Below are 60,159 nucleotides of genomic sequence, written 5' to 3' on the forward strand. Positions count from 1 at the left end.
GGGACTCGAACCTGCACTAATTGCAGGCAGCTGGTGTTACTTAAGGAGGCATCAGCCCACTGCTCCACCAAGGCTCATATAATAATAGTAATAATAAAAAGATTTCCTGAAGATGCAGAGAAATATTGTGTCGGCTGCTACCTTATGCTTGCTTGTGCTTGGCTACAGTATGGTGACAGACTGCCAGGAACTGTGTGGAGGGAGGAGGGAGGAAAGCCAGGGGGGGAAACGAAAGTTAGTTCTGCAATATTGGAAGAAGGAAGAACTGCCGACTATAGAAGAATGGACTTTAAAAGTTTCCAACCTGGCGGAAATGGCAAAGATATCAGCGTATTTGAAAGACCATTCGCAACAGAGATATATTGTGGAGTGGAAAAAATGGATTGATTACATCCAGAATAAATAGGGGACTAAAAAGTTTCACTTAGCATTTGAATAAGTATGGATGTGATATTTATATTGCTTGTAGTCATTTTATAAGAGTTAAAGCGCGATAGATTTAATAGTTTGTTGTTGTTTGCATATGGTAGATTATGATTGTTTTTACTTTTATACCTTGTATTTAGCTCTGGGAAGTGGGGGAGGGGGGAAGGGGAGGGAGGGAGGTGTTGGGGTGGGTTGGGAAGAGGGGAGGGGGTTGGGAGGTTTTTTTTGTTTTGTTAAAGATAAAATGTACTGAAAAACTTTTTAATAATAAAAAAAGAAAGTTAGTTCTGCAGGAGGGAGAGAAGCAAGGGGTGAAACGAAAGTTAGTTCTGCAGGAGGGAGAGAAGCAAGGGGTGAAACGAAAGTTAGTTCTGCAGGAGGGAGAGAAGCAAGGGGTGAAACGAAAGTTAGTTCTGCAGGAGGGAGAGAAGCAAGGGAGAGAACGAAGTAAAAGTTAGGACGGAGGAAAGCCAAGCTGGGAAAGGAAGTAAGTTCCGCATCTCTTCAAGCGGCTGTTTCAAGGTTATGGGGCGTAGCAGCTGCATCTCTTCCTGTACATGGGCTGGCTGTTACCAAAACATCCTGCCTGAACTTAACTGTTCACAGGGGGTGGGTGATGGGAGATAGGTAAGGAAGGGGAAAGTTAAACCCGGGGCTTTGGGCATGCGATTCTGAGTTCTGGCTATACACTACTGCAGGACGCTTGACTTCTGATAAAGCCATAGCTTTTTCAACAGATGGAGCCAAGGATATTTTTTATTTAGAGGTTTAATTGCCAGCAGGTCTGACGCATCGAGCGGTTTCCCCACCCTGCCAACGGGCTGTGAGAATCACTTCTGAGGCAGAGGAGGAAGGGACGCGGCCAAGGCGACGGTGAGGTAAGAAATTTCTGTGCATTTAATTCACACCAACATGGATGAAGATCAGGAACAGATTTTATTTATCTTGAAAGCAGTTCATGAAACTGTTCTTAAAGCCACTGATGAAATAAGAGGCTACAGAAAAGAACAAGATGTCAGCCTAGATGTTGTTGGTGTTGTTGTTGTTAGCTGCGAAGTCGTGTCTGACCCATTGCGACCCTATGGACAACGTTCCTCCAGGCCTTCCTGCCCTCTACCATTTTCTGGAGTCCATTTAGGCTCACGCCCACTGCTTCAGTGACTCCATCCAGCCACCTCATTCTCTGTCGTCCCCTTCTTCTCTTGCCCTCCACCTTTCCCAGCATTGGGCTCTTCTCCGGTCAGTCCTTCCTTCTCATTAGGTGACCAAAGTATTTGAGTTTCAGCTTCAGGATCTGGCCTTCTAAAGAGCAGTCAGGGTTGATCTCCTCTAGGACTGACTGGTTTGATCGCCTTGCAGTCCAAGGAACTCGCAGGAGTCTTCTCCAGCACCAGAGTTCAAAGGCTTCAATTCTTTGGCGCTCAGCCTTTCAGTCCAGCTTTCACTGCCATACATTGCAACTGGGAAGACCATAGCCTTGACTATACACACTTTTGTTGACAGGGTGATGTCTCTGCTTTTTAGTGTGCTGTCTAGATTTGCCATGGCTTTCCTCCCCAGGAGCAAGCGTCTTTTAATTTCTTGGTCAGTCTAGATATAAGAACGCAAGCCTTGATCACAACCAAAGAATTAACTACACAGAATGTAATAGAAGAAGTAGAGCAATTAAATACTATGATAGAAGATTCAACTGATCCACAAACACAGTTTGTGGAAAACCCAGAAAAGGGATTGACAACTTTGAAAATGGAAAAGACTTTCTATATAAACCAGAAGAAACTTGAGGATCAAGAAGAAGAACAGATCAAAGGGAAGATAAACATTTCAGGACAACTACTTGATAGGATTTGTTTGCCCCTTCAAAAAAAGGGCGACTGAAAAATATATTGATAAATGCAATAAACATGTTTTTACTTAGCTGATATAATAAAAACTACTAGCTTAATTATGTGATAATAGACATTAAGAGGAAAAGAGAGGAAGTGTTTGATGTTGAAACGAGAAAATTTGGTTACTAAATTTAAGACTTTTGGAAATTAATAGGGAATAAGAATGTTATACTATATTATCAGTTGATGTAAGATAGTGAGAAATATTAGTGAGAAATAGAATATATCTAAATAGATAAGATATGTATTCTGAATATTAGACTTTGTGATGAATTGTGAAAATGGGAACTTTGGTTCCTCAAAACTTGGAAATTATAAAGTTAAATATTAACAGGAAATTAAAAATCAGGGAAAACTAATTAGGACATTGACTGTCTATAAAGGCTGAATGTTAAAATAATAAGGATATGTATAAGCCAAAAATTATGGATAAATATAAGAGTGTCACTTTTATTTAATTGATTTAATAAGAATTGTATTAGTTTAAAGAGGAGACAGTAAGTGCTAAGGGGAAAAGAGAGGAAAAATTTAATGTGGTAGCTTGAGACTTGTACTAAGGATACTAGTATATTATTGTATTATCGATTAACCCAGCCATCACATGCTTTTTAAATACTGAAATGTAAAACTAGGAAATCAATAAAACTTAAAAAAAAACATTTCTGTGTCCAAGATAGGAATGCAGTTTGAGAAAATGCCTCAGGGTTTTATCCTTCTTGGTTCACTTTAGGATAAAGGCAGGGAACAGGGAGGCCCATTCAAACTCAGTTTCTGTAACCCTGTAAGAAAAGTAGTTTTGGTATTCATGACTTTGGTGTCCAGCTCTGATCTATCCGGGACGGCAGATGTTTGGTTCTGATAGACGAGGACTCAGAGTGGTTTAACAATGAACGAGTTTATTGAATACACAAAGTCAACTGTCAACTGTCAAATGTTGCAACCTTATATAGGGGTAGTGTTTGAAGTGTAGCCAATCGATGGAGCTTATTTTCCCGCTCCTAGGTTATTGCAACCAATGATTGCACCAGGATTTCCCGCTCAAACCCTGCTATTCTGCAATCAGCTAATTCCCTTATTAATAACTATTTACATACACAACACCCCTTACCCCCCAGTTGTTGTTAACTCTTTACAAAGTCCCTTAAATATTTTGGTGGCCTATGTATTCTAGTAGGGTATCTATTACTCTGGCTGCTGGGGACCCCTTTTCCTGATTGACCGCTTGGCTGTTCGTCTGTGTTGGACCTAGGTTCTGGGTTGCTCGACTCTGATGTTTCCCTGTTGCTGCTTTGTGCATTGGTTTGTGTTTGATACTCAGTAGTCACTGGCCTACCTCGCAGGGGTACCGCCCAATCTATTTGACTAGATTGTTGTTGTTGTGGGGATGCAGGGGAAGAGATGTTTTGCCATTCCTCTACCACGCTCTCTGGCATGTTGTTATTAATGAATCTGAATGTACTTCCTTCCCCAATTGTGCTTTGGCCCCCCTCTGCTGGCAAGCACCCCCTGGATCTCTTCCTCAGCTGATCTGTGTGTCTTTTACAGATCCTATTCCCTTCCCCCTCAATAGTGTACGACAGAGGTCCTAAAATTTCAGTCACCACCCCTGGCATCCATTTGTCCCCTTGGGCGTAGTTCCTGGCCCAGATCAAGTCCCCCACTTTAAATGTTCTGTTAGGAATGTCCAATTCAGCGCTTGGAAGAAGTCTGTCAGGGTGTAATCTGTCCAATTTGGTGGTTAGTCTCCGTCCCCACCTCATTTCAGCAGGACTTTTCCCTGTAGCAGAACATGGGGTCGTATGTTGGGCCAACAAAAACTCGGCCAGTCTCTGATGCCAGTCACCTCGAATGATTCTTTTTAAGGCGTCCTTGGTGGTCCTCACATTTCGTTCAGCCAAGCCGTTGGTGGATGGGTGGAAGGGTGCTGATGTCCTGTGCTTAATCGAGTTGGCCTTGAGGAAATCCTGAAATTCAATAGATGTGAATTGTGGCCCATTATCAGACACGATTAAATCCGGCAACCCATGAGTGGCAAAGAGGCCCCTTAATGCCTGTATGGTTCTACCTGAGGTTGCTGAACTGACTGGTACTACCTCAAGCCATCTAGAGAAGCTGTCAACCACTACCAGAAATGTTAACCCTTGGAAAGGCCCAGCAAAGTCAATATGAATCCTGGACCAAGGATTTCTAGCTAACTCCCACTTATGCGTACGGATGTGTTGTTGTTCAGGCCTAGAGCGTTGGCACAGATGGCAATTGGCAACACATTCCTCAATGTCCTTGTCCAGTCCTGGCCACCACAAGTGACTCCTAGCCAACGCTTTCATCCGTACTATTCCAGGATGTCCTTCATGTAATTCTAGTAAAATGGCTGCTTTGTGGATTCCTGGAATAACCACACGATTTCCCCAGAGTAAACATCCCAGATGAACTGACAGTTCATCTTTCCTTCTAAAATAGGGAATGTATTTTTCATCCGGATTGGCATTTGGCCACCCGCTCAGGACCCAGGCCATTACTCTCTGTAAAGTGTGGTCCTTATTTGTTGCCTCAGCTATGTCTTTAGCAGTTAGGGGCCAATCAGGAATATCCTGTAGGGACATTATTTGTCCCGCAGGTGCAGGGTCTTCCTCTGTTATGTTCAGGGGCAATCTGCTAAGGGCGTCCGCATGTCCCATGTCCTTGCCCGGTCTGTATTGGAGGGAGAATGAGTATGCTGAGAGGAAAATGGACCACCTCAGCATTCTAGGTGACATTATTTGGGGAGTCTGTTTATCTGTGGTAAACAGTCCCAACAGGGGCTTGTGGTCTGTCAGTATAGTAAAGTTCCTACCATAAAGGTAGTCGTGGAACTTTTTTACTCCTGCCACTATTGCTAATGCCTCCCTGTCTATCTGAGCGTAATTCCGCTCTGCTTTGGTTAGTGTGCGTGAATAGTATGCAATTGGTCTTTGTATTCCTTGTTTGTCTAAGTGGCTGATTACAGCCCCTACACCATAAGGCGAAGCATCGCACGCCAGGTAAATAGGTTTATTTTCTATGAAGTGGGTTACAGTTGATTTACTGGACAAAATGTCCTTTAAAGTTTGGAAACTTACTCTGTGTTTGTCTAGCCATTGCCAAGGAGTCTTCTTATCTAAGAGTCTGTGGAGGGGTTCTGCAATGGCAGCCTTGTGGGGCACAAACGTGTGGTAAAAGTTTACCAGTCCGAGGAAGGCCTGTAGTTCCGCCTTATTCTTTGGTTCTGGGGCCCATTTAATTGCTTTAATTTTGTCAGGGGTAGGGTGGATTCCATTTTTGTCAATTCTAAACCCCAAAAAATCAGTGGATTTAACCCCTATGCTACATTTTTCCCTTTTTAGTTTCAATCCAGCCCTCCTAAATCTACCCAGTACCTGTTCCAGCCGCTCTACTAAAATTTCCTCATCTTTTCCAGCAATCAGGACATCATCAAAGTAAGGGCATACTCCAGGTATGCCCTTTAAGGTCCTCTCCATCACTTCTTGGAAGATGCCTGGAGCTGCTGCAATACCAAATTGCAGTCTATGGACTCGGAACGCCCCCTTGTGGGTAACTATTGTCTGTGCCTCTGCAGCCTCTTTAGAAACAGTCAACTGTAAGTACGCATGCGCCAAGTCTAGCTTGGCAAACATGGCGCCGTCCTGGATCGTGGCGAGGACCTGCTTCACCGTCGGGACCGGGTAAGCATGCTTTTTCATTCCCATGTTCAGGGTGGCCTTATAGTCAGCGCAGATTCTCACATCCCCATTGGGTTTGAGGGGTGTGACAATCGGCGTTTCCCACAAGCCACCCTCAACAGGTTCTAATACCCCTTGGCCTACAAGCCTGTCGAGCTCGGCCTCGATTTTTTCCTTTAGGGCGAAAGGTACCCTTCGGGCCTTAAGCCTGATCGGTTTTACAGAGGGGTCTAGGTTAAATTTAATTGGGGGCCCTTTGTACCTACCCCAAAGACCCATCGAATACGTCTGCAAATTCATTGCAGACTGATTCGAGGGTCTTATTTTTAATTACTGAATTTATCCCCCCGATCCAAATGCCCAGGGCAGGGAACCAATTAACCCCTATTAAGCTAGTCCTATGTCCCTCCGTGACTATTAATTCTAAGACCCCCTTAAATCCCTTAAATTTAACGCTAAGGCTGACCTTCCCTTTTATTTTTATGGGGCTTTTTTGGAAATCGGTTAATTGAATATTTGTTGAATTAAGTGGAATTTTCCTTCCACTTATTTGTTCTATCCTCTCAAGGGTTTCAGTGGAAATTATTGACACTGAAGCCCCTGAGTCTATTTCCATTCTGCAAGGGACCCCTTGCAGGTGGACTGTGATTTTTGATTTTCCTCCAGGAAAATTGTACCCTTTTTCCTGTCTCCTCCGGCTGACACGCGCCACCTCCCCTAGATTTGGAATTTTAACCCAGGGTTTAGGGGTCTCCTTGCCACTTAAACTAGGGGTTACCTTACCCTCGGCCCACACATCGACTTCGTGGAGGCGGTTGTCACGAACACGGCTCCTACAGATGGCCTGGATGTGGCCGGTCTTGCCGCATGCCCTGCACTTTGCGGTACGGAATCGGCAAGAGGCGCGGGGATGGTTGCCTCCGCAGCTGCCACACCGGTTCTGGTTGTCCATGTCGCGCGGTCTGGTTGTGGTGTCCCGCCAGGGTCGTTGTGTCGCCGTCGCTTGTCTTTGCGGAGTTGCGGGTTGTTGACGACGGGCAGGTTCAGGCCCTTCATTTCTGGGTTGTCTTGGCGCCAATTTTCCGAACCGCCTGGAGACTTCAGCGATATCCTCTTCCCACTGCTGGTCCGCCTCCCCGCAGTCCACATAGCCCTCTTGGTTGATCTCGGACGATGCTGCCATGCTACTGCGGGGGGGTGTCGCGATACCCGGTTGATTCGTACGTTAAAAGTTCGTCGATCACCTCCTGCAGATCGCCAGTGGGTTTGGATATAATTCTGTTTTGTAGCTGCTCGTCCCGCAAGCCCAGTACTACACGGTCACGTATTCTTATTTCAAGATTATCGTATTTACATCGTACTGCGGCTTCCCTGACGGCAGCGACAAATTTTTGTATGGATTCTCCCGGCCTCTGGTTTCTTTTCTCGAAGATGCGCCGCCAGAATAGTTCGGATCTCCTAGGTGTAAAGTGGACCTTTAGTTTGGCTAGGAGATCGGCATACGGCACGCTTGAGACCGGTTGCGGTTGACACAGTCCGACAGCGACTCGATAGACCGGTGTGCCGCAAATCGTCAGTAATGCTGCCGCTTTTTTCCGGTCGTCTGTGATTCCGTTCACTAGCAGGAACCCTTCGACTTGTCCGACGTATTCTTCCCAATCTTCGGGGAAGTTTGGGTCGAATTCCTTCAATGACCCTATCTGCGCCATTCGGAGAATTTTTCTTATTCTGCCGCGGCCACTCGGTTGACTTTGACACGTTTCCGAATTTGCCGCCTTTGTGCGACAATTCTGCCGATGCTCTGGTCTTCTGTCTATCCCACCTTCGTCGCCAATTGTTTGGTTCTGATAGACGAGGACTCAGAGTGGTTTAACAATGAACGAGTTTATTGAATACACAAAGTCAACTGTCAACTGTCAAATGTTGCAACCTTATATAGGGGTAGTGTTTGAAGTGTAGCCAATCGATGGAGCTTATTTTCCCGCTCCTAGGTTATTGCAACCAATGATTGCACCAGGATTTCCCGCTCAAACCCTGCTATTCTGCAATCAGCTAATTCCCTTATTAATAACTATTTACATACACAACAGCAGACACCCCTTTGCCTCAGGCTGCCACAGAGGAGAAAGATTCAACCTATTCTCCACAGCACCTGAAGGCAGGACAAGAAGCTTGTTAAAGAGAGAAACAACCTAGAACTAAGGATAAATTTCCTGTCAATGAGAACAATTAAGCAGTGGAACCACCCACCTACAGAAGTTGTGAATGCTCCCAACACTGGAGGTTTTTAAGAAGAGACCAGCCAGTCCTTTGTTTGAAGTAGTATAGGGTCTCCTGAGCAGGGGGTTGGACTAGAAGACCTCCTCCAAGTTCTCTTCCAACCCTATTATTCTATGTTATATGTTCACTCAACAGGCCGAAATAGAGGCAGGGAAACCTGTTCAGGCTGTCTTTGAATTGACCAACATGGCTTCGGTACGAGAAGTATCCAGTTTCACTGAAGACTTGCTGTGCCCCATTTGCCTCTCCCTCTTTCGGGACCCCCGCATGCTGAAGTGCGGCCACAGCTTCTGCGCTCCCTGCCTAGAGCCCTGCATCCCCAAGGGGCAAAGACGCGGGCTGTGCCCTCAGTGCCGGCGCCCCTTCGCTTTGCGTTGCATAACCATCAACCGAGCCCTCTGCAGCTTGGTCGAGAAGGCCCGGCTCCTGAAGCTGGATGAAGGGGCTCAGCTGAGCGGCACAGGCAGCTGGTACTTCTGTGAGGAACACGAGGAGCCCCTCAAGCTCTTCTGCAGCCAAGATGAGAAGCCCGTCTGCGTCATCTGCCGGGACTTGCCTCAGCACCGGGGACACGACTTCCTGCCCATCAAAAACGCGGTTCAGACCTATCAGGTGAGAGCTGATCCTGGGAAGAGAAAGAAGGAGGCCTTTGGTCGAACAAGACACTAATCTCTCTCTCTCTCTCTCTCTCTCTCTCTCTCTCTCTCTCTCTCTCTCTCTCTCTCTCTCTCTCTCTCTCTGTATCCCTCCCTCCCTCCTTCCCTTCCCCCCCTCTCTCTCATATTTCATCTCATTCTCTATCTCTCCACTCGAGATTGTTTATTTTGCAAGCCAAGATAAAATACAAGTAAAGTTCATATTATATATGAATCATAATAATAAACAGGGACACTGAAATGGAGCTTATGAAGCCTCCAAAATATTTACCAGTAAATATAGATTTCCACTCTGAAATGCATGAAGCAACACTAATACCGTACTGAATCTGTAACTCGCATACGGGTATATGCAATTCATCTCCCACTTCCTGAAGATTTGATCTATTAACCACTAGGTGGCTGCAAAGGGTAAGAGATGATTGCTATTGGAGGGAAGAATTTAGTTCTGGGAATTAGTTTGGGAGTGACAAACTAGCTTAAGGACATTATATGAAGAGCAGCATCATTGGGAAAGGAATTTCCCTCCAGGCAAGTTACAGGCTTACAAGAGAAAATACCTTTCAATTACACTTCCAGTTGCATTAGCTAAGCCATTATGGACTGGTCAGGTTCAAGGCACTGTAGGTCAGTGTTTCTCAATCTTAGTAAGTAAGATGTGCGGACTTCAACTCCAGAATTTCCCAGTCAGCAAGATTAAAATGGCTAAAGTTGAGAAACACTGGATTGATTATGCGCCATCAAGTTGTTTTCAGCTCCTGCTGACCACACAGAGAATGAATGCAGGAATATAAACCGTCTTCAGGGAAAATCTTTTAAGGAATGTATGGCATTATTGCTATCCAGTCTTTGAAAAGATGTTCAATCAATCAAATCTTTATTGCAGTCATGCACCAGCACAAGGATAATGGGATATAAACAATCATTTTTTTTAAAAAGCTAAAAAATATAAAAAGAAAACCTGTACAAAAAACCACATATTAAAAAAAGCTGAAAGATACCCAGAAAAAGCAAAAGTCTAAAAAAGTTATCTCAGCAAAAAGAAATACATTTAATAAATGCAGGGGAACATCAAAAATTAATATATTGGTAACTAAATCTATCACAGTAAGAAACACTCTTAACTAACAAATTAAATGCTCATTCAGGCTGGTTGGGGAACAGATTTTAAGGGCTGTTGAGCAGAACCTGGCAACAGAAATGTTAACAGCAGGATTAGCGTCTGCAGGCAGCAGGGAGGAATAAAATTGCCCTGGGATCAATCAAATGATGGTGTTCATATTAAGTCAGACCTGAATTTTCTCTTCCTTTCAGGACCAGCTGAAAGCATCTCTGGAGCCTCTTGAGGAAGATCTCAGGCGGTTGAAAAGGAGCCAGTGTCACCAGCAGGAGAACATTGTCGAATTAAAGGTGCAGCTGGAGAAGTGGTGACGATTGGACTTTCTGTTTAACCTTAAACTGAGTGTATCTTCTCTCTCTTGATCCCAGCAACCATTGCTGTCAACGCTACCGTTTGTAGCTCAGTGGCTTAATATTAGGTGTTTGAGGGTCAGCGTTTAATCCAGGCTCCTGCAATTTAGTCTAAAGAAAAGAAAAGCTACCTGCTTGCTTGCTTGCTTGACATTGAGAGCAACCAAAAATAAATACCAATGTTGTAGTGTGGCATTCAAGTGGCCAAAGTTGTCAGCCATGCATTTTCCAGGATATTCCATTCTGTTCCCTTTTCCCCTGGGATTCTCAATTTAGTTTTCAACACTTTGAAGCATTGTGGTGCTCTAGTCTAAGCTGCCACAAAAGACACTCTTATAATTAGAATTTTGTGTACCTATATAAGGGAATATTTGTAGCTCAGGGCTGACATGAGGGCCCCTTGGTGCTTTCTGAGCTTGGTTGTTTTCTTGCAGATGTTTCCCTACTCAACTAGGTAACATCATCAGTGCGAGCAGGGAGTAAGCTTTGCACTCCATTGTAGCACTGATGATATTACCTAGTTTGGTATTAAAACGTCTGCAAGAAAAACAGTCAAGCTCAGAGAGCACCAAGGACCCAACATAACTTTCTTTGTGTGTGTATGTAAATAAATGGAACTTTATGTGTATGTATGTACATCTGTATGTATATGTGTGTCGTCACTATAATAAAAAGGGCAAAAGATTTAAATTGGTGGTGTTGCTTAGGTAATCATCTTGGTGGCATTGATTGATTGATTATGAATTACCTGACAGTGAAATGGGTAGCAGAAAAATTTAATAAAGAAAATAAATTATACGCTATCAAGTAGTTTTCAACTCCTAGCAAAGCAGAGTTTCTCCGTGACAATTTATCCCTAACCTGGTTTTTCAGATCTTCTAGTGGTGCCCCTATTGCCACTGTAACTATGTCCACCATCTTGGCTTTTGTTCTTCCTCATCTTCTCTTGCTTTCCATCTTTCCTAGTATTAGAGCCTCCTTCACATGCCTGAAGAAGGATGTTTGAGTCGTTAGGGCTTCAAATAACGGCTGAAATGAGTTGATTTGTTTAATGGTCTATTGGATTTTTTTTTCACGGCTACCCAAGTTATTCTCAGGAGTCTTCTCCAAAACCAACATCACTGTGACAGGTGATCATTTCTGTTTGTCCAAACCACAATCTTTTGCTGTGCCCCATTTATGTTTTTCCAGACCTGCTCCAAATCCTTGGCTGATCATGTCTCTGGAGAGTTTGTGAAGATGCACCAGCTGCTGAACGACAGAGAGCTGGGTATAAAACAGGCCTTAGAAAACCAGCGAGAAAAGAACTTGGCTCAGATGGAAACCAAGTTAAAGGAACTGGACCGGAAGATGGCCACGTGTTCAGAAATTCTCTGTCGCGTACAGGCCGGCCTTGAATGCAAAGATCACATAAGCTTCCTTAAGGTAAGGAGGACTGTGGGATGTGGGGTTTTCTTGGGAAGGAAAAAAAAACTTGCTGGGTGCATAGATTTGTACCAAACAATTGTCAGAAGAATAATTTGGGGGTCCAACTCGAGCTGGGTTTGCAATGTAAATTATTGTAAGTAAAAATGAGTTCCAGACAACTATGAGGAAAGAAGAAATACTTATTCTTAAAAGCAAAAGAAGGGGCAGGTTGCAAAGAAATGGGGTACAGTGGCAAAGTTTTATAGGGGGAGCTTGTCCGGGATGTGGAAGTGTCTACATGCTAAAGTGCGTGTGTGTGCTTGTGCTTGTGAACATACAGTTCTGCGGGGAGACTTAATTTAATTAACACTATTTCTGTTTGCAGACCTTTTCTTCCGTGGATTAGGCCTAGGTAACTTCTTTGGGGATTTGAGGAAGTTTGCTAATTTGATTAACTGGAGACACTGATTCTTAGACCGTTGTGGATTCTGTTAATATTTTAAGGGAAGATGAAAATAGTATAAAGAATAAAATATATTTGTCTGAAATGGAATGGGGTTTCCTGCCTGAGCAGGGGTTGGACTAGAAGATCTCCAAAGTCCCATCCAACATTATTGTTATTGTTATTACATTTGAATATAAAACTTCTCACACCATGATTTGTTCAATTAGTGTTTGTCACGACTGATAAAATCTCTGTGGTTTTTTTTTTATCTTTGTAAGCCACCCGTAATCACTTGAGAGTGAGTTGGAGTGGCTAAATAGATTTTCTTAAACATAAAATAAGTAAGACCGACTTTCTATAACAATTGCTAGATTCCATACTGTTTCTTCATGTAAAAGTGAGATCGATTAGTATATGCGCCTTCATCACCTCAGATTGTCCATGGCATATCAAGGACTGTGACTTTACAGTCCTCAATTTTTGTTTCTTCTTTCAATGTTGTGATAGTATTTCACTGGGATTATTTTTTTCTGATAATAAACCAGGGCAGGATCTACTGAGAGCAGAATCTGTTGTGCACCATTAAAATGCAGGATGCGTTGACAGGAAAGTGGTTGATAACCCACTGACAGAATTATTTTGACAGTTCTCTCACTTTTCTTTCTTTCCTTCCTTCCCTCACTCCCTCCTTCCCTCCCACAGGAGGCAAAAGAGTTGCTAGAGAGGTAAGTGGTGTTTCTCTTTTCTTAGACAGGTAGTTGCCGAATTATTATTATTATTTTTTTAAATTCCATTTATATCCCGCCCTTCTCCGAAGACTCAGGGCGGCTTACAAGCTTAGCAGTAGCCTTCATTCTATGTATATGCCTGCTTATTAGGGCTTTCACACACACACCCCAAGCGGCATTATTACAAAGTCAGCTTAATTGCCCCCAAGAATCTGGGTCCTCATTTTACCTACCTCGGAAGGATGGAAGGCTGAGTCAACCTTGAGCCTGGTGGGACTCGAACCTGCACTAATTGCAGGCAGCTGGTGTTACTTAAGGAGGCATTAGCCCACTGCTCCACAGTTAGGACCAAAATTTCCACTGATAAGCAAAGTGGTTGTTAAAATGTCACCTCTGATTTTACGATTTTTTTTGCCATGGTTGTTAAGTGAACCACTGCAGTTGTTAAGCGAATCCAGCCTCTCCCATTGAATTTTCTTGCTCCAAGGTCGCAAATGGCAGTCATGTGACCCCCAAACACGGCAACTGTTGTAAATGCATGCTGGTTTGCCAAGCACCTGTACCTTGGTCACGACCATGTGGATGCTACAAGGGCTGTAAATGTGAGGACCGGTTGTAAATCCCTCTTTTCAAGGGTCTCTCAATGAATAGCTGTTAAGTCGAAGATTACCTACATAGTAAATATATGAAAGGAAGAAAAGAGTGAAGCAGCAGGGAGGGCTGACTCTGCAGTGTACATCAGTTTGCCTGCGAACACAAATAGCCATGGGGAAGACTTGCCAGTTGAGTAGAAAAAGGGCAGCTGGACTTCCATCTTTCAGAAGCTGCTGGATTTGCCAAAATGAGTAGGTGAAGCTCCTCCACGAATGGAAGTGAAGATGGTTACTTGTTTGCTTCCACTGAAAAATCTCTGCTACAATTCTTGGGAGCTGAGGGAAAACAAGGTTGATTTGAGTTCATTGTTCTTCTGGCCTTTGGCTCCGACAGTACCAAAATCACGGTTAAAATCTCTGTAAAACTAGTAAAACACCATAACTTTTGATGATGAACTGGTCATTTTCTTGGCAACAGTCTGGCCATCACTTTCTCCTGGTTTTTGCAGCTTCCCTGGGAAATATTAATAGGATCTGAACCTAATTAACTTTTTTGGAAATAATCCTGTGCTGGCTTTGTGCTGTTCTCTGCTGTGATTATAAGAAAAAATGCTTGGATGCTTCTAATAAAACCTAATTTATGGAGCAGAAGACAGACCCAGGTGTAATTGCCTTCCAGTTCTAATCTTCCCATTTTCGGCCAATATTTTTCATGCTATTTTTCCTTATTGCATAAACTCCACTAAAGAGGTGAAAGAAAAAAAATGATTGCATTTTTTTTGACAGTAGTACTCAGATATCTCTCTGTAGAAGAACCCAGGTGTGATTCCTCTAGGTTTGATAGAATTGGGACAGCTTATTCTAAAATGGTTGACCCTTTTGGGATGCTCTTTTTTCTACAGGGTCCGTAAGGAACAAGGAGCTCCAGATGAACCTGAACTAGATGCCGAACTCGTAGGAGAAGATGGGCTGTGGGCCAGCAGTGAAGATACAGATGAGTGTGAGAATGAGATTGATGAAGGGTTGATGAGAGAGGATGAAGACGATGATGAGGAAGAAGAGGAGGAAGAAGAAGAGGAGGAAGAGGAGGAGGAGGAAAAAGAGGAGGAGGAGGAAGAGGAGGAAGAGGAGGAAGAAGAGGATGAACAAGAGGAAGAACAAGAGACTGCAGCAGGAGAAGAGGAGAAGGAAGAGGATGAAGATGAAGTGGTGGCTGTAGACTTGAACCTGGGCGAGTTTAAAGGACCTCTGCAATTCTACGCCTGGAAGCACCTCCTGGGTGTGGTACATCCAGGTGAGATGAGGTTTTTAGAGCAAATGAATTGGTATTTTACTTTTACACCTACCTTAAGGGGTCTTTGATGCTCTCTCTGCTTGCTTGTTTTCTTGCAGATATTTCATTATCCAAACTAGGTAACATCATCAGCGCTAGTTTTGGTTTTTATTTATTTATTTATTTGTTTGTTTTATATACCGCCCTTCTCCCAGAGGACTCAGGGCGGTGTACAGAGCAATAAAGTAAGAATGCAATAAAGTGAGAAAATTTTAAAACCCAAATCCATCAGGCCAGGCCGGCTTGTTCGAATAGATAAGTTTTTAGATCACGCCGGAAGGAGCGAAGGTCGGGGGCCATCCGGATTTCGGCTGGTAAGCGGTTCCAGAGGATTGGCGCACCCACCGAGAATGTTCTCCCCCTGGGGGCCACCAGCCGGCATTCTCTGACCGGTGGCACCCTGAGGAGGCCCTCTCTGTGGGAGCGCACAGGACGGAGGGATGTTGACGCTGGCAGTAGGTGTTCCCGTAGGTAATCCGGACCCACGCCATGTAGGGCTTTGTATGTCATCACCAGCACCTTGAATTTCACCCGGAAGGCAACTGGAAGCCAGTGCAGCTCACGGAGCAGAGGTGTAATATGGGAGTATCAGGAGACCCCCAAAAGCACTCGTGCAGCTGCACTCTGTACCAGTTGAAGCTTCCGAGTGGTTCTCAAGGGCAGCCCCATGTAAAGAGCGTTGCAGTAGTCAAGATGAGAGGTCACAAGTGCATGGGTGACTGTACGCAAGGCATCCAGGTCCAGATAGGGTCGCAGCTGGCGCACCAGACGAACCTGGGCGAAGGCCCCTCTAGTCACAGCTCCTATATGATCTTCTAAGGAGAGCTGTGAATCTAAGAGGACACCCAGATTGCGAGCCTTATCTGCGGAGGGTAATAACTCGCCCCCGATATTAAGAGATGGAATAATCTGAATATCCTGACATGCCGGTATGTACAGCCATTCAGTCTTGTCCGGGTTGAGTTGAAGCCTGTTCCTCCCCATCCATTCCCGGACCACTTCCAGGCAACGGGACATCACGTCGAGGGCATCACTAGGGTGGTTTGGGGTCGAGATGAAAAGCTGGGTGTCATCAGCATACTGATGATAACCCACTCCAAAACCACGGATGATCTCACCTAGCGGCTTCATATAGATGTTAAACAGGAGAGGTGAGAGGACCGACCCCTGAGGAACTCCATAAATGAGAGGCCTCAGGGTCGATCTCTGGCCACCCGCCAACACCCACTGTGAACGTTCCAGAAGGTAGGAGGAGAACCACTGAAGAACAGTGCCTCCCACTCCCAATCTCCTGAGACGCCGCAGTAAGATACCATGGTCGATGGTATCAAAAGCCGCAGAGAGGTCTAATAGGACCAGGACAGAGGAATGACCCCTGTCCCGAGCCCGCCAGAGATCATTCATCAGAGCGACCAATGCCATCTCCGTGCTGTGTCCGGGCCTGAAACCCGATTGGTACGGGTCTAGATAATCAGTATCTTCAAGGAACAGAGGAAGCTGATGCGCCACTACGCTCTCAACAACCTTCGCAAGAAAGTGAAGGTTGGAGACCGGGCGAAAGTTGTTTAAAACAGCTGGGTCCAGGGAAGGCTTTTTGAGGAGGGGTCTCACCACCGCTTCTTTCAAGGCTGCGGGGAAACTGCCCTCTTTCAATGAAGCAGTTACCACTGCATGGATCCAGCCTCGTGTCTGCAAGAAAACAAGCAAGCTCAGAGAGCACCAAGGACCCCCCATTTCAACCCTGAGCTACTGTCAGGACCCACCCCAATCCATGTCTTAGGAAGACAAAAACTCTTGGAGTCAGTTCTAGTCCAAAAAGAATCTTTACTAGGACATGCTTGGTTGTGGGAATACAAGACAGGACTTAGTATTGTTTTAAAAATTGAGATTTTATAAAGGGTACCCGGTTCAACCCCCCCTTCCCTCAACCCCATTTGGTCAGCCCCCATCCTTCTACTTCGTGTCATCCCTTTCATGGGGGGGAAAAAAGGAACTTCGAATCTTTATGGTTATTGCCTTCTTCCTCTCCAGAATTAAAAGAAGACACAAGTCAGATGCCTTCTTCTCTAACCCTCCCTTTTGTTCCCCCCAGTTCAAAAGGTTCCCTTGGTATTTGAAATAACCTAAAGCAGGTTGAATCCACATATGCTCCTCCTTCCTCGGGAGATGGCAGAATCCATATGGGGGGGATAATGTTTTAAACATACATTTATGAATGTGATATAAATGGATTCTGACAGCTACAAATATTCTCCTTTATTGACCCCTTGCCTTTTATCTGGAAGTTCAAGGCTATGTACCTCCACAGCGATAACCCTGTAATGTGATGATGTTGATGAAGATACCCACTCAGTCATATCTGACTCTTGGCGATTCTATGGGCCAGATCTCTCCACAACTTCCAATGTTGCAGTGATTCTTTGGGTTTTTCTGTACTCTGGCTGGTCTCAGCTTTGATGGTGTCCACCCATCGTGTTCTTTGGCTTTGGCTTTTCATTTTACCACTAACTCTTCCAAACATAATTGCTTAATTGCTGTAATCACCCCATAACATATAACTACCCTGTAATGTAATTTGGGCTAAAACAGAGAAAGGAAGCTTCAGAAATAATGAGGGTGGCAGAAGCGTTATTAAAAGATTGCTAACATATACACTCATTTGTATCTAATTTTTTTCCTGGACCACTTTATACTCCTGCAATAGCTGGCATTCTTCTTTCTTAATTCTTTCCATCTTCCCTCTCCAGTCCCTGCAAGCATCACTTTGGACTGCAACTCAGCTCATCCCAGCTTGGTCCTTCTGGAAGAAGACACCGAGGTCAAGCTCGGTCCCTACACACTAAAGCAACGAAAGCCAGAGCGCTTCACCTCGAGCCTGTGTGTGGTGGGACGGAAAGGCATAACCACTGGGCGCTTCTACTGGGAGATCCGAGTTGGGGACAGCAGCGGTTGGGTGGTGGGGGCGGCCAAAAAGTCTGTGGAGCGCAAGAAGCAGCTGAACTTTCTACCCAAGGAAGGCGTGTGGGCGATTGAGCTGAAGGCTGGAGAGTACCAGGCTCTGAGTGAACCCCGTACGCCCCTCTCGGTCTGCGGGAGGATGGAAAAAGTTGGGGTCTACCTGGACTTTGAAGGGGGGCAGCTCTCTTTTTACAACAGCAGCAGCATGACCCACCTTTACACCTTCCAAGAGTGTTTCCATGAAGAGCTGCTCCCCTTTCTCAGCACCCAAAGCAGCTACCCTCTCTCGGTGTGGGATCTGGAGCTTTGAGATCTTAGCTCAGAGTGCCCCATTGCAATGAACAGCCTGGTGAAAATTGAAACCATTCAGATGTGCTAGAATGCAACAGTAGCAATAGCATGTAGACTTATACAGTATACCATGCCATAATGCTTTATACACTACTCTCTGGGCGGTTTACAATATCAGCATATTACCCCCAACAATCTGGCTCCTCATTTTATGGACCTGGAAGGATGGAAGACCGAGTCAACCTTGAGTCACATCAGGATTGAACTCCGCGCTGTGGGCAGAGTTTGCCTGCAATACTGCATTCTAACCACTGCGCCACCAGGGCTCCTTCAAGAGACAGTCCAATCTGTTCAGGCTTTGCAAACAGTTGCTGAAAGATTTGAAACTGGCCTGACCTGACTATTGTGGTCCATGATGATTGCTCTCGGCGCAGAGAGTAGTGAGGAAAGAGGTTGCCTCTGTTCACCTGTAGTGCAAGATTTTACCTGCTTTCAATGCATTCCACTGCAGGCAGAAACAATGAGAGCAAGCCGTACTTCCTGTCCTTGGTTGGGAAGGCCTCAGTAGGGATATTCCAATATTCAAATACTAGGTTGTATTAATAGCTCAGCAAGGTTTGATTTACCTTGTCACCCATTAATGCTGTAGGGCATTGCATGCCAAAACAACTAGGCACAAGGACTGTTGTTTCTTCCATGCCATCACTCTGCTAAAAAACTAATTCTCACAACATTGTCTTATGTCCCTGGGATGTCACACCACCTGGTAGGGCTGTATTACTATTATCCTTCTCAACTTTCCTATTATCTATTCCTTTATCATATGATTTATGCTGATTGCTTTTATGTAGTATCCTATTATGATTTATGTTGATTGCTTGTTTAGTATCTTATGACAATCACTGAGTGTTGTATATTATGATTTATAATGATTGCATTTTATGATTATGATCATGTTTTATCACTTGTTGCTTTAATGTATGCTGAAAGCTTATGCACCAGACACAATTCTTTACGTGTCCAATCACACTTGACCAATAAAGAATTCTATTCTATTCTGTTCCATTCTATTCTATTCTATTCTATTCTATTCTATTCTATTCTATTCTATTCTATTCTATTCTATTCTATTCTATTCTATTCTATTCTATTCTATTCTATTCTATTCTATTCCATTCCATTCCATTCCATTCCATTCCATTCCATTCCATTCCATTCCATTCCATTCCATTCCATTCCATTCCATTCTATTCTATTCTATTCTATTCTATTCTATTATTTTCTAAGTGAAGAATTCTTAATAAAGAATTCTATTAAGGAAGCAAAAGTTGGACTTTAAGGAACCAGGATAGAAAGCTTATCAACTCTTTTGAACTTTGGGTTCCTCTATTTTTTCCTATCGGCCATCATATTTAGAATATTGCTTTCACTGGGCAAGTCACTGTCTTCCTTACCTGCAATGCTCAATGTTCAAATGACACCTTTCAGTACCTATAAACAATAGCTGCACAGGAACGGAGAATTGATTAGGCTCCTAAATCTGGAAGAACCGTGGTGGCTCAGTGGTTAGAATGCAGTATTGCAGGCTAATTCTGACTGCCAGCCAGCCAGCCAGCCAGCTGCCTGCAGTTCGATTCTGACCAGCTCAAGGTTGACTCAATCTTCCATCCTTTGGAGGTTGGTAAAAATTGTTGGGGTCAATATGCTGACTCTAAACCACTTAGAAAGGGCTGTAAAGCGCTATGAAGCGGTATATAAGCCTACGTTCTATTGCTATTGCTATCTCTATTTGATGTTGGACATGTGCTGGATCAATTGGCACTCAACTTTCAATGATTGCAGTTATTCCCAATCTCTACTTGAAATTAAATTGTTTATTTCTTGGTGTAAACTATCAGGCAAATCTCACTCCCACCTGGCACTTCTTTTCAGAGTGGATCTATAGCAGGGGTGTCAAACTGCCAGGCCGTGGGCTGGATGCATCACCGCGCCCACCCCATTGCCGGCAATGGAGGAAAAGCTCCAATACGTCACGCGACGTCACGAGTTTGACATCTCTGATCTATAGGAAGAGGATCAAGATAGTATTATTAGTGAAGTGTTTCTCAACCTTAGTTGCTCTAAGAGTGTGGACTTCAACTCCCAGACTTCCTCAGTCAGCATGTTTAATCTCAAGAGTTGTCAAGATCAAGAAATGCTGATTTACACCTGTCATTTTCCTCCTGGTGCCCTCCTTTTGAGGTTGTTGGTTGGCTGATTCTTCTTTTTTTTTTAACATTTGTAAGTCACCCAATTCCCAGCATCTATAGACTACTCGTAAGTAAAAACAAGGAAAATGAATGCAATAACTGACAGATACAAAGAAAGAAGATGGCAAGAATAAAAAAAACCAGCCCTGAAGAGGAATGAAATAGAAATGAAGCCACATAATCCAAAGGGGCATAATTCTTCCTTGCCAAAACCTGGGTCAAGGGCCAGGTCTTCATGGCCCTCCTAAACCACAGCAGAGTGGAGGTGTCAGAACGCATATTACTAAAGGGGTTCTTTCTAATTCTATTCCTTCTCTTATTCTGGGATCTGTCATACACCTGGAAGGGAGGGGGGAAAGATGCTGTGGGTTGTCTCTTTGTTTCTGACTATTGCTCCAATGTAATCCTTTTGCTGTTCTCAGTACTTGCTCTTTGAACTGTCTCTCCCTTGATGTCAGCTTTGGGGGGTGGGAAAGGAATGTACCTCTGGCCATCTGGCTAATCTCCTGTTTTGGAAGGGAAGGTGCGAAGACCCAACAAACATCATTGAAGACCCAACAAACATCGCTACAAGCCTGAGACAGACTGGTGTTATCAGCTCTTTCCCACAACGGACTTAACACCTGGGGATTGGCCCATTTGAGCTGACCGGATGAACTATTGAGGAGGGCTTTGCATGGGGCTCCTTTAACCTATTGATCTGTCTGGGAAATCCTCAGATCCTGCCTATTACGCCTGCTATCAGCTTCTCCTAATAAAAGTTCCTTTTGGAAGAGACTGTTTTCATGAGTTCTGCTTTCTTAGGATGAGGTATTGAAGCGGGCCCTGACACTGATTAATAACTCATCGGTCAAGGATATTTTAATCTGGATTCCTACCTGACCAAAAGGTCCTGGCTAACTCCTCATGGATTCTAAGGTGGTTTGGCCCTCAGTTACCATGAAATCAATCGGGATTGACACTGATAGCCCTGCATCAAATTTGTTGTCTGAGCAACAAGCATCAAACAAGCATTCACTGTCCAGTCTTGAAATCAGTTTGGTTTAGAACTCTTTATTTATTACAACCTCGGAAACAAATGAACCAAAAACCAGAATTTGAGCAGGTCAACAGTCAAGTGATATTTACAAGCCCCAGATTCAGAGCAAATCCACCCCAGGTCACATTGGTGTCACCTCTTTAGGGAATGGGGAAGAAAGGCAGAGTTTCAGTCACAGACGGGCACCGGTGTCCAAGGGAGGGATGACATGCTGGATCAGTTGGTTAGCAGTCTGCTCTTCTTCAGAGGCCCCCATGCTACTGCGGGCTTTGATCAGCCAGTCCCACAGCATTCCCAGTCCCACCAGGAACATGATGCCAGGGATCAGTAAGAAGATCCGATAGAGAAATAAAGGCCCTAGTATTGGGGGAGAAAAAGCATCAGGAGAAGGAGATATCTTCTCAGCCATAATTTGTGGCAATTCAGATTTCTGAGTACACAGCAAGATTCAAAATTATTCTATAAAGTTGAATTATCTTTTTCCCCCTCCAGAATAATCTGAGTGGGAGTTAAATGTGCTTTACTGGGCATGTTTGAGGACAAAGATGCTTAGGATCATGCTGAGGATACCAAATCTCCCTGCACACCGGATGTATTGTTTATGTGTTCCCAGAAAAGGAATCCTGCAGATCAGGAAGCAAAGGGATCTAAGTCTTAAGGACGTACAATATTGCAGGCCCAACTGGCAAAAGAAAGCTCAGGACCACATTAGTTGGAAACATCCCAAAGAGGCCTTCATCCTACAGTGGATAGACAATGGCTAAAATGATGGTGATGATGATGACAGAATAACAGAGTAGGAAGGGACCTTAGAGGTGTTCTAGTCTAACCCCCTGCCAAGCAGGAGTCCCTATACCGTTCTCGGCTGCTTGCAGTGTCCCATGGTCAGGTGACCATCTTTTATTATGTTTTTGCTGCTTTCCAACACAAAATGCTCTATGGTGAACAATGGGTTTACTTAATGACTGCCACAACGAAGGGTGTAAAATTGGGACTGGTCATGGAATGATCTGCTGTATGACCATCGTGACTTATGGCTGTGATTACTGGGCTCAATTACAGTAGTAATTCAGAGAGTACCCGTATTGCTGAAAAATGATAAGAAGTGGTCAGAATAACAGAGTTTCCTGTGATGGTCCTCACAACAAGCTACCTGGCACGGTGGTGGACAGAGGAAGAGTGAAATTGTAATAAGAGATGATGTATGTAGTTTATGGGTTGACATCTGGTGTGGTTTGAGATGGATGTTGGGGTTGCTAACATGCCACTGCCTCCGTTGGCAACCTCAAGAGTACAGGAGATGAGGAAATGAGATTGGTTGGACTGCAAGGCGTTCAAACCGGTCAGTCCTAGAGGAGATCAACCCTGACTGCTCTTTAGAAGGCCAGATCCTGAAGTTGAAACTCAAATACTTGCAAGGGCTGAGACTGGGAGACTGAAAGTAGGGTTCCTAGGCTGGAAATAAACCTTATGAAAATATCTCCCAGCTGCCTCCCAAGGCCATCAAGAGACTGGCCAAGTATCCATTGTCTTTGGGGGGGGAAAAACAGAACAAAAAGAAGACTTTGAATTCTTTGCAGTGCTGTGGGCAGCCATTTCTTGTATCTCAGACGTCATTCCTAACTAAACTAGCTTAGGTGGCATCTTGCAGCAAATCCACACACCCTCCTTGTCCCAGCAGGAGGACAAGCTACCTATTATTTCCCAAGGATATAGTATGTATGCATGTCCCTACCTTTGAACTATGCTGCTGGAGAAGACTCCGGCGAGTCCCTTGGACTGCAAGGCGATCAAATCGGTCCGTCCTAGAGGAGATCAACCCTGACTGCTCTTTAAAAGGTCAGATCCTGAAGCTGAAACTCAAATACTTTGGCCACCTAATGAGAAGGAAGGACTCACTGGAGAAGAGCCTCATGCTGGGAAAGATCGAGGGCAATAGAAGAAGGGGACGACAGAGAATGAGGTGGCTGGATGGAGTCACTGAAGCAGTAGGCGTGAGCTTAAATGGACTCCAGAAGATGGTAGAGGACAGGAAGACCTGAAGGAACGTTGTCCATGGGGTTGCGATGGGTCGGACACGACTTTGCAACTAACAACAACAATGATGTTGTCTGTCTTTCTTCTACACCATATGTGGTCGGGGGATTGTTTTGTAGCAGTTACTTTACATGTGAAGGAAGTCTTTGGTAAATGTCTGTGGAGATTCTCAGCCATCCAGGTCATGATTGTCCCAAAGGTGCTTTTTCAAAAGGCTACTGGACTTTGTTTTTTCCTTGAAGACTAATGAGCCTTCAAGAGTCAGAACTGAAGAAGCTTCTTGGATGAGAAGCAAGATATCTTCAAGGAAAAACAAAGTCCAGATACGTTTTGGTCTTTTGGTGCATTCCTGGATAGGTTTAAATCTAGATGGGTTCTTTTTTTAATTGTGGTTTGGTTAGAGTCCCAGGTTTCCAAGCATTCTCTTGCATTTTTCAACCTGGCTAAACCTAGATCTAAAATGTTACTTAAATTTATATCTAAAATGTTGATGGTTTCCTAACCCTGTTGAAATATGCTCTGCCCCAAGATTGTGGGTGGGAAATAAAATTAGTGATGCTGGCACTGGGTCTTTTGACTATTCGTTGGGGCTACTGGATCCTCAGAGGTGTCCTATGTAGTGGTGTCCACAGTCTTTGTACTGTGGTTTTGTATAGAACGTCAGTGTTGTGTTCTTTAGGTACTGCTGTGGGTTTGAACAAAACGTCTTGTGTGGAATAACCTGTTATTGGACTCTGACCTGTTTTTGATGTAAAGGAGGGTATACTTTTGGGAAATTGTTGTGTCATATTCAGTTGGATGGACTTTTCCTTGAAGTTGTGTGGGTATTTGTCTTGCAAGAAGTTTCTGTTTTTCAAAGCGTGCTGCAGTGTGTTGTGGCTTGACTGATTGGAGTCTTTATGCAACTTTGCGTCCTATCGCTGCTGAGGAATTAGTTTGCAAGAGCTTCTCTTTTATACTTGTATTAGTAATAAACTATGGTTATCTCCGCTGATAGAGATATGGGCTAGATTTGGACTAGATGACCTCCAAGGTCCCTTCCAACTCTCTTATTCTATTTCTATTCCAGATAGCTTGCTTTTTTTCCCTTTTGTGAATTTGATTCCATGAAATGTATGGTCGATTAGATAATGCACAATTTCTACTGTAACTGTTCTTTTCTCTTAGGTAAGGGTCATCTATATATATTATTCATATTTAAGATTGTATTAACAGAAGAACTATACTTTCTGTTATTAAATCACTGCTTCTGAGCCATGAGATGGAGGATCCCATTGGAGTCCCTTTCTTAATTTTCTTTTTTTTTCCAGATTTGGCTATGAAATTGAAAGTATGTGGGGAGGTAGATGTCAACGGGTTCCACAAGTCCGAGCATTTTAATTTTAGTGTACTCAGGTTGAGTGAGCTGTAAAGTAGTGTTGTATTTTTTTAGCTTCATTCACACAACATGAGTAACCTGGTTGTTGAATCAACCCATTTGGAGGTTCCAAACAATACATGGAACCACAAATCCATCAAAGGGCTCAGTTGGCATAATAGGCTAAGTTACAACACCTCACCGTCCGAAATCAGCATTAACCATGCCTAGCACTTGGATAAATGTGGCCATGTTGATGGATACAATCGACAATCACTGGTCTGAGGTCACTGAGAGAATTTCATAGCTTATCACTTCTCAGTCCTAACTAAAGCAACAGATATAAAGCATTCCACAAGCACTAAACTGTCTCTATAAAGGTAAAGAAAGGTTCCCCCACAGATGTGTGGTAGTCGTTTCCAACTCTAGGGGCCGGTGCTCATCTCCGTTTCAAAGCTGAAGAGCCAGCGCTTGTCCGAGGACATCTCCGTGGTCATGTGGCCAGCATGACTAGACGCCAAAGGCGCACGGAACGCTGTTCCCTACCCACCATAGTGGTCCCTATTTTTCTACTTGCATTTTTACGTGCTTTCGAGCTGCTAGGTTGGCAGAAGCTGGGACGAGTAACAGGCGCTCACTCTGTTACGCGGCACTCAGGATTCGACCCGCCAAACTGCCGACCTTTTGATCGACAACCTCAGCGTCCTAACCCACTGAACCACCGCGTCCCTCATAAACTGTATCTATACAGCACCCTAATTTAAAAATAAAAAAAAAATCACTCATCGCTTTTTCTAACAACTGCCATCTTCCTTCCCCCAGAGATTCTTACCCACGTACGTCACCAAGACCCTTCCCTGGCAGGTCCGGTTTACCCCAGAGAGGACCTGATACTCTCCTTCCAGCTCCTTCTTCATATGCGTGACGATAAGGCCCATCTGATGGAGGACGAGATGTTCCTTCAGGCTCAAGTTGAAGTAGTAACAGCGCCCTCTGTTGGCAATCAAGACCCACTCACATTGGGATGAGGTGAGGTTCACTCGGCACAGGACAACGTAACTGCTAGAGCGGGGAATGGGGATGAAGGCTTTGGAGTCACGAGGAATGTACTGGCGGATGACGGGGCACATGCTTGATGCTGGTGAGAAGAAATGAGACGGGCATTGTAGTTATGGATTGATACATACTGTATGCTACCTTTCATCCTAAACGGTTTAGACGGGTAAACTAGAGACTACTCTCATTGTCATGGCATTTAAGTGGGTGAAATGGCGCATGCAATAATTTTTGAACCAAGGTACCTCAAATGGGCTAACTTATAGAACGTGCCTCAACATCTGGGACCCATGACTCCTGAGTTGTGGTTGCTTCAGTGTGACTGGCTGCTGCTGTGTTGCTATTACAGTCACATGATATTTCACTTTCACTGTTTGGAGACACTTTCCCATCTAGTTTTGCAGTCCCTCCCTCCCTCCCCCGCCTAGCAATGGACACTTATCTGCCTGCCTCCATGTACTCGTCCCAATCTGTCCCATTCCTCACACATCTTCCCTGACTAAATGGCACCTCTCACACAAACCCTTCCCACTTGGTGCTCCTCCTGCACGTGACACTCTTTGGCATACCCTAGCCATCTCACACAGCACCTCTCACCCCCTCAGCACACTTCCTGACCTACGTTGTCCACTCATGTGCCCTCCCTGCCCTGCGCAACATCTCTGGAGCAGAGCCACATGCCCTTCCCAACTCTAACTGCACCCGTGTGCATGAGCACTCCCTTGTTCTCTGCCCACATAGCAGCAGTCATTTACCTGCCTTGGACTTGCAACTTCCTGCTGTCTTCCCCACTGACTTTCTCCCTTCAAGCTTCCCACAAGCAATGTAAATGGTGAATATAGCAGGAATTCGAGGGAGGGAGGGAGGGAGGGAGGAAGGGAGGGAGGGAGGGAGGAAGGAAGGAAGGAAGGAAGGAAGGAAGGAAGGAAGGAAGGAAGGAAGGAAGGAAGGAAGGAAATTTTCTGATCCTCTCTGCCAGTTTCCCACAAGGAAATCTATTGGGAAAGCTGGCAGGAAGATGGAAGTCAGAATTCGTTCCTACTTCCACTACTTTTTTGACCACTCGTGGTCATTCTTTTTCTCAGTTGAGGCAAGAAAATCTCTGAAGCCATGGGGCTGCCTAGTAGAAAGTATAAACTACCAGTGAAGGATCCCAGTAATTTTCTCTGTAGGTCCAGCGTGGCTCAGCTCTAGCAACCCAACCCCAATGGTGAACAGAAGTTGCAGAGCATTTGGAATGGCCTCTCTCAGGAGTATTCAGACATCATTGTATCAGGTGCCTTTCCATTTTGGTTTCATTTGCACACTCTATGCCTTGCAAGGGATTTGGGGATGTACTTTCACTCCAACGGATCACATTCCTACCCCAGCCTCTCCAATTGCTGGATACATTCTTCAAGAAAATTTGCTTCCCAAGGAGGAGTATTGCTTGGTTTTAGTTTTAGACCATGTCCTATAGATGACATAGCAATAGCTCAATCTGACGTATAGAAAAATTGAGGAGAGAACACTTAATCACTTTTGATATCTTCCCATAAGAAGTGATGATGATGATGTCACCATTTTATTGGTCCAGGCAAGAATCAACTTCATTTGGAAATAATCAGCTCTAACTGGAGATTTCTAGGTTGAAATTGAGGGAACATATCCATCTTATAACAGCTATCCTCAACTGTGGGAATGGCCAGAATTTGGTCTCCCAAGAATTTGGCTTTTGACCTTTCAGCCTTTCCGTGCCTTCCTAGTTGGGCCTCTCGGCAGCTTCAGTGCAGAGAACACTCTCCTGGCTGGGAGGGGGGCCTGGCATGTGGGAGGTTTGGGAAACGCTATGATAAAGACTTCACATACATCTTATGCTATCTTGTTTTTGTGTGATCTCATAAGCACCTGAGTATCCAATTATTTCTGTGTATCCTGGTTGTGAGAGACTGATGTAATCTTTGTAATATTGGAGGTGAAAAAAAGTTCAGCGGGCAGTGTACTCTCCAGAGAATTCTTTTGGAGACGAGGCTGCCCTGCTGGTTCAGGACAACTCTATCGACCCGGGTCTGAATTCCTTTCCCTTTGTCTTAATTCTTTTCCCTTCACTCAACATATCTCTGTACTATTATATTCGTGTGAAAATACAGCTGCCAGTTCTTTAGCTGGTGTTGGCCTTGATTCCCATTGAGTTTCCCCCCAGAAATGTGATGTGCCAAGCAATCTTTTTGCACAATATGACTAGCATCTACAAAAAGTTATGTTCCAAAAGAAGCGCTACTGTGAAGCAAAGCATTTAGCTCCAAGCTATTCTGCCATGAGGAGAGAAAAGAATTGGATTCTCATTCAGCTAATTTATTTTTATTGATTAATTTGCTGGATTTCTATGGTCACTGATCTCCTGTGATGATTCTAGGCAGCTCATCACAATCCATAAAACCCTCAACTCTGCAAAGAACCCGGCTTAAGCCATCCTGTTCGTTTCTGGTTGACACAAGATTGGGAGGAGGTTTTATGCTAGCCTAAACAAATTCTCTGTCAAGGTCACTTCTATTCCCTCAGCTGGGGGGTTGAAGCTAATGTTAGAAAGCCTGCCAAACTATTTTATTAGAGAACAGAGTTGATTGCATAGGCTAATGGGTGGGAAGATAAACTTTGTAATACTGTTACTTTTTGGAGGGAACTTTAATCTTGGTTTCACTTTCGACCCTGCTGATACTTTCTAACCAATTAACATGTTCTTAGAGATAAACTCAAGCCTGGGAGTTCTGTTTCCGTTGGTCTCATCTATTGGAACCATGACAAAAACATTGTTAAGTACAAAAAAATCCCTTTTACCCTGAGGGCCAGATCAATCATCCTTGCAGCTGAATCCCCATCCTTGCTCAAGGCTTGGAGGAAGACCCAGGTCTTTCTCGGTTGGTGAACCAGAGGAAAGGGAGGGGGAAGCAATTTACACGCACGCACATGCGTGCGTGTACAGGGTGCAGGTGCATGTGACACAAAGGGGGTGGGGTTAGTGTTTGGGTGATACTAGCTAGCCGTGCCCTGTTCTTGCATTGCCCAGTGCCCCATTTCTGTGCCCTGCAGCATGGCAGCACCCATTTTTGTGGCCTGCAGCACAGCGGAGACCTGCTTTTGCTCCACGTGGTGCAGCAGCAACCCATTTCTGTGGCCTGCATTGCGGTGGTGTCCCATTTTTGCGTGGTGTGTCATTGTCCCATTTTTGCACCCCAAGGTGCAGGGGTGTCTCATTTTTGCACCCCGTGGCACGGCATCCTGTTTTTGTGCCCCACAGCCACGGTGCTAGCATGAGTGGGTGTGTGTGCGCAAACACATACATGCACTGGCCATCCTGTCCCACGGCCCGGTGGCCAGCAGGACATGGCTCACTACCGGGCTGTGGCAAAAAGTTGGGGACCCCTGATGTAGGGCTTTAAAGGTGATAACCAGCACTTTGAACGGCACCTGGAAAGCAATAAGGAGTCAGTGCAGCTAGCACAGCAGGAATGTTACTCGGGTGAACTGCGAGCACCTAAAGCTGCTCATGCAATGCACAAGCAATGCACCGGCAGTTCACCAAGTTGAAGGAAAGATGCACCAAATTGGCATAACTGCAGTTGGAACTTGCAGCTGCCCTGCTTTGCATATAAACTACTTGATGGCTTCTTAAAACACTTCCTGCATTTTCTACTTCCTATTTTTGCAAACACTCATTTATACATTGGGACATCACTGTAGAACAGGGGTCTCCAAAGTGGGTATCTTTAAGACTTGTGGACTTCAATTCTGGGAGGTGAAGTCCACAGATCTTAAAGTTGCCAAATTTGGAGACCCCTGCTGTAGAACAGAAACTGGCTGAGCCAGAGAGAGGCACCAGATGGGGACTTAGGCTAGAATCCCTACATGGGCACAAGAGGCCAAAGTCTGATTCTCGGTTGAATGCCTTTGAACCTTATCTAGTCTCACCCAGCTGCAAACTGTTCATTTGAGAAGATTCCTCTGTACAGCCTTGACCAGTAAAGCAGCTAATTGAACTTTTCAATTGTAGGTCTGGTTGTTTACCCATGACAATTACTTGTGAAAACACTTCCTGTTTTCTACTTTCTAATTTTTTCAAATGCTTGTCAATACATTGGGGCCTGTGACATGCAAATCATTTTGACTCCTGAATATTCTTGTCACAGCCCCTTTTAGAGTGTTTTTTTTAATCAACTTTTCAGGCTAACCCACAATGCTGGGATTGTTTGGGGGTAGGAGTGGGATGTCTCCAGTGGTGGGATTCAGCCAGTTCGCACCACTTCAGCAGAACCAGTAGCTAATTTTTTGTTGCCCAGGCCCAGAATGGACTTCCGGAAGCGGCATCCGCACAGAGAACTGGTTGTTCACATATTTGAATCCCACCACTGGATGTCTCCCATTTAAATACTAATCAACTCCAGTCTCGTTACTTAGTTAGTTAGATGCTGCCATCTAGCTGGGAGAGTATGCCATGTATTTGCTTATAAACTCAGCATAAAAATATGCTGTCTGTAACAGATCTGCTAAGAAGTAAATACAGATATAAAAGATCTACTGAACTGGGGCTCTTCAAACTTGGCCCTTTTATGACTTGTGGACTTCAACTCCCAGAATTCTTCAGCCAGGCACACTGGCTGAGGAATTCTGGGAGTTGCAGTCCACAAGTCATAAAAGGGCCAAGTTTGAAGAGCCCTGTACTAAACAGATAATATACACATTTATACTTGTCATATATCTAAAGCAGTGTTTCAACTAGTAGGGCGAATTTTGAGAGTTGAGGTCCAAATATTTTAAAGTTACTAAGATTGAGAAACACTGATCTAAAATGTTGCCAATAGTAGGTCTACTTTACTTTACTTTACTTTACTTTTATTCAATTTGTATACCGCCCTTCTCCCGAAGGACTCAGGGCAGTTAACAGGGCATATATAAATAACAATACAACTGACATTAAATATGAAGTCTATCCAAATTTGATATTGTTAAGTTCCTGCCACTGGTGGTCCATTATTTTTAACTTTTCTATCTTTTAAAATCTTTTTTAAAAAATCTTTTCTAATGTGGCAATTGAAGAGGTCTTGTTAATGCACATCTCAATTTTTAAGTTACCTAAATGTTTCCAATATTGGATCATTACTATTTTAGCTGCTAAATTGAAGTAGATAATACATTCCTTATTTAAGCTTGAGATTTAATCCCATAAATAGGAGAACAATAGTAAGATTGTGTTCATTCCTTTGTTTAGAAATAATGTTCATCCCCCATGGAATTTCATAGGTAGCATTTGACTTATAAACTTAATGGAGTTGGCCCCTTATGGTCATAAGTCATGTGAGTTGTAAAACAGATCCCCATGTGATCCACCTGTTCGATCATAAAGCATCCACGGCAGTCATTAAGGAAACCAATTGTCCGTTATGGACTGGTGTTGTCAAAACCAGAAGTAGATGCAAAAACGTCATAAAATGTGGTCACGTCACTGTGGCACACTGCAACTGGCTGTAAATATGGGGTCAGTTGCCAAGTGTCCGAAATGTAGTCAAATCACTCTGGGGAGCTTGGAACTTCAGAACCAGGTCGTTATCACCCTGGGAGGTCCATCCTAACTCCCAACAGTCCTAAGTGATTGGTCGTAAATTAAGGAGTAACTGTATATCACAAAGTATAACTTTATCACCTGACCATCACAAATGAAAGAAAGAGCCATTTTTGGATGACCTCTCCAACATTTCGAAGAATAATTACGATGTATGCATATGTATGTATATGTATATGAATATTTAGAATAAATATGTATTTAAGGTGTGTGCATATAGACACACACGTACACAATGTATATACAGGGCTTTTTTTCCATATATATATGAAGAAGGAAGCTGAAGCCACCAGCCTGAGGATGACGGATGGGATTCTCCAGCGTAGAATTGAAGGTGTAGGAGCAACGTTTTGACGGAATCCCATCCGTCATCCTCAGGCTGGTGGCTTCAGCTTCCTTCTGGGAGAAGCATGTGGTAGTGGCTGTTTGTTCCTCTTTTTTAAACTGCCAGAGGGGGTGTGTTCTGTGGGTGGAGGTGTGCTCTGATTGGGTGTGGCATTAGGTGTGTTCTGATTGGGTGGGAGTGTGTTTTGAATGGTGGGTGTGTTCTGATTGGGTGGGGGTGTGTTTTGAGTGGGTGGGCTGGTCTCAGTTGCCAGCCTTAAACCTGAGCTGGTGAGTTGTGCTGCTTTTGTTCGGCTTCGTGTTTGTGGTGGTGCCATGTTTTTATAGTGGGTGTCAGTTTGCTTATTGTGTGGTTTGGAGGGGTTTAAAGTGGCTGATGTTGCAGCTGTAGTTAGGTTTCTGTTTTGTGGTTGTGCGTCATTATCATTGTGGGTTCGGATTTGCTTTTTGAATGGTTGTGTGGTGGTGATGTCATGTGATGTTATCATGAGTTTGGGTCTGGTATCATTCTTGGTGGTTGGGACTCGTCTGTCAATCATATATATCTACGAAAACAAATATATATATATATATATATATATATATATATATATATATATATATATATATATATACACATGTGTATATATATACACAGATGCACACACATATATACACACACACATACATGTCAATGCATGTGCTTCTTCTTTTATCCCATGTTACAGAAAACACATTCAGATCTACAACATTTCTATTACTACCAGGGCTTAAAAACAGACTAGATCACTAAAGGGTGTAGATCAATCAAAGACCTGTTAGTAAAAGCTAACTGGATTTCCTTGTTTTGAGGCAACATATCTTAGAAAACCAGTTGTGAAGAGTCAAGCAATGATGGCAAGGAGTTATATTTAGTTGCCAGTTGTGAGAAGGAAGATGTTGCAGGCAGGACATGAACCCCACCCGTATCTCTCTTTGGGTTTGAGACTCTTATTTGTTCCTGCAGTAAAGAAATTGCATATTTAAAGGTCAAGGGGATCATCCATGATTTGGAATCTCTGTGTTAAAAAACAACAATTATATGGGACCATAGAAGTGAAAGTGCAATGTCGCGTGGAAAGTCTCCCCTATTTTATGTGTATTGAACACATATCAAAGTAGAGAAGACTTTGATCATGCAGTTGTAGCCTTCACCTTGATTTCATCTCCCTATTCCTGGGTATTCCTGGGGCAGGTCACAACTTTTGGGAAGCTCTCTAAGGGCCTACAGCTCAATCCTCAGGTTTCTTCACCTATCTTACCTGATGAGCAGGGTAGAAATGGGAAGGATGGATAAATAAATAAATAAAGTAATAAATACCAGGTAGTTTTTCACTCATTGGCCCAGCTCCAACCTCTGTGATCCATCTCCCCCAAAGGCCCCCCAGGATGAGGATCAAGGCAGAGGTGCCCAGCAGTCTCTTCCCTTCCTGGGGTGGGCTGCTGAAGGCCCACATCCCAACCGCCATCTTGGCAGTTCCTTGGGTTTTGAAAAGGTTCCACCTTGATGTCATAGTGGAACCCAGGAAGAGCCGGTGGCTGGGGGCGGGGAATTCAGGCCATTCCCACAGCTCTGCGCACCTCCCACCTCAGCTACGAAATAATATAGATCAGCTTTGCCAGCCCCAATCTGGTTCCAAGGATAAATTAAGGTATCAGGATGGAAGGAAAGGGATGGTTATCCTCAAGCTCAGAAATAGGGGTTCAGGTGATGGCAATGGGAATTAAAATGTTGAATTCAACCCATAAAAGTGTGTTTTCCAATGAGGAACAGTTAACCTCTACAACTCATATAACAAGACAGAACACCAAGGCAGTTGTCTGAGAGATATTAGGGAACAGGGCTACTAGATTGAGGTACAGGTTTAAAAAATAATAATTGCTTTTTAAAAAATAAGCAGTTATTGCTCCAGGGAGCTATAACTTCTTAGAACCCTCTTAAGGACTTTTTGCATGAAGCAGAAAAAAAAAGCAGAAAGCATTTTTGCTTTCGATGTTTAGACAGAAAAGAAGGGTAAATTGGATTTATAGCTGCTGAAAAGAAGATCAAAAACCACTTTTTCGTAATTTTTCCATTTTTTCTTTTATGGTACCATTATTTTTTTTTCTTGGGTTTTTTAGCTCTTACTTGGATATCTCTCTCTTTCTTTCTTTTTCTTACTTAATCTCTATTAGTTCGTATTAGCATTTAACCTTTGTTTTTAACACTTTTAGTAAAATTATAGGTAATAAATAAATAAAACCACTGCCCTGAGCTATTCTTTTTCTACTTCTAGCCTCTTCCGTTGGGTTACAGAGTGGTAAATTTGTGCTTCAACTATAGTCACTGTTTAAGCAGCAAAAGCTGAGTAATCAAAAAGTTTGTAAAGTACATAAGCTAAAAAAACAAGTTTGTTAATTTTTTTCTGATAAGAAACTGCCTGGAGAAACCCAAGGAAGACAAACACAATTGCTGGTCTGTACCGTTTCTCAAAGGAATCGCCTCATAGAGAGAAAACTTTCAATCAAGCTGCATCATATTTTGTAATTAAATTCATGTTTCACTCCTCTTCTTGATGGATGCAAAAGGAGGCCAGTGTCCTCTGTTTATAAAAATCAAGATAAAAGAAGGAACTTTCTTTCTTGCATTTTGCAACATTTTGAACTCCCAGAATTCCTGAGTCAGCTATGCTATGCTAACTCAGGAATTCTGGGAGTTGAAGTCCACGAGTCATAAAAGAGCCGAGGTTGCCTACCACTGATTGCTAGACTTTTGTTAGCTCCTTGCTAACTAATCAGACCATCATTTGCTCTCAATTCTTTCTTGCCAGAGTTGGGGGTCCCGTCATGGATTTATGAGCTTTATGAGCTCTCCTCACCCATGGGTTCTTGTCTAAAAGGAAGAGTACATTGAATAACAGAATTGGAAGAGACTTTGGAGGTCCAATCTCTTCCTCAAAACCTCCAGTGTTGGAAGGAGAATCATTGTTTTTAAATGAATCTCTGCCGTTTTTAAGTGAAGCTGGCTTTCTCCATTGACTTTGCTTATCAAAAGCTGGCTGAGAAGCTCACAGTAACAATTACATGACCCTGGGATGCGGTAACTATTGTGAATATATGCTGATTGTCAAGTGCCCAAGTTTCAATCACATGCCTGTGGAGATTCTGCCATGGTTGTAAGTGCGAGCACCAGTTATAAGAGCCTTGGTGGAGCAGTGGACTAATGAGTCCCTAAGTAACACCAGCTGCCTGCAATTAGTGCAGGTTCGAGTCCCACCAGGCTCAAGGTTGACTCAGCCTTCCATCCTTCCCAGGTAGGTAAAATGAGGACCCAGATTGTTGGGGGCAATAAGCTGACTTTGTAATAATGCTGCTTGGGGGGGAAAGCCCTAATAAGCAGGCATATACATAGAATGAAGGCTATTGCTAAGCACATTGATTTGTGCTTCTTAGATTGTAAGCCGCCCTGAGTCTTCGGAGAAGGGCGGGATATAAATGGGATTTTTAAAAAAAGTCCCTTTTCCCGGTGCAGTTGTAACGTCAGTCACTAAACGAATGGTTGTAAGTTGAGGACTACCTATATGTTAAGCCACAAAAGTGGTTCGATTAAAAGAACCATCTTGCTTTCCTGGAGATTATTCCATGGCTGGATTTCTCATCCAACATCATGGACTTAGAATCACGAAGACTTGTTAACCTCAGCGTAAGAAAGGAAAACTAGAGGCAATTCTTAAAAACATGGTTCCTGGGAAGATCTTTCACTTTGTGCTCCATCCAAAATCCAAAGGACAATGGGGACCACCTTGCTGAAGAAGGGGACCTGCTTTGAAAAGCCTTTTGCCCTCATATTCCAGAACGCAGGTAGTGGGGTGTAAATGTGGGGGTCCCAGGAAGAGATCCCGCAGGACGGTGGGAGTGTTGGTGACGAATAGCCCCTCTCCTTCCTCCCCTGGCTACAGCACATTGTGCAAAGGTCTTTAACCATTGTTACCTTTGAGCTGAGCTAGCAAAATTTGGCTGGAGCCAGGAAGAAGCCTTGGCCCCATCACACTTGCTCAAAATGGAACCGAAAGCGAAATGAACTGACACATGGAAAGTGATGGGCAGGGCAGAAAGTGCCCGAAAGGCAGAGGAGAAGAGAGTCTTGGCCGCGATGTCAAGTTTGTGGCTGGTCCTGGTGCTGGTGGGTGAGTAAGGGGGCTGCTTTGCTAAGGAGAAAAAAATCTTTTCCTGGGATGGGAGCTTCAGGCTGGCCATGTTCTACAGAGTCCAGCGTGACAGCAATGGTGATGGTGGAATACTTTGGCAGCATGCACAGAAAAGGCTGGTGTGGAGGGGGTTGGTTTAATTTCAAAATGAAGCTTCCCCCCTCCCCTTGCACCAGCCCACCTGAAAAATACAGGGCACTCAAAGGACACCCTTGGCTTGATTTAGGCTGCAGTCAGGACTTAACAGGGACGCGGTGGCTCAGTGGGTTAGGACACTGAGCTTGTCGATCAGAAGGTTGGCAGTTTGGCGGGTCGAATCCCAAGTGCTGTGTAACAGAGTGAGCGCCTGTTACTCGTCCCAGCTTCTGCCAACCTAGCAGTTCGAAAGCACGTAAAAATGCAAGTAGAAAAATAGGGACCACGATGGTGTGAAGGTAACAGCGTTCCGTGCGCCTTTGGCGTCTAGTCATGCCGGCCACATGACCACGGAGATGTCCTCAGACAAGTGCTGGCTCTTTGGCTTTGAAATGGAGATGAGCACCGGCCCCTAGAGTCGGAAACGACTAACATGCATGGGAATCTTTACCTTTACAGGACTTAATATAGCATCCACTGACACCAGTGGAGTCTGTTTTCTGGCCTTGTGCTAGGCTCAGTAAGGAAACGCTTTTACAGCAATAAGAAAAGGGAGACTACGTCTTAATCATAATAGTAAAGTTGGAAGGGACCTTGGAGGTCATCTAGTCCAACCCCCTGCTTAGGCAGGAAACCCTATACCATTTCAGACAAATGGCTGTCCAGTCTCTTCTTAAAAACTTCCAGTGTTGGAGCATTCACAGCTTCTGGAGGCAGATTGTTCCACTGGTTAATTGTTCTAAGTTAAGTTAATTGTCAGGAAGTTTCTCCTTAGTTCTAAGTTGCTTCTCTCCTTGATTAGTTTCCATCCATTGCTTCTTGTCCTGTCTTCGGGCGCTTTGGAGAATAGCTTGACTCCCTCTTCTTTGTGGCAGCCCCTGAGATATTTTGGCTGTCAGGTTTCCTTTTTACCAGTGAGAGCCTAGGCCATGGGTAGGCAACCTCGGCTCTTTTATGACTCATGGTCTTCAACTCCCAGAATTCCTGAATCAGCATAGCTGACTCAGGAATTCTGGGAGTTGAAGTCCATGAGTCATAAAAGAGCCGAGGTTGCCTACCCCTGGCCTAGGAAAAGCAAGGAGATGATGGAGCTCAGCCGAGGACTTAGTACAGATCTAGTTCTTCTCCTTGCAGGAGCTGGAGGTGAGTCACGCCCGGGCTTACAACCTTTTTGCCATGGTTGCTAAGTGAATCACAGTGGTTGTTAAGTGAATCACAGCGGTTGTTAAGTGAATCTGGCTTCCCCCATTGACTTTGCTTGTTGGAAGCTGGTTGGGGAGATCACACTGACAGTCACATGAACTTAGGATGCTAGTAGGATTGTATCAGATGATGATTATAATTATTAGAGGTGACATAATAACACTGTCCCAAAATCTAAAGGACTGTCACAGAGAAGAGGGGATCAGCCTATTCTCCAAATCACCTGAGGGCAGGACAAGAGTTAATGGGTGGAAGCTTATGAGGAGAGATCCAATCTAGAGCTGAGGAGAAATTTCCTGACAGTTAGAACAATTAATCAGTGGAATGGCTTCCCTCCAGAAGTTGTGGGTGTTTTATCACTGGAGGTTTTTAAGAGACCTGGACGGTCTTTTGTTATAGGGTTATTGGGTCTCTTGCCTGATTAGAAGACCTCCAACGTCCCTTTCAACGGTGTTATTTCGTATTTTGTAGGCCTCACTGCTAATCCCTTCTCCTCCCTTCTTCTCTCCCCAGGCCCTGCTGCAGGCCTTGTGTTGTCTACACTCTCCTTCCCAGTTTCCGTCTCCCAGGGAAAGACGGCCTTGCTCCCAGTCTCGTTGAATTTCTCTTCTTCTGTGCCCACCTATTTCCAGATCCGATGGCGTTTCATCACCGGCCCACGGCTGGTGTTGATTGTGAAAGCTGATAACTGCAAGAGAGAGAATGGTACCCATCGGTGGTGGGAGACCTGTGAGATCATAGTTGAGAAAATGGAGAGATACAGGCACCGAGCAGAGTGGTCTTCTGAAGATGCTTCGCTGATATTACGGGATGTCCGAGTTGAAGATTCGGGGGTTTATGACATCAAAGTGCTGGCTTTGGGTGTCAGAGTGTCAGCCAACATCAACCTGACTGTGATCAATGGTAAGAGAATGGAGGTAGATGTCACACCTGCCCCAACTTGGGCTCCTAGGAAAGACGGACCCTCGATTCCATTTGTGAGAAGTATTCTTTTCCTAAAAGCCAAGGGGTTACAGCACAGCAAGGCCAGAACTAGAAGTTTGCATGCAAAGGTTTCCCAGTTAACTTTCCCTTTTCTGTTCCTACTCCTACCCCCACCCCACCCCCTGGTTATCTCCCTATTGTCCAGTTACATTTGAAGGAATTGTTCTGGTAAACATAGTTTATGACAGGCTGGCAGCTAGCAAAGAAAGCTGAAGTGCAGGATGGCAGTGTCATAGTTCCTATCGACAGAAAAAAAATAAAGCAGAACTCTGAGGCTTGCAAATTCCTCAAAGAACATGTCGATTGATACAGAGCATCGCTACTTCAAAAGTGAAACCAAGTCTGAAGAGACACATAACAATTCCCCAGTACAAGGTTAAGAAATCCCATCCCCAAAGCTATGCAAGCAACTATGTATTCTCACTCAGCTTGTTGGCGGGCTTTTCATGAAACACCCAGTCTGCAGTCTCAGGGGCAGCCGGAGACCTTGGTTCCCATGAATGAAAGTCTGAGAGAGAAAGTCTGTTTTGTCTAGCACAGGGGTAAGCAACCTTGGCTCTTTTATGACTCGTGGACTTCAACTCCCAGAATTCCTGAGTCAGCCATGCTGGCTTAGGCATTCTGGGAGTTGAAGTCCACGAGTCACGAAAGAGCCAAGGTTGCCTACCCCTGGCTCTAGCGCAACACCCCCTCCCTCCGTGCTATGTGGCAACTAGGAATGAGAAGGAATAAGATGGCTGCAGCCAGGCTCATTCTAAAGTTGACAGGCAGTTCTGTCATGGTTCCGATGAATGAGACAATTCAAAAAAATTGCAGGCATATTATTTATCTAAAAAATCTTAGTAATGAAACGAAACATCGGCACTCATGGAGGGATGCCAGAATCTGAAATCTCCTCCCCCCCAAACCCATCATAACACACACAAATCCCCTCCCTTATCTACACGTCATAAATCACATTATCCAATTAGTTTTACATATGAGGTCTCACCTCCCATTCTGTATGCAGGCTTTTCTAATCTTCTCAAAATAGTCGTTAGAAAATTCCCTCCCTTCAAGATTCAAAGCGAAGAAGTTTAAACAAAAGGCAGTCTCTTATATTGTCAGTGCAAAAACATGTCAATGTTTGCAGCATTGACACTTGTGCCTTGGTAAAGTCTGGGGCTTTGTGCAGTTGTCTTTTTTGGAAATTAAAAGTAAAGAAGAGGAAAAGTGCTTTCAAAGTTCTGTTATTGTAATCTTGCAATAAAAGTAGTTGTCATGGTTCCGATTAATGAGACAGATCAAAGAACATTCAGGCATTGTTTTTCTAAAAAGTCTGTAATAATGAGAATGAAGCATCGGCACTCATGGATGGATACCAGAATCTGAATTCTCCTCCCCTCCACACATCGTATCATACACAATTCCCTCCCTTAATTACACATCAGAAATCACATTCTCCTATTAGTTTAATATGCAAAGTTTCACTTCCTTTCTACACCGCCCATTCCTTATCTTATTAAGAGAACTGGGTTAGCAGTCTCCTCCCCCACCCCAGCTTCACTGATTCAAAGGAAAACAGTTTAAAGAAAAAGGCTGCCTCTTATATTGTCAGAGTAAAAACATCCAATGTTTGCCACGTTGACAGTAGTGATATTATCCATGGTTTTGGCTGGATTTCCTCAAAAGGTTGACACATGTGCTTAACAGTCTGCATTAAAAAAAGTAATGTCTTTTTTTAAAAAAAAATCTTAACAGAAACCAGCAATGCCCACTTGAATGCTGCTGCCTTTGACGGAGAGAGAAGAGGGACCACTGCCAGCAGAAGCACAAATGTAACAGGTTTGTATGAGAGATGGAAATAATTAGTAAAGAAAACCTGGAAGTAAACGGAATATGGAAGGGGAAAATGACACCAAATACTGGAAAATGAAAACCAGGTTTTTAGACATTATCTCCATCCATCAAAGAGCCTTGGTGGAGCAGTGGGCTAATGCCTCCTTAAGGAACACCAGCTGCCTGCAATTAGTGCAGGTTCGCATCCCACCAGGCTCAAGGTTGACTCAGCCTTCCATCCTTCCCAGGTAGGTAAAATGAGGACCCAGATTGTTGGGGGCAATTAAGCTGACTTTGTAATAATGCCGCTTGGGGGGGGGGCACGAAAGCCCTAATAAGCAGGCATATACATAGAATGAAGGCTACTGCTAAGCACATTTGATTTGTGCTTAGATTGTAAGCCGCCCTGAGTCTTCGGAGAAGGGCGGGATATAAATGGGATTAAACTAAAAAAATAAAAAAAAATAAAAAAAATGGTTTCTTGCATTGTGTCACAGAAACATCACCCGGTGTCTTACTTTCCAAAGTCTGTACTGCTGCTGCTAGGTAATATAAATTGGCTAAAGCTGGAATAAGCAAAGGCTCCTCCCTCTTAGATCGTCCATACTAATTATCCCCATATTGCTTCCAGAGGCTCTGAACTGTTCAAGACCGGGGGTAGGCAACCTCGGCTCTTTTATGACTCATGGACTTCAACTCCCAGAATTCCTGAGCCAGCTCTGCCTACCCCTGCCTTAGAAAGTTAGTAGCATTGCTTTATAAACTTTGTTGGCCAATGAAAATCAGACAGCAGAGTTATTACCATATAAGGAAGACATCAATCATTCCCAGTGGCGTAGCGTGGGTTGTCAGCACCCGGGGCAAGGAAAGTAATTTGCGCCCCCTAACCGGTGGATTTTAGCTCTCTCTCTCTCCGCACCGCACCGCACGCCTGGCACCCCCCCCCTCCACAGTGGGCGGCGACCCGGCGGCTCGGATCGGATTCGCAGGAGCCAGGCAGGGGCAGAGAGCTGCGAGTGCAAGCGCGCCCCCCCAGATGTTGCGCCCAGTGCGGCCGGCCCCCCCTGCACCCCCCACGCTACGCCACTGATCATTCCCGTAAACTCTGCTACCCCCCTCCCCCATCAGTACATCACATCCATGTACATGTTTCCCACGCTTGCATGAAATTTCTCCCTGACACAAATGCTGATTATAGAAGCAAGATAACAATAGTTAGGCAAGGCTACACAATTTGTTTCTTTTCTAGTTCCAGTTACAGAACTCTACACCACTTAATTTTTTTAAAATCCCATTTATATCCCGCCCTTCTCCGAAGACTCAGGGCGGCTTACAATCTAAGGCACAAATCAATGTGCTTAGCAATAGCCTTCATTCTATGTATATGCCTGCTTATTAGGGCTTTCGCCCCCCCCCCAAGCGGCATTATTACAAAGTCAGCTTAATTGCCCCCAACAATCTGGGTCCTCATTTTACCTACCTGGGAAGGATGGAAGGCTGAGTCAACCTTGAGCCTGGTGGGATGCGAACCTGCACTAATTGCAGGCAGCTGGTGTTACTTAAGGAGGCATTAGCCCACTGCTCCACCAAGGTTTGCTGGGTATGTTGGCTTGCTCTGATCTGGATATGGAGATTGGAAGTATGTAAGATGCAAACTGAACTGGCAATTATGAACATTAATAATTTTCCCACAGTTCTGTGTTGAAAGCTGTGACATTTTACTTATTGGGAGTTCCACGTATTACACAATCAAAGAAAAAAAAAGTGCAAATTGTCAACTTCCTTTAAACAAAGGTTCCTGAAAATGTGTTGTTTTATCTCCTACTTCTTTAGATCTTTATAGGCAAAAAGGGTCAGGATTCCTGCCCTTCTACGAGTGGAGTAGCAGAGGGAAAGTCAATGGAAATAGTTTACCATACCAGCCACATTGGAGGGAATTCCCTCATTGCATAACTATTAAGCATGCGGCAGCTTGGTCCCCTCTTTCTGCCTTACCACCCCCCAGTGGTGTGATCATATTTTGGGTGCTGGGCAACCAGCTCAAAATATTTGAGTTTAGAAGAAGACATAATGGCACAGTCCTTCTCCATCCAAACCTTGAATCATAAGATGCTGTGTCGGTGTCAGATAACTTCGCCTATTCAATGTCCATCAATTGAATTACCAACCTTGATTGAATAATAATTAAAAAGTTGACATTCATTTATCCATGAGAACAGAACAGAACAGAATAACAGAGTTGGAAGGGACCTTGGACATTTTCTAGTCCATCCCTCTTACACAAGCAGGAGACCCGATGCAGGGGTAGGCAACCTCGACTCTTTTATGACTCATGGACCTCAACTCCCAGAATTCCTGTCAGCTATGCTGACTCAGGAATTCTGGGAGTTGAAGTCCATGAGTCATAAAAGGGCTGAGGTTGCCTACCTCTGCTACCATTTCTCCAATCTCTTCTTTAAAAATCTCCAGAGTTGGAGCACCCACAACTTCTGAAGGCAAGCCATTCCACTGGTTATTTGTTCTCACCGTCATGAAATTTCTCCTCAGTTCTACCTTGGTCCTCTCCTTCATTAGCTTCCATCCATTGCTTCTTGCCCTGACTTCAGGTGCTTTGGAGAATAGGTTGACCTCCTCTTCTTTGTGGCAGCCTTTCAAATATTGCAACACTGCTCCAATGTCTCTCCTAGTCCTTCTTTTCATCAAACTAAACATACCCAATTCCAGCAACTGTTCTTCATATGTTTTATTTTCCAGTCCCCTAATCATCTTTGTTGCTCTTTTCTGCACTCTTTCCAGAATGCCAACATCTTTTTTAAATTGTGGCAACCAGAACCGGATGTAGTATTCCAAGTGTGGTCTTACCACAGCATTATAAAGCGGGGCTAGCACTTCACAATGATATTTGGGCTCCTGCCTTGGGCAGGGGTTTAGACTAGAAGACCTCCAAGGTCCCTTCCAGCCATTCTTTCCACTGCATGAAGTTCCTCCTCACGTTTCACCAAGCCTGGCTTCCTTGCTACTCCCGACTGCTGGTTGTTGATCAGCTCTACAGATTAAGGCACTCAAAATGGACACTTCACATTGTTTTTTTTGTGTGTGTGAATTCTTCCCTCTTGCTTCTTTGGCCTCCTGAGAAAATCCTGGTGGTGATCATGTCTCATGTCTCTCGTGGCAGCTCCAGTCGATTTGGAGAAGGCAGAATTTGGCAGAGACTATACGGTGCCCAATATCATCCGGCTGAGTTTAGCTGGCCTGATTTTCTGCCTCCTGGGATTCATCATAGCAGAGGTAAATGGCTGTATGCTGTGTTTGTCATGGTTCCCGACAGATGAAACCCTTCAAAGAGCTTTGAGGCATTGTTTACCTTAAAAAAATCTTTATTTGAGCAGCATGGCATCGGCACATACAAGCCAAAATCGGAATTCCGCTCCCCTTAGCACATAGTATCAAGCACAATTCCCTCCTCTAATTAACAATCATAAATCACATCCTCCAATTAGTTTGAAATGCAGGCCTTCCCTCCAGTTCTTATCATCTCTTATTTCAAAAACCCTGAGTTCACACACTATTACAATATTGTTGTGTCTAACTAACTCCCATCACATTCCTCCTCCTCCTCCCCCAGTATCATCTAATTCTAACTCTAATTCTAAGTGTAAAGCATGAGAAAGAAAAAGGCTGCATCTGCACATGTTGTCAAAGCAAGAACATCCGATATTAGCAGCGTTGACAGGGTTTCTCCTCCAGCCCTCCGCCATGTTGCTTCTCCAATTTGCTGAATGGAGAGTTAAAGATGACCTTGAGATGCTCTTTCCTTGGGGGAAAGAGACTGCAGGTAGTCCTTGACTTATAACAGTTTATTTAGTGACCATTAGAAGGTATAACGGCACTGAAAAAGTGACTGATGACCGTTTTTTACACTGATGACCATTGCATCATCCCATGGTCACGTGATCAGAATTTGAATGCTTGGCAGTTCTAGTTCAGATTTATGATGGTTCTGGGGTCCTCTGATCACCTTTTGCAAACTTCTGACAAGCAAAGTCAATAGGCAAGCCAGATAGCAATAGCACTTAGACTTATATACCGCTTCACGGTGCTTTACAGCCCTCTCTAAGCAGTTTACAGAGTCAGCCTATTGCCCCTCAACAATCGGGATCCTCATTTTACCAACCTCAGAAGCATGGAAGGCTGAGTCAACCTTGAGCTGGTGAGAATCGAACTGCTGAACTGCTGGCAGCCTGCCTGACTCTTGAAATTCAGTCACTCCATCTTTCAGTCACACTAGATTTGGGGGTGGGGGGGTTTCTAGATCTCAGCTGCATCTTGATTGATGTAGCTAATTGCAATGAGAGTTAATGAACTCCACAGCTCAATGATAGAAGACGTGCCTTTCCCTCTTATCAAATCCCATGAAACTCAAGAAAATGAATGATATGCATTTCAACAAGAATATTTGCGGTAAGCACAGAATCTTGGAAAACTGTAAGATAAATTTCTCCGCTTCACGGAGTCTCTTTGAAATGCTTTTAGCTGCTGTATTTCTGGAGGGGTATCCCCAGAAAGGGTCAAAAGAAGCAAGATGGTGGTTATAATCATGCATTTGAGATAACCGTCTTTACTTTTTTGACCCTACTGCTATGGACTTTTCTAAGAAAAGGGTCTGTCTTAAAGATATGATTTGTCAATTTTCTGTTTTAATTAATGAAATCACCAAGGAAATAGATTCCAATCTAGATATTTATCTATCTGTGCATATTGGGAAGGGGAATCCCCCAAGGTCCTAGTGAAAAGCCAACATGTGATGCTTGATCCAAGAGATTAACGCCTCCTGGACAGAATGCAAAGGCAGCATCTGTGACTTCCTTGTGCACCCTCAAGGCAGGCAGATGTCAAAGTGGTACTTATGGACCACAACCTGTAATGTTTTGGGGTTTTCCTGCCACCCAGCATCCTTAGGGAGGCAACCTTCTATTGCAGCTTGGAGAGGATCTAAATAGGAGGATGAACTGGTTTATTCCACCTTTCCACTAGGCTGGAGAAAAAAAAGGGCTGAATGCAAAGCCAAGCTAAGGTTCTGTGGGAGATATGTAAGCATCAAGGTGTTAGTGATGACTTACAAAGCCCTTCATGGCATGGGTCCGGATTACCTACGGCAACACCTGCGGCCGGCGTCAACTTCCCTCTGTCGAGTGCGCTCCCACAGAGAGGGCCTCCTCAGGGTGCCACCGATCAAAGAATGCCGATTGGTGACCCCCAGGGGGAGAGCGTTCTCTGTGGGCGCGCCAGACCTTTGGAACAGCTTACCGGTTGAGCTCCGGATGGCCCCCGACCTTCGCTCCTTCCGGCGCGATCTCAAAACTTTCTTTTTCGAACAAGCTGGCCTGGTCTGATGGGATGGGGTTGGGTTTTTATAAATAGTTTTAATTGTAATATGTATTAATTTTAAGGGCATAATGTTTAATGACTTTTTAATTTTTGTATAATATTTTTATTGTGTATTGCCCTGTTCACCGCCCTGAGTCCTTCGGGAGAAGGGCGGTATAGGAATCAAATTATTAAATTAAATTATTAAATTTGCAGAATCAGCATTGATCTAATACACTTTCATAAAGATGCAAATATGAAAACAGACAAGATTAGCCTTCAAATGCTTGTTCCTTCCACTTGCCAGGTATTGAAGAAAGTCAGGGATTGTTCTTCTTTTCACAGAACGTTGCCTCCTCTTACTCCAGACAACGAGAGACAAGGGTGAATCGGATGGAAATTCCCTTCTCCTTCTCCTCTGTTGAGCAATGTTTCCTGACTTATGAAAATTATCCCAGTTAGGTGATGTGGACAAACAGCTTTGTAAAATTTGTTGCTGATCTTCTTCAGTCCTTCTTCGCAACGGGCCAGATCCTTGCCCTCTCAGCCACTAAAGTGTTTGTATGGGATGACTCAACGCTACGAAGTCTACCATTGCACCACTTTGCCCTTGCTCTACAGCTTCTGGAATGGGATTGTATGTACACTGCTGGCTAGAATGCACACATGAATCATTTTTGGCATTAAGAGCATTGGCACGTGACACAAGGGTTATGTGCTTAGAAGACTGCACTCTCAGAAATGGGAGTTTGCTAACCTGCTACCCAGAGTCCTAACCACTCAAGCCACTGTGCTCCTCCTCACTGGGGGTGACATTTAGTATTTTGAGATGAGGGCAAATGCAGCTCTGGGATCCAAAGTTGTGCATTCTGACCTAAGCCAGAAATTTTTCCTGGTTTATCTCGGTATCAAGTTTCAGCCTGGTGCTTTATGAATCTAGCCGATTGTGGCTTATTTGGTGAAGCATGGTGAAGCAACCTGTGGTTTATTGAGATATGAGAATGTGCTTATTATTTTCCATTGTTTAAACCCATTATCATAGATTGGATTTAATTTTCTGTAGCCTGTCCTTCTCCACACTAGATGAGAGATTTCAGCACTGTTGATTTATTTTAACCATAATTTGTTGAACAAGCTATAGTGTCCAAGTTCCTACCAAACAAATCACGTTATGGTTTAGTGCACTGTAATTAAACTATTATTTTTTCATTTTCATCAATGGTTTTCCAGTTCATTGCACAACCTTGGCCTCCCATGTCCAATGTCTCTATTTTTATTCTTCGGTAGCTCACCTCCTGCTTCAGATTGCCCCTTTCCTTCCAAAGTTTAAGGTTGCAATTGCAAGTCTTGTGACAGTAACTGTGTACAAAATTGTACTCATGTAAGTCAATAACTGGGTCATCAGCTAACTGATCTGATTTTATGACTGTCTATGATGTTCATAAAGCAAATCACCATGTTTGTTAAGGAAAACTGCGGTCATTAACCCATTTTAGCCAATGGACATGTTTTTGCCATAAACCAGTACCTTTGGTTGAGTCCATTGCAACATTGCATTATTAACTTGTTGATGTAGCTCCAACACTGGAAGTTTTTAAGAAGAGACTGGACATTTGTCCGAGGTGGTATAGGGTTTCCTACCTGAGCAGAGGGGTTGGACTAGATGACCTCCAAGGTCCCTTCCAACATTATTATTATTAATATTATTATTATTAATATTACTATTGTTATTGTTATTATTTGCTGAGAACTTATATAAATAAGATGTGCATCCTGAATATTGGACTTTGGGAGGAATGGTGATAAAGAAATTGGGGTCATCTAAAGTGTGGAAATGGTAATTATTAAACGTTAAATTTAAATATTAATGGAAAATTAAAACTGAGAAAAATTGATTTGATCATTGATTGTCTAAAGACTGAAAGTTAAAATAACTATATTTATATTTATATTTATTTGATTTATATACTGCCCTTCTCCTGAATGACTCAGGGCGGTGAACAGGGCAATAAATATTAAAAATACAAGATACAAAAGTTTAAAAAAATTAAATAATTGTGCCCAATGCAATAAATTAATTAAAATCAGTATTAAAACCCCAAACCCATCAGACCAGGCCGGCTTGTTCGAATAAATAAGTTTTTAGATCACGGCGGAAGGAGCGAAGGTCAGGAGCCGTCCGGAGCTCAACCGGTAAATGATTCCAAAGGTCTGGCGTGCCCACAGAGAACGCCCACCCCCTGGGGGTCACCAGTCGACATTCTCTGACCGGTGGCACCCTGAGGAGGCCCTCTCTGTGGGAGCGCACTGGACGAAGGGAAGTTGACGCCGGCAGCAGGTGCTCCCGTAGGTAATCCGGACCCATGCCATGTAGGGCTTTATAGGTCATCACCAGCACCTTGAATCTCACCCAGAGGGCAACTGGAAGCCAATGCAGCTCACGGAGCAGAGGTGTTACATGGGAGTATTGGGAGACCCCCAACACAACTCGCGTGGCTGCATTCTGCACCAGCTGAAGCCTCCGAGTGGTCCTCAAGGGCAGCCCCATGTAGAGAGCATTGCAGTAGTCTAAACGAGAGGTCACGAGCGCATGAGTGACTGTACGCAAGGCATCCTGGTCCAGATAGGGCCGCAACTGGCGCACTAGGCGAACCTGGGCAAAGGCCCCCCTAGTCACAGCTCCTATATGATCTTCTAAGGAGAGCTGTGAATCTAGGAGGACACCCAAGTTGCGAGCCCTATCTACAGGGGGGGGTAATAACTCACCCCCCCCATAGTAAGAGGTGGAATAATCTGAATTTCCCGAGATGCCGGCACGCACAGCCACTCAGTCTTATCAGGGTTGAGCCGATGCCTGTTCCTCCCCATCCAGACCCGGACTGCCTCCAGGCAACGGGACATCACATCGAGGGCATCACTGGGGTGGTTTGGGGTTGAAATGAAAAAATGGGTATCATCAGCATACTGATGATACCCAACTCCAAAACCACGAATGATCTCACCCAGAGGCTTCATATAGATGTTGAACAGGAGAGGCGAGAGGACCGACCCCTGAGGAACTCCACAAACGAGAGGCCTCGAGATTGACCTCTGCCCCCCTGCCAACACTGACTGCGAACGTTCCAGAAGGTAGGAGGAGAACCACTGAAAAACAGTGCCTCCCACTCCCAACCCCCTGAGATGCCGCAGCAAGATACCATGGTCGATGGTTTTGAAAGCCGCTGAGAGGTCTAATAGGACTAGGATAGAGGAACAACCCCTGTCCCGAGCCCGCCAGAGATCATTCACCAGAGCGACCAATGCCGTCTCCGTGCTGTGCCCAGGCCTGAAACCCGATTGGTACGGATCCAGATAATCAGCTTCCTCCAGGAACAAAGGGAGCTGATGCGCCACCACGCTCTCAACAACCTTTGCAAGAAAGCGAAGGTTGGAGACCGGATGAAAGTTGTTTAGTACAGCTGGGTCCAGGGCAGGCTTCTTAAGGAGGGGTCTCACCACCGCCTCCTTCAAGGCGGCGGGAAAACTACCCTCACTCAAGGAAGCAGTTATCACTGCCTGGAGCCAGTCTCGTGTCCCATCCCAAGCTGCATAAACCAGCCAGGAGGGGCACGGGTCCAATAAACACGTGGTGGAGCTCAGCTTCCCCATGATCCTGTCCATGTCTTCCAGAGTCACAAGATCGAACTCCTCCCAGATAACATCAAGACTGCCCATGTCCTCATCGTCAGACTCTGCCCAGTCGGAGTCTAAACCGGTCCGGATCCAAGCGATTTTGTCCGACAGATGTTGGCTAAACTCCTCGGCATGACCCTGCAAGGGCTCCTCCCTCACCTCCTGATTAAGGAGGGAGTGAGTTACCCTAAACAGGGCGGCCGGGCGATTATCTGCGGACGCGATGAGGGTAGCAAAGTAATTAGACCTTGCCATCCTCATTGCCGTGAGATAAGACCTCGTATAGGACCTTAGTCGCGATCGGTCGGATTCAGACTGGCTGGATCACCAACAGCTCTCTAGGCCCCGTCTCCGACGCTTCATCTTCCGGAGCTCCACAGAAAACCATGGAGCCCACTGGGATCTGCACCTGGTCAGAGGCCGCATGGGTACAACTCGGTCGAGTGCCTCTGTGGCTGCCTTTTCCTAGGCTTTCACTAGGGCATCGGCCGAGCTGTGAGCGAAGGAGGCAGGTGGGGACCCAAGTGCTGCCTGGAACTGCTCAGGGTCCATTAAGCGCCTAGGGCGGAACCATCTTGTTGGTTCAACAACTCCACGTCGGGGAGTGGCAAAACGGAAGACCAACCGCAGGAGATGATGTTCGGACCATGACAGGGGCATAACAATTGGGGAACCCCCACCAAGGTCATCTAACCACTGTCCAGATAGAAAAACCAAATCGAGCATGTGACCCCCCACATGGGTCGGGCCCTGAACTCCCGAGCTAACTCAGATGATCCCCCCAGGGATGGTAGATTGAAGCCACCCAAAACCATAAGTTTGGGGAACTCAATCACCAACCCCGAGAGGATGTTGAGAAGCTCAGGCAGGGCCGCTGCTACGCGACTAGGCGAAAAGTACACCAGCAGTAAGCCCAACTGAGCCATAGGGCCACATCTCAGGAGGAGAGACTCACACCTGGCTATTTGGACAACGGTGGCCTCCCGCGGACATAGGGTCTCCCTCACAACTACCGCCACTCCCCCGCCCCTACCCTGGGCCCGAGGCCAGTGCAGCACCCGGAAACCTCGTGGGCAGAGATCAACCAGAGGGACACCACCCTCTGGGCCCAACCAGGTCTCCCTAATGCAAGCCAGGTCCGCATGCTCCTCCTCAACCAGATCCCAGATGAGGGGAGCCTTATTAACTACGGACCTGGCATTAAGATACACAAGCCTGAGCTCAGGTGGCTGCTCATCCTCGTTCCCAGAACCATGGGCCGAAACCAGAGGGTTGGAGCACATCACCGCTTGAAGACAGTGGGGACGCACTCCCGGGTGTTGATGCGGCCCTCTGTTCGTACACCTGCTGCCATTCCCTAACATCGTGGGAATAGGTAATCCCACACCCCGCTCCGGGGCCCCGGAGGCAACCAGCCCAAGCTCCTTCCCGCCGTGATCAATCCCAGGCCTGGCCTGAATAGCGGTTGGTGGATACCCCCCAGTTTCCAACCAAACCTGTAATCCCTCCCCCTCCCTAACCCCACAAAAAATTTAGCTAAAAAATAAACCAGGGGCCTCTTGTTGGATTTATACTGGAGGCTCCTATCCCTGCCCAACCATCTCTCAGGGTCCCAACAGTTGGGCCCGTCATCAAGAGGAGAAGTGGAGAAAAAGGCAGGTCACACCCAGGAAGGGGGGGCACCCCTGAGAGCGAATACGTCCGTGCTAGTGTAACAAAGGCGAGCCATAATTGTCCATGCAGGTCCAGCAAAAGGCGATCCCATGATTGATAAGAAGGATCTAAAGTCAGAAGGTAGGTAGATATCCAACTAAGATATATATTAATTAAAACTTATTGATAAATGTTAGAAAGTTACTTTCTATTTGATTGACAGAACAACAATTGTATTAGTTAAAGCATGCAGACATATTTATTGCTTTCATCAATGAGATTTTAGGTTATATGTGTCTTAATCACCTTTACAAGACCTTTATGCACCAATCAATATTCAGATTTAATTGTTAGTGTTTTATATTTCTAAGTTTTACTTGATCAAATTTTTCTTTATCTCAGCTCATAACAATATCTTATATTCAAAGTATACATCTTATCTGCTTAAACATAGTCTATTTTAAGTTCTCGTAATACCCATCTTATCTATTTAAGTATATTCTATTTTAAATCTAATCTATAAATCAAAACCCCATTCTTTTTCAGTCTTATTCTAGCTTTCTTTATTTGCCAAATCATCTTCCATGTCCTTGCTTTGGGAGCTCAAGACTTTTCATTGAATTGATTAAAAAACAACCTGTGACTTTGGTCACACTACCAGTTTTCCTACTTTGCATGCAATTCTGTCATTACCAAACATGTAAATTGTTGAGTAGTGGGTTCTGGAGAGAAGGAATGACGCCGAGACGATGAGTACAGCATAACAGCTCTTTATTAGATGAAGGGACTGTACTGGGGAATAGGGGTTACCTGCGCCCTTTATATACCTGGCCAGGTACACATCCAACCAATCAGGGTGAACCTCTGTTTCCTGCCGAAAACTGATCCCGGCCACAACAGTTTCGGTTCAGCGCCACCTGGTGGTATCTGTTATGCCAGCGCTCACGGTGTTCCCTTAAGCCCAATACATAACATAAATAGTCTATATTGCACAGTAAGAAAAAAAACTTAAAAATTAAATAGGTTGCACAGGAAAGTCCATCAAGGAGGTGTCTTCAGTGCATTCGCAGTTAATTGAAAATTGCTATTAGCAGAAATATTAGACACCAGGCCAGACCTGTAAGTGGAAAGAAGGTAGGTAGATCAATCCACCTAGCATTCATTTATCTCATAGTCTGACATGCCACATCACTCAAAAAAGCCTGTGGAGCTTTGCCCAGATAATCAGCCAATAGCTGGATGATTGAGGATGGATCAAATGATGAAACATGAGATAAAACCTTTGGATACCTTTTTCCCTATGTGAGCAAGTAATCATATCGCAACAAAACTAGTGATCTGCTTCTTGGTACAGCAGTAACAGTTGGGGAGGAAGGAAGGAAAGAGGGATATAAGATGAGATAGAGAGGAAGGAAGGAAGGAAGGAAGGAAGGAAGGAAGGAAGGAAGGGAGGGAGGGAAGGAGGGAGGGAGGGAGGGAGGGAGGGAGGAAGGTGGAGGGCAGGGGAGAAGAGAAGAGAAGAGAAGAGAAGAGAAGAGAAGAGAAGAGAAGAGAAGAGAAGAGAAGAGAAGAGAAGAGAAGAGAAGAGAAGAGAAGAGGAGAGGAGAGGAGAGGAGAGGAAGGGCTGGTAAATTTGTCACTGTCCATAAATAAAATCAAGATGGCATCTGCAACAGGGTAATTGAAGCTCTGTGACATTTCTATGGGCGTCATAAAACATTGATCTCATCATCACAGTTGCCATCTTGACTTTTTTGGAGCAGGCCCTGTGGCCATCTCTGGCCATTGCAGTTCTAGACCTTTTTTCTATGAACTGGGAAGAATCAAGAGTCATTGGCCAACTGTTTCTCCTTTTTAACATGTTTTCCTAACATTTCGCCTTCTTCATGAGTTTAGCCAGCTATCAACATGGCTTTTAATTTTTCCTACCAGAAAAACATTTGTGGATTCAGTTCTGTGCATCAAGAGGAAACCAGACAGAGTAGTCACTGTCACATGCGACCAATTCTGCAGGATTTCCTGCTATAGCTTCTACGCTGACTCATTTCAGACATTAGCAGACCTCTGCCTGTTTAAAACTGGGATGAATTTTAGTGTAGGAACATCTAAATGCACAACACAAAAGGTGAACTTTACCTTACCATCAAAGATCAATATGTAAGGGAAAAAATGCTGGGGAAAATAAATACAATAAAATAAATAATGTAATAATACATCATAAAGGAAGCAAAATCAGGAATGAAAGTTGCAGAAAATGTTCCAATCCAATTGAAATTACCCACCCAATGTGCCAAAACACTGTTTCTCAACCTTGGCGGTTTTAAGATGGGTAGACATCAACTCCCAGAATTCCCTAGCTAGCCATGATAGTTGAGGAATTCTAGGAATTGAAGTCCACCCATCTTAAAGCCGTCGAGGTTGAGAAACACTGGTGTAACTCAATACCCTGGTTCCAATTCAGCATTGGTCCATGTTATCTTGAGAGGATGGGAATTGTAGTTCAAGGCACCTAACGTTTAGATTTGGGAAGTGCTAATCGCTTAACTCTGCATTAAAATGCAAACAAAACCATTTTTCCCCTTCCTATTTAAGAATCGATGGCAGAATTTGGAGAAGAATGCAAGCATCTTTTCTTGCTTTCCCTGCCTCTACTCACTCCATTTTGCCAATCGGACGTTGGAGGTTCCGGATTTAGGGGACGAAGTGCCTGGAAGAAACAAGGGAGAAGATTGAGGAGAAAAAAAATGAGAAAAATAGTGCACCACAATCTTACACCTTCTGATCTACTGAATACAAGGCTGTCCATGGGTTATGTTAAAAAAATAAATAAATAAAGATAGCAACCACAAAAGTACATGCAGCACTTTGTTCATTAAGCACTAGTGAGTTCTAATAATAGAAAATTAATAAAATACTTCAAAAAAGTACATGAAACTCTGCCTATTTTTATGTGCATCAATTCATATTAAAAAATCCAGCAGACATTTGCAGAGTTGCAGATACATTTTTTTTGCCATAACCTGCAGATGTCTCTGAATGAAGCCATTGCATCTACTGGCTATAATAGTCCTTGACTTAATTTGAAGTTATGATGGACCTTCCCAGAGCTACTTACTCCCCCAGTCACATGACCACATTTTGGGCACTTAGCAATGGGTCTTCATTCTGATCACATGACCATGTTTTACATCTTTTTTTTATGTGCAACTGCGCAAACTTACTTGAGACAGAGATCTCCACTGTCAAAACACAGTCTCTAGATCTATTCAGAAATCTGTAAAGCCCACTGGCGGTTTGGCTGGCATTCTTTAGTTCAAATGTGTTTTTTGTTATGGAAACATTTTCTTTGAAACGAGTAAGAAATGGCTTGCAAACTCTGTGAGAAAAAGAGCAGAGATCTTCCCAGTTTGATGTTTCATTGTTCCAGATGCAAATATCTTCTATTGTTCCAGAAGCATTAAGGGGTATTTTCACTGATTTTCCTTCTTCCACGGATATGGTCACATGAGGGCAGTCATTATGATCTGTTAAGAGAATAAGAAATTCTTTATTTCCTACCATCTGAGGCAAACAAACCTGTTTGGGTCAAAATTATACAGCCTTTGGCCTGGAAGCAGCAATGTCTGTATTCATTTGGCAAAAAGCAACAAATTAATATTTGAGAAAAAATAACTCAGCTTCAAAAGAAGGGATGGATCTGTATAAGAGGAGGTTAGGACACTGAGCTTGTCGATCAGAAGGTTGGCAGTTTGGCGGGTCGAATCCCGAGTGCCGTGTAACAGAGTGAGCGCCTGTTACTCGTCCCAGCTTCTGCCAACCTAGCAGTTCGAAAGCATGTAAAAATGCAAGTAGAAAAATAGGGATCACGACGGTGGGAAGGTTCCGTGTGCCTTTGGCGTCTAGTCATGCCGGCCACATGACCATGGAGACGTCCTCGGACAAGCGCCGGCTCTTTGGCTTTGAAACGGACTTGAGCACTGGCCCCTAGAGTTGGAAACAAGTAGCACGCATGCGCAGGGGAACCTTTACCTTTTTTTACCACAAAAGTAACAATTCTATAAGGCAGAAACACAGAATAAGAGGCCCCCAAACTGCACCCTAGAATAGGGTATTGAGACCTCTTCAAAAATTATCACCCAACTGTATTTGTGAGTTTAATAAAAGAAGCAGTAAATATTTGACAGAAGAATACTTGTAAAGATAGAAAGATGCAGTTTTGGGTACAGAGAGATGTAGATTGTAGATAAATTCCTGTCTAATTTAAATGTTGACACAGTGGTAGCTGAACATTGATTTTAAAAATTAAAAACTAAGCAGTGTTCCGCCTCTAGTGCTCTATAATATTGAACAGGAGGAAGGAAAAAAAGACACACGTTAGAAATACGTACAGCCTTGTCTTGCAGGAAGGGAATCCTGGAAATAATCTATATACTTTAAGTATAGGAGGAGTCAAGTAATTACAGGTGATCCTCAACTTCCAATCATTCATTTAGGGACTGTTTGAAGTTACAAGAACACTGAGAAAAGGGACTTAGTACTTATAGCTATTGCAGCATGCCCACAATCATCAAAATTCATATTCTCAGAAACTGACATGTGTTTACGATGGCTGCAGAGTCCTTTGGTCCTACAACCATGTATACATTGAGATTGGCTGAGCCTCCCTTCGTGCCCCCATCCCCAACTCACAGTGACAACAAACCCTCCATCTTATTACATCATGTGACCTAATTGCACAACAACACTGGCCTTACAAGTCAATCATACATAAAGTTTATAAAATTATTTCCCATTTAAAAGCCTAACAGCCCATGGATAAAAGCTGTTCTTCAGCTTGTTGGTACAGCTGGCTTTACTCCTATATCTCCTACCCGATGGTAGGAGAGTAAAGAGGTACAGACCAGGGTGTGAGTCGTCCCTGAGAATTTTCCTCACTCTTCCAAGGCAGCGAGCCCTGGCGATGTCATCCAGTGGTGTCAGGGGACAGCCCACAATGTCTTGTGCTGTGGTCACCACCCTCTGTAAAGCTTTCCTATCCGCGGCTGTCAGACCAGCATACCAAACCACAATACAATACGTGGCTGTCTTTTGCCACCTTCTGACAAGCAAAGTCAATGCGGAAGCCAGATTCACTTAACAATCATGTTACAAAATTTAACAACTGCGGTGATTCACTTAACAAACGTGGCAAGAAAAGTCGTAAAATGGGACAAAATTCACTTAGCAAATTTCTCACTTAGCATCATAAAATCTGGGCTCAGCTGTGGTCATAGGTTGAGGACTATGATTCTTCCAGTTCCAGAATTTAAAATAAAGAGGCATTATCTTTTGCCCTGCTGTTAATTTCCTGAACAAACTCTTTAGTAAAATACAAGCCATTTTGCCAGGCCCCAAACCATGAATAACGCATGGCAATTCTTCCAGTGTGAATTCTTTTCCCACCTATGCACAGAATCTTGCTAGATGGAGGATTATTATCTGCATCTACCATATACTGTGAGAAATATTAGTGAGGGGCTGTCTTTGCCCTCTTTTTCTTATACATGAGATTTGGCTGAGTTGTATCTTATTCCTCTGGAATACACACCCACTCTCCTAGGAATCCCCTCAAGCGCTACATTGCATTACACATTTTAAGAAGAAGTTGCTAGATTTGATTCTTGGTATCTCAGCTAGAAAGATCCTTAGAAAAAGCCGCCTGGGAGGGGGGAGGGGGGAAATAACAAGACCACGATAATCTGTTCGTTAGTGATGGCAACTGGAAGTGAATACTTACTTTGTTTAGTGTCGCAGGCAAGAGACAAGGAAACAGTGAAAACAAAAATCCAGATGAGAAAAAACCCACATTTATCTCCTTTCCTGAGTAGCATTGCCAGTAGTGCAAAATTCCTTGGAGAACCTGAAAGAAGTTGGTTCACAAAATCAATTTTTCAAAAAACACGAATGGTAGCTCTTTTCAAGCCATCAGGGCAGATACGATGTTCTTAGCCCAAGCTGGCTGGTCCTTGCCTTAAAACTAGCTTGTCTTGAGAAGAGAGAGACAGATGTGCAGAACAAATAAATATGAAATCCATCTGTTGCAATGATACAGAACGTTTGATACTTAAGCACATTCTTTCTTTTAGGTTGGAGATGAATTATTTGTTAAATACTTTTTAAAAAAACAAAACCAAACCAGAAGTTAAGGAATTTAGCCAGTCTATTGAAAAAAAACCCATAGCTATACAGTACTAAAATTCTCTCTGGATCTGTAACCTTCAACTAGCTGTAAGAGGGCAACAATATTTGAATCAAGGTACTTCAAACGGGCTAACTTAAAGAAGGTGTCCTAATTTGGGATAGAGTAGGAGGTCTTCCTCAATGGAGCTGAACATTTACTGGCTGGATGCCATGTGGACTTCACAGCAGATATTTTTTTCTTTGTGCCCTAGGAGAGAAATATCTGCCGCTACATGGAATTGAACTCTCAACTTTCCAAGTGAGAGGTGAGAATCTTCACCACTAGGCCACCGTGCCAGTCAAAAGTGATTCTAAAATACACGTCAGAAAACAGGTCTTTGGAGACTTCCTCAAATGCTACACTTCCTCAAAAAACAAGGTTCATATTTATGAGCTGCTTTGTGGCTTAACTCAAATTTTGTTGGATGAAATAAAATTGGGTGAGTTTGCTGAGTGATAACTGACATTTTCAAACCACTCTGGCTGGTTTCACAGATTTTGCTAATCAAAGTCTTACAAAACATATGTTGCTACTGTAAGTACAGAACAATTTCCATGTTGACAAAGATCTAAGATGTTAAGAAATTTAAGAAATAGCCAAATCTGGAGCGTTAGAAATCAATGAGCAGGAAAAAGAAAAACCACAATCAGGTGTCAAAACTGAAGTAAGAATTCAACAATTACTTCTTTTCTAGAAAGCAAAAATATTTTGGTTTCATTAGTGATTTTAACCAGGGCATTCACTCAAAAGCTGAAAGGAGGAACTGGATGAATGGAGAAGGAACTCCACGGCACGTCTACTTGCCTACATTTTTAATTCCTCATCAGGAAATTTTGCAGAAAATCCTACATCTTGAAGATTCGAACGGTATGGTACGCTAAGTGAACCCTTCCATTTCCCCTTCTCCTAAATCAGAAAACCAAAATGTCTGTAAATACTTTCCATTCCTCACCTCCTTGAAATGGCTCCATCAACTTCCAACCGAGGACAGATGACTCTACAGTAGAAACAAATTCGAACTGTCCTTCAAGTAGAGAGAACCACTCTTTAATACCGGCACACGAATAGCACATGACATCACCGGAAAAAGAGAAAAAAAAGAAAGCTGTGTTGCTCAACAAAGAAGTCACAAACTCTTCGAGAAGGTGTTTGATACAGTTTTTCTGTTCAATTCCTCTCTTCACATCTTTCCCACAACTATGCTGCAATCTGCTTGCTTTGAGGGCACAGGAAATCCCCATAACCAGATGCCCCACAGTTAAATCTATTGAGCCTTGCAGAGTAAAAAGGGTCGGATCTGCTTACCGTTGGAATGAAGACCACTGGAGCATCCAGACTGGACTGGACCATTTCAGAAAGGGGGCAGGGCATATGTGCTTCAAAATCGCTGCCAATTGGCCAAGTACAATTGGGAGATGGCCATCCTAATTTGGCAATTAGTTCCTCCGTTCAATTCTTTACTGGCAAGAAAAGAGGCTCCACAGAGATCAAAACAGAATAAGGTCTCTAGGCATACAGAAACCGCAGATGAAAAATTGGCTTTTCTGTACTTTCAATTATTCGTAGAAGCATTTACAGTAAAACTGAGGTACTTAAACAAAGAGGAACCACCATTTGAATCACAATTTCATATGCACGGATCACGATTGCAAATTAGGACATGTTTATCGAACAGATGTGTTAGGCTGATACATGAAGGATGTGATGAAGTCAATTCTGTTGAGGGTTTTCTCTAGATTCTCTGGAAATTGGGTAGCAAACATCACTTTCTGCAACATTCACTTCAGTTTCTGTCGGAAATCTTGCAAGCATTTTAATATAGAACAATTAACCAGTGGAACAACCTGCTTCCAGAAGCGGTGAATGCTCCAACACTGGAAGTTTTTAAGAAAAGACTGGACAACCATTTGTCCAAAATGGTATAGGGTTTCCTGCCGGAGCAGTGGATTGGACTGGATGACCTCCAAGGTCCCTTACAACATTATTATTGTTATTTAGATATAGCTTCAGCAGAATAAGAGAGTGAGTAAACCTTTACAGTGATTCAAGTTCAAGCAGATGGCTCCAGCCTATCAAAAAAAGATCTCAGCACTCTGCAAATAGAAATAGTTGGATTATAAAGCAGCGTATTGAAGAAAAAAAAGTTTCCCCAATTTTTACCAATTGGGGGGCTCCATGCTGGGGCAGTTGGTTGATTAACAACATATGCCACCCTCTCCCCCTCTCAACATATTTCCCTCCTCCTCTTTTTAGCTAGGTTAATTTTATGGTATTTATAATATTGCATTTATATTATTATAAATTATATACTTTTATCTTCAACATTTTAAGCCAGCCAAAGTTACCATGTGGCAAGATGGGTGGCTAATAAATTTTTACAAAAAAACCCAAACAAATAACATGTCCAATGTACCCCAACTATATACAAGTTTATAATCTCCAATGAAGCAGGATAGATTGGAGGAGAATGGATTTCGAGAAGATATTTGTAAAATATGAGGTTATCAATGGCTATTCAATAGTGACTGTATATTGTTGCGCTAGGGACACTGTGGCTCAGTGGGTTAGGACGCTGAGCTTGTCGATCAGATGGTCGGCAGTTTGGCAGGTCGAATCCCGAGTGCTGCGTAGCAGAGTGAGCACCTGTTACTCGTCCCAGCTTCTGCCAACCTAGCAGTTCGAAAGCACGTAAAAATGCAAGTAGAAAAATAGGGACCACTACGGTGGGAAGGTAACAGCGTTCTGTGCGCCTTTGGCATCTAGTCATGCCGGCCACATGACCACGGAGACGTCCTCGGACAAGCGCTGTCTCTTCGGCTTTGAAATGGAGATGAGCACCGGCCCCTAGAGTCAGAAACAACTAGCACGCATGTGTGGGGGAACCTTTACCTTTATTGTTGCGCTAGTTAGCACGCCAGTACTGCACACCCCAACCCAAAAGGGATATGGAGTGAGTGTAGAGAAGAGAAGCAAAGATGGTGAAGGGCCTGGGGACTAAATACTTTGAAGCGCTGTTAAAGGATTTTTGTGTCTTTAGCTTAGAAGGCTA

The 60,159-nt window shown here is 44.0% G+C and overlaps 3 protein-coding genes across 7 annotated transcripts; 1 reads left to right on the forward strand and 2 right to left on the reverse strand.

Moving 5' to 3' along the window:
- The first annotated feature begins 244 nt into the window (after nt 1-244).
- Nucleotides 245-19,232, forward strand: LOC310636763 (zinc-binding protein A33-like). Of its 5 annotated transcripts, none has more exons than XM_083356862.1 (8): nt 245-447; nt 1,170-1,304; nt 8,429-8,905; nt 10,264-10,359; nt 11,611-11,844; nt 12,974-12,996; nt 14,495-14,886; nt 17,673-19,232. In XM_083356862.1, the coding sequence occupies exons 3-8, from the start codon at nt 8,480-8,482 to the stop codon at nt 18,191-18,193; spliced, it is 1,692 nt and encodes a 563-aa protein (XP_083212988.1). In that variant the 5' UTR covers nt 245-447; nt 1,170-1,304; nt 8,429-8,479; the 3' UTR covers nt 18,194-19,232. The 5 variants fall into 5 exon arrangements, with proteins under 5 accessions (XP_083212988.1, XP_083212990.1, XP_083212989.1 ...); XM_083356864.1 differs by having other exon boundaries at nt 245-439; nt 1,206-1,304; XM_083356863.1 differs by lacking the exon at nt 245-447 and adding an exon at nt 750-913 and having other exon boundaries at nt 1,206-1,304.
- Nucleotides 19,233-21,495: 2,263 nt separating this feature from the next.
- On the reverse strand, nt 21,496-41,819 carry LOC310634056 (uncharacterized protein). The gene is made up of 3 exons (XM_083352102.1): nt 41,679-41,819; nt 25,689-25,994; nt 21,496-21,819 (listed from the first exon to the last, which is right to left on the reverse strand). Exons 2-3 carry the CDS (start codon nt 25,984-25,986, stop codon nt 21,635-21,637), a joined length of 483 nt encoding a protein of 160 aa, XP_083208228.1. The 5' UTR covers nt 25,987-25,994; nt 41,679-41,819; the 3' UTR covers nt 21,496-21,634.
- A 9,731-nt stretch (nt 41,820-51,550) lies between these two features.
- LOC310635852 (uncharacterized protein) lies at nt 51,551-58,377 on the reverse strand. Its single transcript, XM_083355169.1, has 5 exons — nt 58,063-58,377; nt 56,667-56,789; nt 54,112-54,414; nt 53,547-53,597; nt 51,551-52,007 (listed from the first exon to the last, which is right to left on the reverse strand). Exons 1-5 carry the CDS (start codon nt 58,349-58,351, stop codon nt 51,961-51,963), a joined length of 813 nt encoding a protein of 270 aa, XP_083211295.1. The 5' UTR covers nt 58,352-58,377; the 3' UTR covers nt 51,551-51,960.
- Between the last annotated feature and the right edge of the window lie 1,782 nt (nt 58,378-60,159).

This window comes from Vipera ursinii (assembly GCF_947247035.1).
Source record: "Vipera ursinii genome assembly, chromosome: 2".
Classification (NCBI taxonomy): domain Eukaryota; kingdom Metazoa; phylum Chordata; class Lepidosauria; order Squamata; family Viperidae; genus Vipera; species Vipera ursinii.

Coding starts and splice junctions, on each gene's coding strand:
- LOC310636763 (XM_083356862.1), top strand. CDS start 8,480: ATGGCTTCGGTACGAGAAGTATCCAGTTTCACTGAAGACTTGCTGTGC. Junction 8,906..10,263: donor ACGCGGTTCAGACCTATCAG/GTGAGAGCTGAT, acceptor TCTTCCTTTCAG/GACCAGCTGAAAGCATCTCT. Junction 12,997..14,494: donor GCAAAAGAGTTGCTAGAGAG/GTAAGTGGTGTT, acceptor TTTTTTCTACAG/GGTCCGTAAGGAACAAGGAG.
- LOC310634056 (XM_083352102.1), bottom strand. CDS start 25,986: ATGTGCCCCGTCATCCGCCAGTACATTCCTCGTGACTCCAAAGCCTTC. Junction 21,820..25,688: donor GGTCTTGGTGACGTACGTGG/GTAAGAATCTCT, acceptor CCCCAATACTAG/GGCCTTTATTTCTCTATCGG.
- LOC310635852 (XM_083355169.1), bottom strand. CDS start 58,351: ATGGGGATTTCCTGTGCCCTCAAAGCAAGCAGATTGCAGCATAGTTGT. Junction 56,790..58,062: donor GATGGAGCCATTTCAAGGAG/GTGAGGAATGGA, acceptor AACTTCTTTCAG/GTTCTCCAAGGAATTTTGCA. Junction 54,415..56,666: donor TGCCTGCGACACTAAACAAA/GTAAGTATTCAC, acceptor TTCTCTTAACAG/ATCATAATGACTGCCCTCAT.